The following is a 72,089-nucleotide window of genomic DNA, read 5'->3' as shown; positions in this document are numbered from 1 at the left end:
AACCAACCGACTGCAGCATACAACGTGCAGTGATGTGTTCTGAAAGGTGCATTTGTTATGAATCTCAATGCAGCATGGTACAAGGGATCCAATTTGGTCAAGGTTGAGGAGCAGGCAAACCTATAAATGGTATCACCATAATCCAATTGGGACAGAAAGAGTTTTTTACGAGCTGAACAAGCAAAACAAGCCTTCAATCTGTAGAAGAAACCCAGAGTGAATTTAAGCTTTTTGCACAAGGAATCAATATGAAATTTGAAAATACCAAATTTGAAAATACCAAAACAAAATGTAAAAAGTGTGGCAGAGAGAGACAGAGTGAGAATGGAGGCGAAGGAGATGGTTGGGCTTCCACACGACCTAGCACCGAAGTGATCAGGCAGTAGTAGTTTAGTAGTAGCTTGAGCAAATGTAAAGCATCTTATGAGTTAATATTTAGCAAAATAGTTAAGTGACTATGGCATCGCATTGTAAAGACAATGCTGTGGTCACTAGCGAAACAGTGCAGTCACTACCGAAACACTGGTTTTAGTGAGTTATCAAACAATATATTAAGATCACGATTGGTTAGTTGTATGTCAACTACCAATAATGCAATATTCTTATAGTAAAATGTATAAAGTTGATTATATTGATTTCAATCAATATAATCAACTTTATACATTTTACAAAGAATATTGCGTTAAAATTTTGATTACTCTCAATAATTCAACATACATTTACAGTTTAAATGTATTCAATTGTGGAACCCCATAAATTCTTAAAAATGGTCTACAGGGGGGAATAAAAAATATAATAGACTTTTGACAAATCTGGGGAGAGAAAAGATATTCCAATACATTATTAAAATACGATATGATAATTGACTGTGCCTTTACTAAATATGTGTCCCTTAAATATGGTGCAAAGTTTTTCAACAATTTCCAACTCTGAATTTGAACAAATTCGGTAGAATGGCCCATATATGTATAGTTTCATTATATAGATATATACTGTTACGTTCTTAGCTTACTCATGTTTCATGATAACTACTTTTTATGTGTGTGATGTATTGCCATGCTTTTCGTTCGTTCTTAATGTAAATCGCTCTGGATTAAGAGTGTCTGCTAAATGCCTAAATTGTAATAAATTGCAAGATACTGCACTTGACTGAGGTACTGATGCATTTACATTGCTGACATATGGCAAAGGCCAGGTCTGGGTTGGTATGGGTGTTCCATTGTGCAGAGTGGAAGCTTCTTTTGGGTCAAACAACGGTAGTGTGTTGGCGTTAGAGGCCCATTGGCTCTGTGTCACTCCATTTGATGATGTTTGGCTGTAACCCCAATCCTTGTATTGGGAATTGAAGTCCCCCTTTATAGAAGGCAGGCACATTTATTTGAGACATGCTTGTGAAGAGTCTGCCTATGCTATTAACTCATTTTGGATTTTTTTCAGAAGAAGTTGGTGGAAGCTGATCTAGATCTTCTTCTAGGTGGTATTAGAAGAAGGTGGTGGAAGTTCATCTGCAGAAGACATATGATAATGTGAATTCAATTCACTCCTGCTGGTATTTGCACCTGCCATATATACAGGGGACTTCAATTCCCAACACAAGGATTGGGGTTACAACCCCACTGTCTTTGATAGTGAGTTAACAACCAATATATTAAGATCATGATTGGTTTGGTGTATGTGTAATGTCAACTACCAATAATGCATTATTCTTTGTAAAATGTATAAAGTTGATTATATTGATTTCAAATCAATATAATCAACTTTATACATTTTACAAAGAATATTGCGTTTAGATTTCGATTACTCCCAATAATTCAACATAAAGTTAAAATTTCAATAAATGTATTTAATTGTGGAACCACCTACCTAAACTCTTAAAAAAGGTATTATCTCATTTTGGATACAACATAAATCATTTCAGTTTTTCTCCTCTGGTGAAAAGTTGGAGGCTGCGCGATGGCAGTCCCTCAGTCAAATCTGGTCACATCTATACTCTTCTGTAGATCAGCTTCCACCAACATGGAAAGAGGTGGTGTTAGGACGTGTCAGAAAGAGGTGGTATTAGAAGGTGGTGGTATTAGAAGAAGTTGGTGGAAGTTCATCTGCAGAAGACATGATAATGTGAATTCCTTCACCCCTGCTGGTATTTGCAGCTGCCATATATACAGGAGACTTCAATTCCCAACACAAGGATTGGGGTTACAACCAAACATCATCAATTGGAGAGACACAGAGCCAATGGGCCTCTAGCAGCAACACACTACTGTTGTTTGACCCAAAAGAGCCCCCAAGCTTCTTACAGTATAGTATCCATACAGTATAGCAAGCCAAATAAATATCAAACTTTTTTGATAATGATCGGAACGGCCCAGGGTTTCCCGCCTGCTTTAATTGCCAGCCAGCCAGCCAGCCGTGAAACAGCCTTCGGTTTTAGCGCTCCATTTACCTGGAATCAATTACAATAGACTTCAATAATGGACTCCATGATGTCATTGCATGGGGCAATTTATAAACTTGCAAGCTAATCTTGTTTTCATTTGTTACCGTTTAAAATGAGATGACAGTATTGTTTTCACACCGTTCTATGCTTGTTTTTACTTTATGTAACACATTTCATGCTGCTGTTCTTATTTTTAATATTACACTGCTTATGTATTATGCCTTTTGTAATCTTGTAATACGCAGTTCAATGTATTTCCAAGAAAAGAAGGACGTACTCACAGTTTGTACTTAAGTAAAAGTACAGTATCATTACCAAATCGTATACATAGTCTGGTTTGGTATTCAAGAATTACTCGACTAAAAGTACAAAAGTATTGGCACCAAAATATACTTAATGTACTAATTGGACACCCCCCCCCCCCCCATCTAAAAATATGGGACCGCCCCAGAAGCAAAGATTTGAATTAAAAACGTCAAAGAATATATATGAAATAATGTATATATATTCAAAGATTTGCACCACATTTTCACCATTCAAAACAAATAGCAGGTCTACAAGCTCGTAGCGGGTTCCCGTCCTGAATGGGTCAAGTAAATCATCCTTGTACTTAATTCTTCCACCACTGAATATAAAATATGATGCTGGGTGTTTGCGCACGGTTAGAGAGAGAGCAGGGGGTGCCGAGTGGTACTCACTGTGATGTCCATCCTGTCTGCGCAGTGGGTCCTTGGTGCTCTGTCTGCGCAGTGGGTCCATGGTGCTCTGTCTGCGCAGTGGGTCCATGGTGCTCTGTCTGCGCAGTGGGTCCTTGGTGCTCTGTCTGCGCAGTGGGTGCATGGTGCTCTGTCTGCGCAGTGGGTCCATGGTGCTCTGTCTGCGCAGTGGGTCCTTGGTGCTCTGTCTGCGCAGTGGGTCGTTGCTGTGCAGGAGTAGCGAAGACATTGAGCGAGGTTTCCATAAACTGTGCCCTACACGTAAAAAATTAAAATAAAAGTTAAAAGATATACTGATGATAACAAAGTAAATAAGTAACCACAGCAAAATCCCAAACAAGCAGTAATGTGTGTGTGTGTGTGTGAGTGTGTGTGTGTGTGTGTGTGTGTGTGTGTGACTGTGTGTGTGTGTGTGTGTGTGTGTGCGTGCGCGTGCGTGCACAATATAACAAATCTACTTCAATGTGGCTACACAGTATATAAAAAATGGCAGGCAAGATAAGATAATAAGGTGACAAGTTTATAATTAGCTCTCCTATGAAAGGGCGGGTCGGACCGAGGACACCAACTATTATACCGAAATTATATTGGGGAAAGAAAAGGGGACAACTCAATGTATTATACCTCCTGTAAACCCTCTAGTGCGTGACTTAAACTTTAAATAGCCTATTTAGGGATTGGCCTCAGGTTTATCCAACAATACAATAGTTATTGTATAGTCAAGGCAGTGGAGGTAAACATACACACCAATAAACACCCAAAGGTCCCAACAACAGAGGAAAGTCGTGTGCATGGCGGACCCGGCCGTGAACAAGGTAACAGATTGTTACAGATTAGAGAAAACAATTAAAACGTGCCAGTATAGAAAACAACTCAAATGTCTACAGTAACTGCCTATACAAACTAAATGGATAACTCAATTTAACAACATAAAAAGACTGGTCCCCTCAACCCATTTAGACCATGGGGTCGCATCGGTGTCGCCTTATAGCTTTTAACCACTTTAACCATTATTTTAAACTTTAACTGTTGAAAAATAGATCTACAACCTCCGCTCTACGAGCTTGTAGGTCTGCGATTTTTGAAAAATCTTGAAAATGTGTGCAAATCTTATATATATTCTTTCACAGTGAACATTTTTAACTCAAATATATGGTTCTGGGGGGAGGGGTCCCTGGAACACCATATATTGAGGTGGGGGTCCACAGCCAAATACAGATAATTCTGGGGGTCCTTGACATGAAATAGTTTAAGCACCACTGACATAGAAACAGTTTTTTCAGAAATCTGTCATGATTTAGAAAACATTTGTAAAATCTGTTCTCAGGTCTAAATGGGTTAAGGAAACGGAAAAACACATTCGTTGCCAGCCCTGGTATAAGCAAACACTGCATTCAAATCATTATTAAAAGAACAAAAACTACTTTGATTTGCAGTGATACTACAGCACAATCAATGCGAGGGCAAGGCCGGGGACATCAACAGCACCACAGCTACAAGAAAAGACAGTGATATTACAAAACTAAAAGTGCATTTAAATACACAGATACAGGTAGAATGTACAACACATGTATGCTTTTTACCGGTATCCTATCTCCACGTCTCTATAGACACAGCAGCAGAGCACTTCATTTGTGGTCAACTCATTTGAAGACATTAATGTTGACACAGAATAAAGTGCTAAAACAACCAAAAGCCAGTGGCAGCATCAGCTGCAACAAACATTTTGGCCTACCATGCTTGGTGAACAGTGAACACCATTCTGTCAAAATGGCTTCTTCTTCTTCTTCTTCTTCTTCTTCTTGTTTTACGGCAGTTGGCATCCAGTTGTTGGTGCATTACCGCCACCTTGTGAGTGTGACCCAAATCTTGGATCAGCCAACAACCAGACATCACCTCAGACAACAGCAACATTATGAAAATTACACAAATATAAGGTTAGTGTTCTATAGGGTTAACAAAACTCACTTTTTATTGAAGGATTGGGTTAATAAAGGAATTCTTACATTGGGCCCCTTATGAAAAGAATACTCTCTTAGGTAAATTGGTTCATGATCTACCGGTAGTTACAGAATCCGGCCTTCCCAGATCTACATTCTGGCAATATTTGGAATTGGGGTTTGAACTCACCATCTCCCGATCATGTGGCAGCGTTCTAACACACTGAGCCACTGGGTCCAGACAATTCACACTGCTTTTTTGTTTGTTTTATGTGAGATCAGCTTAAGAGTCATAGGATTTTCTGTACAGCATTTCAACTGCCGAAAGCCTGGATTGAACCAGGGACCTTTAAATATTCAGTCTAATGCTCTTACCAACTGCGCTATTTCGGCTTGTAAGTGTCACATCCAGAATATATTTTTCAATGTTGATAGATAAAAAGCGTCTTATTTGTTTACAAACTAATGTCCAATGGTCAAGGTCTCATATTCTCCTGAACTTTGACCCAGGCCGGATTCATAATTGTCACCTTATGCTCCAGATAATCATTTTACTCTTAACCTACTGCCTGTTGTTCTCCTTATCATCTATAATGTCATGTCATTCATATGTTTATGGTCAAAATATGTTTTCATCTGTCCCATTTAATATCTTGTTGACTCCTTATTCAGTCTCCATGGGGTCTGCCTTCAGCCACAAACTTTCAATACTGTAGGCGCTGTTTTTAATTTGATATGCAGCTGCTGTGTTAACAGTCTAGTTTGACCTTGGCCTAGTAACTTGGTGCAGGGAAAGAAGTTATCTACAGGTTGCCTGGTAACGCCTGCCTAGGTGCTGCCGCTCTCCAGGCTTCAATGGGCATCCCTGTGCGGGACAGAGGACATGAGCGCCATCCTCATCATCTAGGCATTGGACTAATGAGGGAGCGCCAACACTGGTTTTGTCATCTGACATTGCGGACATGAAACATCTCCAGCCAATGAACTTGATATCAACCAATCTGACGTGATCTGCAGTATTTAGCCTGGAACAATACTGTGAAGAGGAGTTCAGTTCTGTTCAGTTCCGGAGTTCAGCTCAGCTTCGGTGATTCATTTGGAATCAACAATTGATTATTCTAAATTATATTGATGTAAATAATATTCTGAACCTGTAGCACATTCTCTATGTAAATTGACTATATACCTACTAAAATAATTGTTAAACCTTAAGCTCTCTCCGAAACTTATTTCATCCTGCCTCCAAATATTTTTTGTCTCCACCAGGCCGAAGGCATGGGGGGAGAGTATGTTTTGCACTCCGTCCGTCCGTGTGTGTGTGTGTGTGTGTGTGTGTGTGTGTGTGTGTGTGTGTGTGTGTGTGTCCGTCCGTCCGTGTGTCCGTGAGCAGCTAATCTCGGCCACCGTTAACCCGGTCGATGCCAAATTTTGCACACACACTCCCTGGATGCCAACGATGAACCTCTGCCCCAAACTTTCCAGAAGGGCCTGTTATCGCGCCACCAGGAGGCCGCTTTGTGCAAAACAAGTTTTTGCACAGTACACCTACAGATTTTGTCCAAACATCACGCAAATTGGTACACAGTCTCTCTAGAGCCATTCAACGAAACCGGTCTTTCAGATTTCTCACACTCCATCCTGATTGGTTAAGATTGGCTTCCAAAGTTCACAGGAGTGCTCAGTTTCAAACAAAATGCTGCAAATCATGAACACATCGCGTGATTTCCGTGAAATTGTGCACCCACATTCCCACTAGGCCGAGGACGAAATGCCACATGAACAATTTCAACTCAGCCTCAAGGTGGCGCTATAACTGGCCGAAAAGTGTTTTTACCTCTAACTGCACGGATCTGTGGATAACTTTGTATGCCAACTCCCTAGAGGCCAAGGAAAAACCTTTGTCTGGAATTTTTCACATCTGCTCTTTATAGCGCCACCAGGAGGCCGACATATGTAAAACACATTTTCTATTATTACTCCTTCAGATTTTATCAAAAAATCACGCAAATCGGTACACATGATCTCCATAGTCATGTGATCAAGACAGGTTTGTTTGATTTCTCATATTCCATCCTGATTGGCCACGATTGGCTCCTACAGTTTTCAGGAGTAGCCCGCTTTGTACAAATCGCCACAACTCCTCAACGCAGCGTCCCATTGCAATGAAACTGTGCACGCATATTCCCACTAGGCTGAGGAAGAATCCTGGTGGAGACCTGTGCCCAGAAGGGCACTTTTTCTAGTTATTATTATTATTGTCTCCACCAGGCCGAAGGCATGTGGGGAGAGTATGTTTTGCACTCCGTCCGTCCGCGTGTCCGTCCGTTTGTGTGTCTGTCCGTCCGTCCGTCCGTCCGTGTGTCCGTGAGCAGCTAATCTCGGCCACCGTTAACCCGCTCGATGCCAAATTTTGCACACACACTCCCTGGATGCCAACGATGAACCTCTGCCCCAAACTTTCCAGAACGGCCTGTTATAGCGCCACCAGGAGGCCGCTTTGTGCAAAACAAGTTTTTGCACAGTACACCTACAGATTTTGTCCAAACATCGCGCAAATTGCTACACAGTCTCTCTAGAGCCATTCAACGAAACGGCTCTTTCACATTTCTCAGACTCCATCCTGATTGGTTAAGATTGGCTTCCAAAGTTCACAGGAGTGCTCAGATTCAAACAAAATGCTGCAAATCATGAACACATCGCGTGATTTCCGTGAAATTGTGCACGCACATTCCCACTAGGCCGAGGACGAAATGACACATGAACAATTTCAACTCAGCCTCAAGGTGGCGCTATAACTGGCCCAAAAGTGTTTTTACCTCTAACTGCACGGATCTGTGGATAACTTTGTATGCCAACTCCCTAGAGGCCAAGGAAAAACCTTTGCCTGGAATTTTTCACATCTGCTCTTTATAGCGCCACCAGGAGGCCGACATATGTAAAACACATTTTCTATTATTACTCCTTCAGATTTTATCCAAATTTCACGCAAATCGGTACACATGATCTCCATAGTCATGTGATCAAGACAGGTTTTTTTGATTTCTCATATTCCATCCTGATTGGCCACGATTGGCTCCTACACTTTTCAGGAGTAGCCCGCTTTGTACAAATCGCCACAACTCCTCAACGCAGCGTCCGATTGCGATGAAACTGTGCACGCATATTCCTACTAGGCTGAGGAACAAATGCCACTTGACAGTTTTCAACAGCCTGAAGGTGGCGCTACAACAAGCCAAGTCGCGTCATGCACTCGCACACACACACACACACACAAACACACACACACACACACACAACCGGTCGATGCCAAATTTTGCACACACACTCCCTGGATGCCAACGATGAACCTCTGCCCAAACTTTCCAGAACGGCCTGTTATAGCGCCACCAGGAGGCCGCTTTGTGCAAAACAAAAACATTGTACCTGCATCCCTCCAACACCAACCTCCGGCCCAAATCTTCCTCAACAGCCTGTTATAGCGCCACCATGAGGCCACAACCTGACCTGCCCTGGTGGAGACCTGTGCCGATTGGCACTTTATCTAGTTATTATTATTATTATTATTATTATTATTTTTTTATTATTATTATTATTACTATTATTATTACTATTATGATTATTTTTGATGTATTGTAATCTTGTATCTGTTTCGCTGTTCAACCTGTGGTAAATCTTTCAGGAAATTAAGAAAACCTTATTTTTTTTTAAACAAAGCAATACTGCCTCATCAAAGTTGGTGTTGTGACTTTATATATTGTCAATTACTTGCATGAGAGGGGGAGAGGTGGTGGAGTTAGATGCTTTAGGGTCCAATGGATTTAAGAGGTTTTGTCCAAAGCGTATGTTTAAGTATATGTTTATAATGCATTATGGATATGGGATGCATAGCAAGTGTTACCAGAATTTCATCTGATTTACTGTACAAATGTTAAGTTCAAGGTTACATTTGATTTTTCTCGTTCTTTTTACTTTAGATGAGAGCTGTTCTTATAAATTCACTCGCCCATATTTCATGTCATATGTTGCACACACACACACACACACACACACACACACACACACACACACACACACACACACCGTGCATATTTATAACACAGAGCAAGAGAAAGGTATGGTACACTACAATCTGCTTTAGACACAACTTGTACCCAATCATTTGTGATTAGAAATTGTCAAGATTATACTAAGCGATCTTCGATAAGAAAGTTTTATCTGCTTATAGTTAGTTACTGTCAGTGTCTGGCAGTGCTCCAACTTCATTATCTCTTAATCTCTCTAGCAACTTCCCCTTTAAACCAGTGTGTATTTTAAGCCTTCAGCATTTTCCAATAAGGAAGAAATTAAGCTGGACGTTCCTGGCAAAACAACAAGATAATAAATCTGCACACACGATACAGGAAACGGCACCTGCACAGCTAGTATACCCGGTATTCCCTTTTGTTTGTTTTTGAAACCACCTCTGCATTTCTGTCTATAAGGCGCAGCCTATCACAGTAGGAGTAGGCTAATAGTATCCTCCCACCTGTTGCTGTGTCCATAGAAACAATATTTCAAAGGAGTGCAGTCAGTGTTTTCAAAGAGGGAGAGATGGTCCAATAGGCTGCACGGCCTCAAATTTACCTTTATGACCAACAACAGCATTTATTTAATTTAACCCTAGAACACTAAACCCGGGTGGGAAATATTTGTTATTATTATTACATGCGGTTTAGTGACAAATGTTGGGTTCAGTGTTCTAGGGTTAACTGCTTTACTTGTCCAGGGGCTGTTATGGATCACACACCATGTTGTTTTTATCATCGCTTAATATGTTGCAGTCTAATTTATCTGCTGCCAGCTCCTTCACTTACTGGTAAGTAAACACCTTTGAGTATATACGGTACGATGCATGTAACATTCTAATCTAATCTGTTGCCTTTCTTCCATCACATACTAAGAAATCACCAGTATGACTAGAAACATTAACTGGTCTTGCAATGATTGTTTGTTTCATTGTGTGTAATTAACACGCTTGTGTTGATAGACATGATGCAGACACATGCACTCTCTTTGGGAGGAAGAACTCTAAATAAATCTGATGTATTGTTATTAGAAATGCATACTGTAGGTCTACATTGTAGAATAAAACTGTATGTTTTGCAATCATTAGTTTTGCACAAAAAACACTCCTAGCCGTCATCACAAATATGATAAGGTCAGCACATTTGGGCAAGTGGCTTTGGCCGAATTTAGCTCAAGGAGTGTTTTTCGTGCAAAACTAATGCTTGCAATGGATTCAGAATCGTGAATCGTGGATTCAGAACCTCTAGTTTGATTCGTCACAAGCTACTTGAAGCATAATACAAATAAATAAATGTTGCCTTATACTGTACACGTTGTTAATAGTACCCCGTCTTATTATGCTAATTATGAACACTGCCAAACTTTTGCAAGTTAGCATACCAGCAGTTTCTAAATGCTGGAGGCCCATACTCAACATTTCTAACATAACTAATGGGATGTCAGAGTTATGGGTAATCCCTGGATTTGAGCCCGGGGCGACTGTGTTCTGCGGCGATAGTTTTCGTCATGACTCATGCACCGTGCACAAGCAGATAGATAGACTGCAACAAAGGTTGAGTGTAAAAAAATAAACAAACAAATCAATATTTGTGCTTCCCACACAGCAGAGCCTCGCGTCGTGTGTCCCTCTAAGATCATCTTTGCAACACCCGGACAAGATGTCCTCTTGCCCTGTCGCCTGGAGCCTCTGTTCAGCGTCGTCCGCATGACAGTGGAGTGGACGAAGGCCGGCCCGTCGTCCAATCAGAATATGAGGAACCACGTTCACCTCCGACGAGACGGCCGAGAGGTTCTGGACATGAAGGACCTGTCGTACAGTGGAAGGACGTCGCTGTTTGCGAACGACTTGAAGAACGGAAACGTCTCCCTGAAACTCTCCAGGGTGAGGTATGTAAAACAAGTCTTAATGCATTTTCTGGTTTCATCCTCTCAAGCAGTTTTTGCATTGATCTGTACTTTCCTTGAACTGTATACCCATTATGAAAACTGTTAATACAATGTTCAATCAATCAATTAAGGTCGTCAGACACTGGGCGATACAGACTCTTCATTCCCAAACTGAGGAGTCACGTGAAGGAAGCTGTCGTGCAGCTTATTGTTGGTGAGTCACTTCTATTTTTGATAAGTAATTTATTGCTGATGAATAACTTCTATTGTTGGTGAGTCACTTCTATTGTTGGTGAGTCACTTCTATTGTTAGTGAGTCAGTAGCCTCGGAAACCCAGACGTTTTCATTTCCAGGGAGAAAAAAAAGTCTGGGGCCGAGTCCACTTCAATTCGGCATAGAGTAGCGCAAACGTTGATCACTCTCTGCTGATTTCTGATCGTCTGCACCTTTGTTAAATTGACGCACACCCGTACACACACACACACTCCTCTCTCTCTCTGTCGCTCTAATTAATTAGTCTCATGTGCAGCAGGCAGCAGCTGCGCACAGTTTCTCCCGGCGTGAGCTGCCTATGCCATAGAAAGCATAGGTGAGTTCCAGGCTAGTGAGTCAGTGCTTCAACTGGAAAATCAAATGAACATTTCGGTGCCATTTTATACAAATAGTCTTTTTTTTACAGGACACTTTCACATTGCATTTGACATAGATATTGAACCGACGTAGGCCTACTAACAGTCGGACCGGTATTAGCCTGACACCCTATAGAATAGAACCCAACCCTAAACCTAACCTCACAGGAAGCCATGGGTGAGTGTTTACCGGCCACGGGTTGTTTTAACCTGCCACGCATGTTGCCGGGAGCGAAGGTGTTTGCAGCATTAGGGCCGATTCATACTCCTATTTTACCGCTGTTTCGGCGCTGTAGTGCCGAAATGATTTGGGCTCGTCAGAAATTTTCAGTAGCACCGAAGAGCCGACTTTAGGACGGTACCCGCCCCCCCGAACCACAAATGACGTCAAATTGTAGGCTCTTCAGCACCGAACCGACTTTTATTCGGCTCTAAAATAGGAGTATGAATCGGCCCTTAGTCCGACGATGTCGAACTGTTGGTATGTTATAACCAACGTACTGTATGCACCCAACTCTGGGCTCTAGATACAAAATGTGTCATCTTAAATACTTCATAATTACAATGCTGTAATTCTATTATGATGACTTGTATAGATACCTCAACACAGAAATTGGCTGGAAGTGGACAAGTTGAGAAGCTGCTACAGATGAATGCAGATCGAACACAACCTGAAAGACAAATTCAAGGTGAGACTTTTCAGCAAGACTTTGTCTCTCTGTATATGTGTTTTAATCATGCGTGATCCACCAAGACACTTTAACTGGATCACAGAGTGCTGTTCTCAAAGTGGGGTCTGGGGACCCCCAGGGGTCATTGAGCTGGTCCCTATAGCAACATTGTTAAAGAAATTTGCAGGTCTGTAGAGTGTCTGTGAAAGTACAAAGGTTGAGAACCACTGCAAACCACCCCGTAAAGATATTCTCTTACTGTATATGGGGAACATATATTTTCAAATGGGGGTCTGCAGACGAATATGTATCGGGGTTCCTTCTTGACATGAAAAGGTTTAAGAACCACCACTGATCTAGTGTAGCTGTACTGATGTCAAAATGATGGTGCCTCTAAGAAGCCCATGCACTGAGAAAGCATTAACCAAAAGCATGTACGTCTATTCTAAACGATAAACCTTCAGGTGCTGGACAGTGGACAGAAGAACATTCTCCCCTGAACAATTGTTTCTGTACCACAGTCACTCAATGGCGTTTCAAACATCTATTCTATATCTCACATTCAGACATGTTTTACCTTTAAAGCCCCATTGAGACCCGCTGTACTGCTGTACAGTGCATGGTGTGTAAGCTAATACTCTTGAGAACAAAGCAGTGTTTCTACAGTATATGGCTGGGACTTTGACTGTCATGCATGATGCTCATAAATGTATGTGTTGTTTGTCTTTCAGGAGACAACTCCCAGGACCAGCCCCTCTTTCACTCTCAACAGACGTCCGATCCTATTTTTGTTTTGTGTGTAGTCATAGGACTTGTAGGTGGAATTGTGCTTTCGGCTCTGATCATCACGTATTTCATAAAGAAGAAAAGTTATTTTAAAAAAGGTATGAAAAACAGATAAGACTCTTAACCCAAGGCCCAGGCGGTGGCGTAACCGTCTGGGCACCCGACTGGTAATCCAGTCGCAGTGTGCCGCGGGTTCGACTCCCGAGCCCGACACGGCCTTTACTGCATGTCACCCCCCATCTCTCTCCCCTTTCATGTCAGCCTACTGTCTGTCCCTTCAAAAACCAATAAAAGGTGTAAGCCGCAAAAAAATATATATCTAAAAAAAAAAAGACTTAACCCATTAATACCGGGAAACGTCTGTCATTTTATACTTTGGCTATTTAAAAATATGAATGTAGATCTGATATTTTTTAGAATATATTTTTAAAGCGAACCTTTTTAAACTAAAATCTTTGCTTCTGGGGGTCCCTGACTCCCTGGAACAACATATTTTGAGATGGGCGTCGCCGGCCAACACCTGTGTTCACCTATGTGTTCACCTACTGTATATGACTATGAGCATCATATAATGAGTACCAGTAGGGCGCTGTTTGCCAGAAACAGAGAGAGAGAGAGAGAGAGAGACAGTGCTGCACTGTTGCCTGCTAATGAGATTGAGAGAGGGGGGGGAGAGAGAGAGAGGGGAGTTGCACCACTCGGTTCACACGGGTGTGATGTTTCAGAAATGTGTCCCACAATGATTTCCTGGTATGATTACATGTCTGTTTCACATAGTTTCCATTCCATGCATGATTACTGACGTGTGCTTTACTGTCATTACTTGCAGTACCTGAATCTCTGGTGACAACATCGGAAGATCTGGAGAAATTACCGTGTTAATTGAAAGCTGCATGGCAAGAGGACTATCTAAAATTCTAAATGCTTCCTGTTTAGGTAGAAAATACAAAATCTGGCCCCCAAAGAGACCACGCAAAACTCACTATTTCTAGAAATTACATTTAGGCCACTTTACATTTAGACCACTGACTATCTCTGTGGGGAACAATGGTGATACAAAAAATAATAATGATAAACCTTTGAACTAGTCAAAGTCATACGATTTGTCACACACGTTACCGCAGTGAAATTTGTTCTCCGCATTTGACCCATCTCTTGGAGCAGTGAGCCGCAGCCAAGGAGCGGTGAGCTGCTCAAACCCTGACCTCCCAGTTTCAGGGCGGACACTCTAACCACAAGGCCACTGTCTTGACATGCATTTGTTTGTTGCTATGATTGCATAAATAAAGTCGCTAGGCTGTGCACACAACGTGCAGAGACTACCATTGAAGTGACTGTATCAACCAGTCAGGCAAGAACATTCCTACAAATCAAATCTTCAGCTTAAATCTGTATGAGGTTTGTTTGATTGCATACTTTATTAGACAGAAATGTAAACGGCACAAGACATTGTGTCAGACATTTGACCTTTTAAAATGAAAACACACATAAGAAGTCCTAGTGACTTAATTTGGGCACGTTCGGAAATAGCGCACTGAGCACACTCTGCAATGCAAACTAATAGGCGAGTAGTATAGTTTCCATTCTGGTCCTATGTTAACGATTCGAAAGGTGTGCCACTAATAAAATCAAATTCGTAGTGCATGTGTATCATTTAAGATCAGAATAACCTTTATGCATGTGTGCATGTATCCCAAAAACGCAGGTTAAATGCGCTTTGCATAAAAGCACATAAAGCCTTTGTTGGATTCAATTGGTTTGCAAAGATTCATACGATTTTAAGAATTGCAATTAAGTTGTGTCTGTGTGCATTGGTTACAGAAAACTATACATTGTAATTATTAACTCAAGTACAATGTACAAATAATGTTCAGTAGCCTATATGAATCTGTGTACTGTATTCAATGTGCATTTAAACACTATGCATACTGTATGAGGTGTTTGTGAAGAATGAATATCCGCATATAGCTCTCATGCAGGATGTTCAGTCTTGTGTAGATCAGATGTTGTGGAATGTGTCGTGTGTGTGTTGTGGTTTTGAGCATGCAACTAGAGTGGCAGACCTCTAAACAAATGTGATACGTTTAAGTCAGATGTTGTCAAACCGTGGCAAGTAAAGGATGTTTTTGGGCACGGAGCCGCAGTGTCGCAGACACCCATCTGAAAAGGTTTTGTGCCAGGAACCCCCAGAAAAGAAGATCCATGTTTTGTTTTGTTTTGTTTTCGCAATTTTTCAAAACAATTGCAGATGTGCAAGCTCACAGCGCGGCACGAAGTGATGAGCTGGGAGCTTGTAGATCTGGTATTTTTTAATAGCCAACGTAAAATGGATAAAGTGGTTAAAATGATTGCGATGTAAACCTTTGCTGGTGTGAACTTAACAAGAACAATAAGTGCAGTAGGCCTACGGGGTCTTTGCATCAGCCAATAGAGGATGGCTACATTTTCAGTCAGGGCTCAGGATGTGTTTTGGACCCAAATGTACAAACGCAACATGAAAATAAGGCAGGAAACCACGACTAACGACGTCTTTACTTAAATGACAATGCAAACAGAGGTGAGGGGTGAGGTAGGCCTACACCACACATGGTGAAATACAGGACAAGGAATAGGCCTATACACGAAAACCCGGAATGTCGACCTACAATGTAGGCTACATGATCCAGCAGGAGTCAGGACCAGCACAGAGTCACAGGCAGTAGGCTACTAGTGTCAGGACCACGCCCATGCCCTCATTCCAGAGATCATCATCTCCAATCTACTAACTATACACACCTGCTCCTCATTAGTCCACACCCATATAATCACCCCCTCTGCCACTCCACTTCAATCAGTATTGTTTGCCTGCACTAGACACGGTCCCGTCCGTTTATAGCTTTTGTCAGTGTTTGTTGCTTATTCTAACTTTGCCTTTGACTACGACTTTTGCCTATTCTCTTGTACCTTTGCCTGGATCCAAGAATGTCATTACAACTAGAGACCAAGGAGGAGAGGGGAGGGGCTGGGGAGATCAGGCCGGAGAGGGCTACACACTCACTGGGAAAGGTTTTTCCTCCGAGGTGGACGCGAGGTTAGGGAAAAGTCACACCCGGGCAAGGGGCACATGCAGCTGGGGCAAATTAAGGCAGTCAGAACATCACTTTGTTCACATCACTTATTTATATTGAAATGATTTTTATTTCGTACAGTAGGCCTACAGATATACAAGAAACATCGCTATTAAAGAAAGAGAAGAAAGAAACCGAGGTGCAAATCCTGAGATTTGCCACACAACATCTCATGAATCTCTCTGTTACTGAGATATAGGCTATGATATATTACATAATACCGACCTTTTATAAATCAGTGAGATCACTCGATGCAGATGCAGGAATACACACAATGATGTCTTTAGGGTGGTTGTGTTCCATTCAATATTCTCCTATTACAGCAGCTCATTCTCATTCTCACACCCACCCACCCACCCACCCACACCAATTAGTTTGTTCCTTTTGCACAAACACACAGCTCAATACTGACATCCAGTGGTCATCTTGTGTCACTGTGCCATATGTCCAGCATCTGTGAACAAAAAGACCAACAGACAGACAGACAGACGTCTCGCCTCTTACAGGTCCATGGAGCGAAAATCTAAAGATATATACACACCCAGCAGACAATGGTAATTTACAATTTAGACATTTAGCGGATGCTCTTAATCCATAGCGATTTACAGTAAGCAAGGACAACACAATGTACTACATCAAATGCATTGAAATAGTCATGTAGGATCATAAGTAAATCAAGAACCTATCATCAGTCTAAATACATATTTAGCCTTTAAGCTTTTTACGGTTGTCGAGTCTATAGGGCAAGTGCTATGGGCTAAGACTAAGGTGGAGTCTGAACTCTGAACACATGAGTCTACAGATTACGGTGGAAGATTGGGAGTGAGTCTGCATATAATTGCAAATATGCAAGAAGGGAGAAGATTCTGGGACGTGTGGAGCATTGTCCAGGATGTTTTAGCGAAGGTCCTGCCAGCTTCCCTAATGTTTGTGGTTGTGTGTGAAGCAGGTGGCATTCAGCAACTGAGCCACAAAACGACAGGTCAGGTAAGGTTACGACCTCCATCGGGACCAGGCTTGGGGCAGAGAGCAGCACCATGGATATCTTAAAACCATTTGAAACTATTTACAGAATAAAATAAAAAAAACATCAAACCCCCTCATGCCTTTCTGATCACATGTACAATGCCTAGGTAACGGTTCAGAAGTTCAATTTGTTTTGGACTTGTAGTTGTATGTGTGCTTGGAGTCTGTCGATATATGAACATCAGCACAGATCCAGACCGAACAAGATACATCATTCCAATTGGAGCCACTAGAGGCGAATTGGTACACAAATCCTACAAATTGGTCTCCTAATATAAGTGGGCGCCGTCTGCAAACGTCGCAAACGTCCTATGTTTACTGGTTCTAGATCCTGCGAGAGTGTGTTGCTGCTGGGACAGAGTGCCTGATTACGCCATAGACGTCTGCGTTGCCTAAAGGTAAACAAATAAGCGTTATTGTGTTAATTCCTCTGCAAATTAGAAAAAAACGAACGCAAAACAGACAGAGTTGAATGCAGTTCCAGAGTTCTATATTCGTGAATGCATTTATTTACTCAAATTAGAACCAGTTGTCATTGTCAGAATAACTTGTCATTAATGTGCAACCCATTTTGGGCGGGAACCCCTTTTGGTGTTAGCATTATGTTATGCTCTAGCTACTATTTTTGAAAAATCGAAGAACCACTGACATAGAAACATAGCTTTTTCAGAAAACTGTCAGGATGTAGAAGACATTTGTAGAATCTGATCTCAGGTCAGAATGGGTTAACGAACATGATTGGTTCAAAAACTGACCATGTTGCAGTGAGCAGTATGTGTCTTCAAGAGCCCCACATTGATTGGTCCTCCGGTCTGCAGATGAGCCCTGAGATTGAACGGGTCTGAAACTAAAATATATATATATATATTCAGCAGAAATTAAGTACAAAATAGGGGTACTGTTACTGCTGGCATGTTGATGAACAATAGACACATAGAGCAATACTTGCCTGGCATATGGATCTGTCAATAGAGGAAAAAAAGTACCATCAATCTTTGAACCTTTAAATTGCTATGCCATATAATTCAGTATGTTTACTGGACAGCTGTTCAGTGATTATAATACAGATGTAATTCAGTATGTTTACTGGACAGCTGTTCAGTGATTATAATACAGATGTAATTCAGTATGTTTACTGGACAGCTGTTCAGTGATTATAATACAGATGTAATTCAGTATGTTTACTGGACAGCTGTTCAGTGATTATAATACAGATGTAATTCAGTATGTTTACTGGACAGCTGTTCAGTGATTATAATACAGATGTAATTCAGTATGTTTACTGGACAGCTGTTCAGTGATTATAATACAGATGTAATTCAGTATGTTTACTGGACAGCTGTTCAGTGATTATAATACAGATGTAATTCAGTATGTTTACTGGACAGCTGTTCAGTGATTATAATACAGATATAATTCAGTATGTTTACTGGACAGCTGTTCAGTGATTATAATACAGATGTAATTCACTATGTTTACTGGACAGCTGTCCAGTGATTATAATACAGATGTAATTCAGTATGTTTACTGGACAGCTGTTCAGTGATTATAATACAGATGTAATTCATGTGATGTTGAGTTTCTCTACCTCTTCTCTTGCTGTGTTTAGCTTCCCGCTTCACACGCACACCTTCTCTGTGTCCGTCTGTCCTACAGCCTGCAGATTCATTGATTGATTAGTATTGACTTACATTAATGGCAGATAACATGACCGCCTTCTGAAGTACTGTAGGTTAGTACGTATGTACTGTATCAAATTGCTAAGTTGGACATACATGTAGTAATAATGCTCTGGACAAAATCACAGGCAGATGAAGGTCTGTCTGTGACCTGTCCTGAATTACTGACTGTGAACTTAGAGTTAAATGGTGCATTTATATAGCGCCTTTATCCAAGGCGCTATACATAGATTGTGCATTACATTCATCCATTCACACACACATTCATACACCGATTGCCGCGGAAGCCATGCAAGGTACCAACCAGCACATCGGGAGCAATTTGGGGTTCAGTGTCTTGCTCAAGGACACTTCGACATGTAGACAGGAGGAGCCGGGATTCGAACCACCGACCCATGGATCATTGGACGACCTGCTCTACCTCTTGAGCCACAGTCGAGTTAACCGGAATTGGAAGAATAAAGCCAGAGTGTTTCTTTCTTTTTGCTGTGTGCTTTTTGTTGGTGCTCGTCCCATATAATTAACAAGAACGGTTACATCACACCCTTGAGAGTTTCTCTAAAAATGGTTGTGTGAGCATCATTGACGTACCTCTGCATTTCTTCCAGATGCACAGGCCCAGAATCAGCAAAATCATGGAGACGCCAGCAGCCCACAGCACAGGGTAGAAATATGGAGGCAGAGAGGAAGCGGGAGGGTCTGAAGCAGATTGAGATAAATATTCCTCTATAGATCACACATTTTGACAGCTGTGAATCTCTTTCGAATGTCAAAAAGATGCGCTATTCCTTCTCAGGCAGATATTTGCAGATTTAACATTTCACACCTCAAAACCACCTGTTCAACCTGTTCATGCTACGTAACACTGCCCGTACTGCTGTTTACTTCTGACCCCTGTTTCAAGTCACTGTACTGTACTAGTCTCAATATGCTTGTCCAGAAAGAGTTGGGGGGGATGGGGGGGTGGGTGGGAGAGGATGAGCAAGCTAACTGTATCTGTACATGTCTGTATTGTCTATTGTGCACTGTCTATTTGTGTAACTGCACTGTACTGTATGTAATGTTTTTCCCTGTGTACGGGACCCCCTCTAAAATGTGATGCTGCATCTCAAGGGGCTATATCCTTTCAATAAAAGTCTGACCAAAATTCTGACCAACAGTACGGCAGAAATACCAATGTAAATGTCTAGCTCCCCTTGTGAAGGTGTGGAAGTTTTGTAACTGATTCCTGTATTCACAATTATCGCATAACTTTCTCACCTCTCACATCCATCCAGCTCTCCGGTGACTCTCCAAGGTCAGAGATGTTACACTTGTAGAATCCTCCGTCAGACTTGTAAACACCGTGGATGGTCACCTGTCCTGCAGTAGACTCAGTCTTGACGAGGGATCCATCTTTATAGAAATCAGCTGGGAGGTCAGAGGATGTTTTACCAGTTGTCTTGTCTTTGGACCAGCAGCGCAGAGTGACATCACTTCCCTCCGTCACAGGAAGTACGGGACTCTCCAGGATCACATCTCCATCTAGAACCGACAGCAGATTATCTACAGTATAGAACCCCAACAATATATTGATTATATTATTGAATGATGCGGTTATATATCGTAGATTGTACCAGAGATCATAATGTCGATGGACCGGGTGAGTTCTCCTGACTCTGACTGACACCAATAAAGTCCACTGTCCCAACGGTACAGAACCATGATACAGGACACTCCTACAAGGAAACACAATGAAATGAAAGATGGATTTCAGTTCAAAGGATATCGGGACGTTCCGCCCATCCTTCCCTCCCTCCCTCCCTCCCTCCCTCCGTCCCTACTTACCTTCAGAGGTTCCCCATTCATTGTTGCAGGTTCCATCTCCTTTCTCACTGGTCTTTCGTTTCACAGACCACGCCAACGTCGAGTTCCCTTCTTCTCCTTCGTCACAGCTCAGTGAGACAGATTCATGTTGAAAGAACTGAGATCTATCAGGACTGATTCTCAGAGACACTGGGAGAAGAAGAAGGAGAAGAAGGAGAAGAAGAAGAAGAAGAAGAAGAAGAAGAAGAAGAAGAAGAAGAGAGACAAGAGAGAGATAGAGACAAGAAGGGGGGATAAATACATACACTAAAACAAGAGATGAGAGACAGAGCTACAACCTAAAACTTTATCTGGTCTGTGTCATGCCTCGCTCCTCTGCCTTTGAATTTGAGCATTGACTTCCAAACCACTGGACTAATATGTGGCTTGACCTTTAATGGTTATGTGATTGTTTTATGTTCAGTCTTCCTGTTCTGTTTGGTTTTCTGTTACCCTGTTGGTTTTGTGTATCTTATTTTGTAGTATGGTCCCTAGTGTTTCCTGTCTGCCTAGTTACTGTTCCCTACCTTGTCTCACCTACCTTGTGACGTGTCAGTGTTTTCACCTGTGTCCTCTTTGTCCTGTTAGCCTATCCTGTGTTTGATTGTATTTTGAGTTCACCTGTGTCTAGTTAGTCTTTGTCTATTTATATACCCCAGTTTGTTCAGTCCCAGCTTGTCAGATCGTCATTTCATGTCAGAGTGTCTAATGTGTACTTATTTTGCCTGCCCCATTTTATGGGATAAACATCCTGAACTGTGAATCCTGCCTTTTGGTCGTACTGCTTTTGGGTCCTCTGAACACACCCTGACAGTCTGAGCAGATCTGTGCTTGCAAATATCATTGCAAAATGACAATATTAACAACAAGTGCCAGTCTGGTATCACGATAGATCAATTTGCTATACGGACAGTGTTCTGAGAGGCTGTGGTTTGGCAACCTGAAAGCTCAGAACAGAAGACTGTCAAGATTCATGGCAGCAAAAACAATTGGTGAAGATTAAGTGCCACAACTTCACAACATGTACACCAATCGCTGTAAAAAGGAGAGACAGCCCTATAGCAAATTGCACACCACCTACTGTACCTCAGGTGCAGTTTCCTTTTACAGGCAGTCACGTTGCTGAACAGCGGATGCACACATTATACATAGATACACTGCATACTGTACATGTGCATTGTTACTGTATAATGTGTAATGTTATGTTAGCGCAGTGAATATGTCTCACCATCTGTTTGAGCGGGTCTAAAGCAGACGAGGAGATGCATAACTGTGGGGAGAGAGACAGCAGGGTAGAGCGAGAGAGAGAGACACACACACACACACAGCAGAGATTATTAAAAAAAAATCTAAATAGTTTATATTGTAAAAAACGGCATTAAAGTGTCATGACTGTTTGGCTGCCCTGTCTGTTTTCAGACAATCTCTGCTTCTCTCCTTAATTTGTCAATTAGGTTGTGGGATACATTAAGGTCCTTGGTCTGTGTGTGCAATGTGCATCTCTGACTGCCATGACATAAAGGACACGACTTTCTTTTTTTAATTTTTTATCTCATGTAAGATTTGTTTTTAGGCTTTTATATGCCTTTATTGATAGGACAGTAGACTCTGTCTCTGTACTTTAGTACAGATGAAAGCCCTATCCTCTTTCACGCTTACTGCTGTTGCTGCTACGACAACTGAATGTCCATCTGTCTGTCTGTCTGTCTGTCTGTCTGTCTGTTGTTATGTAATTAATTTGAATAAGCTTTCACTTTGAAAGTACATTAATAATAGTATATTTAATAACGATATCATTCTCCTGCACCCCACATGTAGAGTTGCCTTTACAGTCCACCAAAGGAGTGTGACAATAAACCAGGGGGCACTTTGTGTCTGTGTGTGTGTGTGTGTGTGTGTGTGTGTGTGTGCGTGCGTGCGTGCGTGCGTGTGTGCGTGCGTGTGTGTGTGAGTGTGTGTGTGTGTGTGTGTGTGCGTGCGTGCGCAGTGTGTGGAGGGCGGTTCTTTTGTAGCCTACTTTCCACTCAGACTTCCTGTTTCTCATATAATCACCTGATTTCTTATTTTCTCTCTTGATGAGTGTGTGAGGTGTGTGTGTGTGTGTGTGTGTGTGTGTGTGTGTGTGTGTGTGTGTGTGTGTGTGTGTGTGTGTGTGTGTGTGTGTGTGAGTGTACAAGAATTAACAGAGTGAATTTGGTTCTACAGATGTATTCATTTTAGCATCATTGCCCATCTGAGTCCATACTAGTGATCTGTCTTATGGGCTGTGCACAAGCACTATATACAGTAACTATAATTGGACTCCTCCATACACTTGAGTTAGAACAATATCTTTAGAATTATAGTTGTCGTGCTTGGTGTTTATACTGCTCAACGTCTTTGTCCATGGTCTGTTTAGTAGTCTGGACATTCTTAGACGAGCTCTGTTATAAACACTGACATCATTACAGACGATATACTAGCTTGTTAACCCTGGTGTGGTGGTGAATGTATTTTGAAGTGCCTTTCATTCGCCCAAGCACACGCTCATGGTAGAAAATAGCTATCAATACATATTAATAGATTATATCGCTGATGCAAATGAGAAAATGACAATAGACTCCTTCAATTATGTCTCCTAACTTCGTTAACCAACCCTTGATTGTGCCAAGCTTTAAAACCCATGGTGGGTCCTCTCTTCCTGGGTTTTGTCTGTTCACAGCAGGGATGAGTGGGGATTTTAGCTGTGAGCATTATATGATATATATGGATATACTGTACCTCCAGGCTTTAACAACAGAACTGGTGTGTAAACTAGAATTCCAGATAAAACACAAAGATTGTCCCTCAAGCACTAACAATAGTTAATGGGATTTATTATCTATTTAAATAAATTATAAAAAAATAGTGCAAAAACAAGAGAAATAAAGTTAAAAGGCTCAAGTCGATCTAAAATGAATACAGTAAAATAAAGTATCCTACTCACCTGATATTATGCAGGTTGGTGCAAAAGCCATGCTGACAAAAACCTGACTGAAACTGCCACAGCTACAGTATGTCGTTTGACACAGTCATGCACGCAGACACATAGGCACACACACACACACACACACACACGCACACATACGCACACACACACACACACACACACACACACACACACACACACACACACACACACACACACACACACACACACACACACACACACACACACACACACACACACAAAACCAAAAGTGAAATGTACATCACTCACAATGTTTTAACATTGGTTCTGTGACAGTATATTGTTTTTTGGGGGAGGGGGTGGATAGTCTATAAGGTTTCATCAATCACTGTAATATTCTGTCAATGTATTATCTATGGCAGGGATTCAGCGTTTCTGGCTGGGGACCCCCAGAAATGCTTTGGCCATGTGTCTCGAGGGGTCGTGACCTCCAGGTTGAGAACCCCGATTTATGGGACAATAACTGCTAATATACAAATATTCAAAATTATATATACCTCAACTGCATGAGTAAATTATGTATTGCTTGAAAATATCTTAGCGATATTGGAATGGTCTGTTTTTCTCACATTTCAGACACATGTTCATCAGGAAATGCATTTTAAGAGTCAAACAAATTTCAAATCCAAAAGGGTTCACATACTTTCAAGTATACGACTGTCTTGTCTTACGTTACAACTGGTCGTTACAGTCTGGCCTACAAGGCTCTATTAGTGGGACCATGAAATGTCATATTTAATGAAACTAACCATTTTGGGCAGGAACCCCTTTTGGTGTTTTAACTAAGCATTATGTTATACTTTAGCTATTGAAAAATAGCAGACGCACTATGAACTTGTAGGTCTGCTAGACTACACTACTAGACTACATGTTTTAGTGGTTCATATTTATGACCCATGCTTCCATTCATGGCTATAGATATAGCTTGAGAAATATATTTTGACTCACTCACTGTTTTGTTTGTATATATCATTAGTATTATAGTCATTGTAGTTAGTTTGTTTAGCATTATTTGGTATTAGTTTGATCGATTATTCAGTTATTAGATTATCTGATTGACACCAAGGGAACGCCTCCCCAGTTCTAATTGATTGATGGAGAGAGCATACGTAGGCCTGGGTGATTGGGAAAGGGCATGCAACTGGCTGGACAAATGTTGTTTTTACCAGAGTGAACATATATACTGTAACAATGCCATACGGCACTGAGAAGCTGTTTGTAATGCATCACTGCACTTTAAATGGAAGTCAAGTAAAATATGCAAACCAAAAATGACATTCAACCCGTGGACATTGAGTTATTTCCTTTGTGTACAGCCACTTTCATTATGAAGTTGATAAGAACACAAACAGCTGGAGTTAATAGTTTGCACCTACTTCTTTATGTGGGTATACAGTGGTAAAGCTGACTCTCATCAACCGCCCTATTTGATAGATCGATGCTATTGCTATTGCCAGTGAGTAGGACTGTCGTAAGCTCTGGTTGGGAAAAAAGAAAGAAAAACACCCCTTTTCCTCAAGCAACCAGTAGTCAATTTATTCTCTTCCCATATGCATGGAAATTGTGTTTTGCAGTACTCTGAACTAATTGGGCTATGACTCACAAAATACACTAGAGGGAGCCAGAGGGCAATAAATAAATAATTCACAACCTCATAAGAGGGCCTTTTGTTTAATGCAGGATATACATTAGTGTTTAAAGCTGCTAAGTTATGTGTAGCCTAGTTCAAACCCCCCCCCCCGCCACCATCTGAGACTCACCAGAGCACTTACTCTCCTAACCTGCCAGCTTCCTTTGCCAAATGGAAATACCAACCTTCAATTCAATTCAGTTCAATCTTTATTGCAGACTCAGGGGAATCCATATCACAGTACAAAACAATACAATAAAATTATATTATATTAATAATATATAAATAAATATACAATAAAAAGAGTTCCACCATGTTCAGTTTCGAACATACAGACAAGTTCGCCAATGGTTCCACAGTCTGGAGGAGAACCTGACAGAACTACGTATCGGGTTAGCAATGACATCAATGATGTCATTTAATGACTCAGATACTCTACACATAAATCTATACATAAGATTGCGTAGCACAGCAGAGCAGGTGGGGACCCCAACACTGACAAACAGATTGCGTAGCACAGCAGAGCAGGTGGGGACTGGGGACCCCAACACTGACAAACATCTGGCTTGCACTGGAGCTTCTTGGAGCTCTCAGTAGCAGCCTCATACAGTCATTATAGGCCACTGTCAATCGTCTAATACTAGCTTGTTTGTAGCGACACCTTAAAAATACAAATGTGCATCAATCAACCGTAAACATATATACAGTGTAACTTAAGTGTACAGTATACAGGGTGCACATTTCTAAAGTGCCAATTTAAGGACCCCTTTAATGCTTCTAAAGAAACAAAAAAGAAAAATGTTGACCAATACTGCATCAAAAGTAATCAACATACTATTAAAAATAGTATAGTAGTCAAATATTACCTAAGAAAGAGACGGACGTTAAATATAGCTGGTCTTTTGCAAGGCATTACTATGAGAAACACTGTTTCTGATAATTAAAGAACACTGCCTCCAATAAGACACGACACAGGTAGGCAAAAACTACCTTCTTTTTCCTCCCATTATGGGAGACACTGCTCCCGATAATTCTTTCAGGAAACTGTACAATATGTGCAGGTGAAACTCACGTATCGTACAGAAGACAATTCATAGTGAACGCTGTAACTGATAAATAAATAATGACCTAATTGTTGTCATCAGTGCATATGTGGATGGCTTCTTCTTCTTTCCTCAATGGTAACATTCGACCGTTTTCCATGTCATCGCTATTCTCTTCACCTCCACTTGCTGTAACAAAGGACAACATTGACCACATGAATACTTTCTGTAAATGGTCTTTATAATATAATAATACTCATAAAGCATGTGCATGTTTTCAAAGTGGGGGCCCCACAATTCTCAAACATGTTCAAAGGTAGAAGCTATAAAAAAAAAAGAGAAAGTGGTTTCATTATTTTCAGTGAACGCTGTCTTTACACACAACAATGAACTGCAGTGATACTGATCACGGTCAAGTCCCTCTGTACTGTAGGACAGTAGGACCATGTCATCGCTGAGGGGTAGGGGTAGACACCAGGCGAGTAATCTGACGTCGCCAGTCTTCTTATTTTCACCTGACAAACAACTTTCCCCAGGCCAGGGGCATGTAACGTGCGTTGGGGAACACGCTATTCTTCTCAGTTCAACTTCTTAGTGAACAGGTGCCCAAAATATATTGACAATTTTGTCAACAACTAAAAACTTGACTAAAATATTAGGGAGGGACTAGTAGAATAGAAGAGATCCAGTAGAACTAAAAGACAAGTCATTTTATGCTTTCTTGCGCTGTGGTGTTGTCAAAAGGCCCATGGAGCCTCCCTGCCAATCCCGCAATCAAGGCTGAGTGGCTGGCAGCTTGGTCACTGCACACAGGTGAGGGAGGCTACAAATAGGACTAGCTGCACTCACTCATTCATGCATGCTTCACCACACCGGCTTGTTGTCTACCAACCTCCAGCACCATCTCTCTCTTCACCCTCCAACTGTGTAAGTCCACGAACCAAACTAATTCCTCTGCCTCTGCCTCTTCTGGGGTCAGCCTGGCTGGTGGCCAGCCTGCTCACCATTTGTCCATTACCTATACCTATACGAACTATTTCCGAGTGCCACCACTCTTTCAGGTGTTATGCCCCGGAAATAGCAGGTCTACAAGCTCACGTGTCGCTCTGTGACACCGCCTGCAAATAGTATACAGCCAAATAAGTGTCTTAATACTGCGTTTTGCCCATATACATATATAAAGGCTAGATGGCTCAAGGTGGAGTCTCCGACGTATTTCACCGGTGGCCATCTTTCTGCAGTCCTACAGTACAGTACAGTATGTTCTATGGCAGCTCAAACGAGAATACTCATAACTCGCTCAAATCTTGACGGATTTACAAACTGTTTGGTTTATTACAAACGTCATCAACGTGGCTATGATTCAGGATGCTTGTCTGATTAATGTTATTTTTTTTTTATGAATGTCATGATGCCTGAAGAAGGTCAGTAGACCGAAAGCTTGCAAAAAAATAAACCGATTGTGCGCAGATTGAGTGTGCGGAGTTTCCCTTTATTTTCCCTCATATTCCTTTTGTGGCTCCAGCACCTCCCTAAAGTTTTTTTCAGCAGATGAGCGGTGGTCTCTCTTCTATGAATGTCATATAAAAGTATATAAGTATGCTGACGTCTCTGACGTATATAACAAAACAAGCCGTTTGAAAATTGGTTGATAATTTAGCAAGTTATGGTAATTTAAAAAAGTACATGGCCCATAGACACAATGTTTTGAGCGAGGGAGCTGGACTGGAGCAAGATGGCCGCCACGTAGCATCGTCACTCTTATATATATATATATATATATATATATATAGATTTAAAAACAAAAATACTTACATATACCAGCCTTTTTACACCGAAGGCGATAGGCAATGTAGACTGCCAAAACATTGCCAATGACAATGCCGATGACAATGACAATTATGATGACAGGATCACTGGTGGGTTGAGTGGAATTAACGTTGCCAGTTGGTTGAGTGAAATTACGATCTGGAATTACAGCAGGAAATGGCAGTTACTGTACATACAACTCTGTTCCAGTTATCATTAGGATTTGGACTCACTTTTACTGACCTTTCTAATTCATGTTCAGCCAAAATATGACACCACCAACAATAGTTTCAACGTATGAAGAACTGATGGAGGCTTTTTTGCCTGGACAGCCCGGCCTGACTTCCTTATACACGGCAAGGACTGTCTAAAGAGGACGGGACGCGAAGACCGTAAGGGCGCCGCCATGTTGCTCACATGGTGCTCCATGGAAGGAAAGAAACATGCGCAATGGGCTTTATGCAGCCAACACTTCCGCGTTCAGCTTCCTTGGTCTGCAACTGCGCATGTTTCTTTCCTTCCATGGAGCACCATGTGAGCAACATGGCGTCGACCGTACGGTCTTCGCTTCTTGTCCTCTTTAGACAGTCCTTGATTCACGGATGGTCTTGGACTGACTACCGTATATTATTATGATCCATGTTATTGAACTAATGTTAAAGAATGTGATGGCAAACTTGACTGTAGTGAGTGTGAACAAGAGCGTGAGGGAGCCTGCATGGAATTCACGTGAATGCCTCGAATAAGCAGTCCTATTGTGATAGGAGTGTTGAAAAGTATTGCCTTCACAGATATGTAATAAACCATTCATTTAATAATAATCTGCAATGTAGCCTATAGGGCTGGGTAGTACTGCCCAAAGGATTTTGATACCAGTACCGATAACAGGACCTTAAAGTCTTTCCCCCCAATAAAAAGTAACATTTAACATCATCTGATAACATTTCATGCAGTACTGTGAGAAGACCAAATTATGATGCAGTGTTGCTCTCCCCACTGTAATGATATGAACTATTGTTTTAGGATGTTGAAGCACAACTTGTGAAAGTTTTAATAAACAAATCATGCTGTTGGGCAGAAGTGATCAATTCTGACATCCTAGGTGAGCGATGGAAGCGTCCATTACCTGCGATGACACTGTGTGAAATCTCGACGGTGTGGTTGATGTGTGCTAGGTGAACTCTGCAGGTCACACGCCCTGCTCCCCGAGTCACCATCACGTTCCTCTGGACAGTGTAACAGTCGCCAGGACCTCCGACTGTCACCGAGCGGTCAGCAGCGGCGAGGAGTTTCCCCCCGCTGTCCAGCCAAGACACCTCGGGCTGTGGATACCAGCACCCGGAATCACAAGTCAAAGCAAAGCCGTCGTCTGTTGGTCTAGTTGAGATCTCTGGCTGAGACACGACCCCTGCAAAAACAGATAAACACAATAAATAAAAAAATCAATCCATCTTCACTCTGTCTCTCGCTCCCTCTACAGTTAAGCCATTCAAAAAAAAGGAAAGCATCCGTGTCGTTTTAGATTTGTGCGCGGGCTATTCAAAAATAGCAGATCTATCTGGTACATCTCCTGAACCTTTTTGAAAAATCTTTGAAAGCGTGAGAACTACTGATTTAGAAGGTAGTCGTGAAATCGGCCTCAGATCTTAAAACTCATCCAGTGCCACAGGTGGATACCAGTTTTGGCCCTCGTTGCCACCGAAGCCCGTTATAAATAAAATAAATAAATTGTAATTCCATTGTGCATGTAATGTGCATATCATCTCCTGAACACCAGATTAGAGGAATTTTCGAAATCTGGATGAAGTAAAAAGAAGGGAAAAAAAATCAAAAAGGTGTCATGAGGCGCCAGTGGCAACGAGGGCGTGACAGGGAAAGGCGTCCAAGGGCGGGGCGTCATGTGGATTGAAGGAGTTGGGTTAAACAGTTCACAAGTAAAATGTGCGAAATATTGCAAAAATAAATACATTCATAAAATAAAAAATTAAAAAACTCAACGCTTTGAAGACTATAAGCCTTACCAACTCGGAGCTGGATCAAACTGCTGCTGTACAGGTTTGGAACGAAGCACTTGAACGACCCCTCGTCCGAGAGGCGCACGCCGGACAGCTTCAGTGAGATGTTCCCACGGAGAAGCTCCTCTGTGAACAGGGACGTCCTCCGTTGGTACAGCGGGTTCAGACTAGAGCTGGAAACCTCACGGCCCTGTTGTCGGATGTGCACGTACACCGGCTCCAGGTCGGGTCTCGACCAATCCACCGTCATCTTGTCGGCGCGGCGAAACGGCTCGATGTGGCACGGAAGGGTCACGTCCTCCCCTGCTCTGGCCAGGACGGCCTGAGAGGAGCCGATCACCTGATGCTCTCCTTAAGACGAGAGGAGAAAGACAACTCTTTAGTGTATAAACAGTGGTGTACTTTAATTTCTACTCCACTACATATCATGGAGCTGTGAGCTTGTATCACAGCCATATCGACACTATTTTCTGATAATGGTGGTAGTACATGGCTATACTTTATTTTAGATGTTTGGTACCGGTCAGTCATTTAGTCAGTGGTGCAAAGTAACTAAGTGCATTTACTCAAGTACTGTACTTTACAATTTTGAGGTATTTGTACTTTACTTGAGAATTTAGATCTACAAGCTCACACTATGTCACGGTGTGGCATTGTGAGCTTGTAGATCTGCTATTTTCAAAAGATTTTTATACATTTGAAAACTTGAAATGGGACATTCTGCATAGTGAGCACTTTCTATGTTTGGTACTTTAAGTAAATTTTGATGGCTTTGATGCCACTCAAGTACATTTTGAATTCTGGACTTTTACTTGTAATAACGGAGTAGTTTTACATTGCAGTATTGATACTTTTACCTTCAAGTACTTTTTCCACACTGCATTTAGTCAGTGGCTTAAAGTTATGACTGTCCAGCCCAGCCCATTGTTTTGTTTAGAAAAAAAGCCTTAAAAGCCAGACAGGTGTAATTTACATTTTTATAATGTGATTTTTTTGGGTGTGTGAAACATAAAGATGACATCCTCATCAAATAGGATCATGCATGACACAGCAGTTTGTGAAATGCAACAGCACGTGCGGCATGGCGCTGGCTGTCAGCCATGGGACTTTCCAGCTAGAGAGAGGCGCATGTGTGAGCACTGAGCAGGGCGAACACAAACAGTGAGCAGCATCCAGTTCAAGGTCACTCAATGCAACGTAAATGCTCTTCAGACTTTATGCTATTATGTGGCTGTCGTCGACTGATTTACATTCAACAGTGTGTGTGTGTGTGTGGTATTGCCACAAAGTGTTGTAAATTTAGACACACGTGACGTGACAGACAAACGGTGATATGTTTTATTTGTAACTAACTATGGAGTGTAACGGTAGGGATGTGGGGTGGGCCGGGGGGCGTGGACCAGGGATAGGGAGCGTGGTGCTTCACTATAGATGGAGGGCGGGGAAGTTGTATGCTCTCTCATATTACATAATATTTCATCACCTTTTTGCCCCTTTATTATCTCTGGTCCACTCCATAGCCAATGATTCTACGATTCCGCCCTGCATTGAATCATAGAAGCATTGGCTATGGACCAGAGCTACCCCTTTATGAAAAATTCCCATGTAATGTTTATAAATAAAGGGATTTAAGATCATTAAAGCTGGGCTGTTGCCGGAGTCATGCATTCTGCCAGCTCAGTTAGGCCAGCTGCTGTCAGTAACGCGGCTGTAAATTACATTGATTCTAACAAACAGCTTGTCACAATGTGTGTCGACCTGTCGACATTATAGTGTAATAACCTTACCTTCCACGTGTGGACTGTAGAAGCTGCTTCCCGGTATCAATATCGGGAAAATGCGGAAATAAATCCTCATCAATGATTTGACTGAATACATGATATTTTGTTGCGTTCCCTCACGTAGAACTGATTCTCTTAGTCTTTAAGTAAAACAATGATCACTTAGCAAGTTAGCCTGATCTGATCACTTCTTCTCTGAGACGCACATCTGCCCGCAGCCCCCCTGCACGTACTACTACTACTACAGAACACTCGTGACTCGAGAGACGTCACGTGACCGCCCCTGTTTACTGTAACCTAGGTTACTAGCTACCTAGCCATATAAGGCTCTGGCTCAGGACCTCAGGTGATCTAACCTACTCGGAGGAGGATCACCCGATAGATCACCCCATCTGGTGATTCTGATCTCATGATCAACGGGGGGGGGGGCACAGACAGCCCACACGTTCGCACTGTACAAATGCAATGCGAGGCGAGTGCGCTCCGGTGCGGTATTTCCGAACCTCCCCTCCCCTGTAGCACGAGTGCAACTGCATTGGTGCTGCTCGCGACATGCTCGTTTTTTCTTTTCATGTCAAGCACCCAACACACATACACATTAATATGTATTTGGCCGCGGATCTCATAGTCCCCCATCTGAAAATATGTTGTGCCGCCCCCCTACATCAGTTGTAATTGCTGTCGTGCAGGCGCAGCTATCTCTCCCTCTGATGAGACCGATCGAGTGAGTGATGAACTGAAGTTTACTGAACAGAATATTTTAGTAGGCCTACAATAATATCCAGCGCAATCTGGCAACAGCATGGTCTTCAATTAGTTATTAGTTAATTAACGATTATAATTATGGCAGCTGCATAACGAAGCATGTTTTCTGCCATTGCCAACATGTTTCTGTGTATTCGCAAGTCGCAACTATATATATAGCTACAACTAGCTATGTAGCAACGAGCTATTGCTAACGTTTGCTGCCGCTGTAGTCGTGCTTGCATCATGCTGTTGTGTTGTACTGTAACTGTAGGCCTACTGACCAGAGCGGTCAGTCCGAGGGGATTCGAAGGCTATAGTCGCTTTGTGCTAGACAGTTAATCTGTTCACTTTAGATGCCAGAGATGAGATGCAATAATAGTGTTGGAAACTCAACAATAGTTTATTTTATTATAAATGACAGTCTCCTGTGGGTAACCCGGAAGTTATATGCAAATTAGCCATGTGCTCGATAGCCCAGCAGTAAACATAACCTCGCGTCACCGCAGGCTTTCGTAAACACAAGTGTGCTTAGCTCAATCTCAGTGAAATAATATTTGACTATATATATATAGTTTTAGATTGCTTTGTTTTATTTATTACGTAACTCGTATAGGCCTAATTGTATTCGTTTTTGTATTCACAGCATTTTATAATGGTAAGGTAATATCCTTTGTGCTTTGTTCTTGCATGCATTGAATGGTTTTTTCTTAAATTAATAACTAACAAACAATGATTTTGAGGAATTTGAGACAACAGAGAACAGCACAGAACCTGAACTACGCCTTTGCTCTGTCTGTTGATTTTCTATTGTTTTGTTTTTTCTTTTGAAAGTCACTGTCCATTCTGACTGATGCTGTTTAACTCAGTGACGTTTTAAAAGTTATGAGTCCACTAGATGGCAATGTTGTCTTTTCAATGTGTTCAGTGTTTGATATGCACTTGGACCTTGTATTTTATTGTTATCAATGGAAAAGGCACACTTGCACTATAGGCTAGAGAAAATAGGCTATTTGCCACAAAATAACTGGAATAGCAGCTAGCAGGTAAACATTAAACCTAAGTAACTGTCTCTAAACAATCGAACCGATTCGGAAAAAGAAAGGGAAAACATGTCCCCCCACCCCTTTTGTTTTTGCTGTTAGCATGGAGTCTGTCTTGAGAGCTGTGGTTTACAAACTTTTTAGCTCAAGACCCAAAAGAAAGATTAGATGTTTGCCCGGAACGCAGACTAGTGGAAATAGCAGATGTACAAGCAAGCATACAACGCATCACTTCGCACTGCATTACATTTTATGGGTGCAATTGAAAACCTAAAAGAATTAAGGAAAAATACAAAAACTTTTTTTTTTAATGTCACAATCCCTTTAAGTCTGTATCATACCAGCTGTATCCCATGCCTACTGTTGTGCTGTTATGACACATGCATTTCCACCACAGGATCAATGTCTAATAGTCATAAGAGAATACTTGCTCTTTTCACTAACACACTGCTTTCTCTGATTAATTGAAAATGGTGGACCCTGTGTAGGCCTAATGCTTAACCATGGTGTCGTCCACAGTAACAGTTTTCGTATTGACTCGTGCTTTCGTTTGCAATGTACCCATTCTGCATACTCTGAATACAAATTTCAATCAATCAATCAATTGAACTCATGTAGGCCTATGTATAATGATATGATGAGACTCAAATCCTTATTTTACTGGAGGGATGTTTTATTGTTCATAGATGTACGTCGTTAGTCAATCTCAGATGTTTATTTAAATATTATTTCTATGTTAATTTGACAGGGGGAAAAAAACTAAAAACTAAACAGATGTACCAAGTTATAAAATTAATTACCCCCAGTGACAGTCCCTGGTTAGGCCTTTATATACAAATATCTACCTAATAAGAAACAATGAATTTACAAAAGCATAACATTCCCAAATTAGAGTCATGATATAGTATTTAACCTTTTCATTAAATATGTTCAGATCCCATTCCACATGGTGTTTTCCTTTTACTGAAATCATATTCAGTGTTATCCATGTTGGTAATACAGATTCATTTAGCATGCCGTTTGGGACACATTTGGGACAGTCAGACAGTGATTGGTTACTGTATAGGCTACATGAATCATGGGGGTGACGGTGTAGAATCATTTTGGTATTGGACAATGAAAGGACAGGGGAAGGAAGGATCAACATATGGAATTTCAGAACAGGTCAGTTCCATATATGAAGATCTAAGGGTTTGAGGTTTGAGGTCAGATGTTTGAAAACTTGAAACGGGACATTCTGCATAATACTAATAACTACTAATAATAGAGTACTTTTACTTTTAAAGTAACTTTATTTAGTACATTCTGATGCCAATACTTTTGTACTTTAAACTCAAGTATATAGCCTACATTTTGAATCCCAGACTTTTACTTGTAACAGCGTATTTCTACAGTTCATATCGGTACTTTTACTTAAATGAGTACTCTTTACACCAGTCGTTCCCAAAGTGGGGTCCGGGGACCCCTAGGGGTCCTTGAAGGAGTTCCAGGGGGTCCCCAGCTAAATGATACTTTGGAACCGTTTGTACACTCTCAGAGTTAAATTAACATTGATTTTACAATATCAATGGGGGTCTCAGAGATAGAAATGCCATCAAATGGGGGTCCGTAGCCTTAATGCAGGTCAAACTGGGGGTCCTTGAAATTAAACTGGTTGAGAATCACTACTACCATAAAAACCTTCTCTTCTGGGGGTCCCTGGCATATATTTTTCAAATGGGGGTCTGCAGGCTAATTCGTGTCAATTTGGGGCTCCTTGACATGAAAACGTTTGGGAACCAGTGTTTTACACCACTGGTAGTGTCCAGATGTGGGACTATACCTTTTATGCAGAGCCTTGGTTTCGATGGGCGCTGATGGGACGCTGGTTTTACAGCGCCGGCTGCTACCTATAACCATAACCGCAAGCACGGAGCAGCGCATCCCTCACCAACCATAATCCGGTGGTTTTAACGGACCCCTCACCAACCTTAATCCGGTGGTTTTAACGGACCCCTCACCAACCTTAATCCGGTGGTTTTAACGGACCCCTCACCAACCTTAATCCGGTGGTTTTAACGGACCCCTCACCAACCTTAATCCGGTGGTTTTAACGGACCCCTCACCAACCTTAATCCGGTGGTTTTAACGGACCCCTCACCAACCTTAATCCGGTGGTTTTAACGGACCCCTCACCAACCTTAATCCGGTGGTTTTAACGGACCCCTCACCAACCTTAATCCGGTCGTTTTAACAGACCCCTCACCAACCTTAATCCGGTGGTTTTAACGGACCCCTCACCAACCTTAATCCGGTCGTTTTAACAGACCCCTCACCAACCTTAATCCTGTCGTTTTAACGGACCCCTCACCAACCTTAATCCGGTGGTTTTAACGGACCCCTCACCAACCTTAATATGGTGGTTTTAACGGACCCCTCACCAACCTTAATCCGGTGGTTTTAACGGACCCCTCACCAACCTTAATCCGGTGGTTTTAACGGACCCCTCACCAACCTTAATCCGGTGGTTTTAACGGACCCCTCACCAACCTTAATCCGGTGGTTTTAACGGACCCCTCACCAACCTTAATCCGGTGGTTTTAACGGACCCCTCACCAACCTTAATCCGGTGGTTTTAACGGACCCCTCACCAACCTTAATCCGGTGGTTTTAACGGACCCCTCACCAACCTTAATCCGGTGGTTTTAACGGACCCCTCACCAACCTTAATCCGGTGGTTTTAACGGACCCCTCACCAACCTTAATCCGGTGGTTTTAACGGACCCCTCACCAACCTTAATCCGGTGGTTTTAACGGACCCCTCACCAACCTTAATCCGGTGGTTTTAACGGACCCCTCACCAACCTTAATCTGGTCATTTTAACGGATCCCTCACCAACCTTAATCCGGTCGTTTTAACAGACCTCTCACCAACCTTAATCCGGTGGTTTTAACGGACCTCTCACCAACCTTAATCCGGTGGTTTTAACGGACCCCTCACCAACCTTAATCCGGTCGTTTTAACGGACCCCTCGCCAACCTTAATCCGGTCGCCTGTAAAACAAGCGTCCCCTCAGTGACCATTGACTACCAGGCTCTGCGTAAAAATAAGAAAAATTACAAAAACCTTTTTAATGTCACAATCCCTTTAATCATTTGATCAGTTTTTGAATGAAAACCACCGGTTTTCTCCACGGTGGAATGCCTGGTGATGCAAGGTAAATGTATCTATGGCACAGACCTCCTGAAAGACGCACAGACCCACACACACACACGCACACATGCATGCACGCACGCACATACACAGAGTTGTTGTTTAATCAACCCAGGCTTTAGAGACCATTTAAAGACTACAAGGTTGAAACTGTGCAATAACACCAATTAAATATCACATGGGTCAGTGCCTTTTGCTAAGTCAGCTGTATTCTGATTCAATTGTTTATTTGAAGAGATTGTCATTAGTGTGGTCAACCAGACTATTGTTATTGTAAATGAGGATACTTTGCCGCACTCCTCCCACAGTTTTTGCCGCACACACTCGAGCCATATGTCAATTTGACCGGCTTCATCGGGAATCGTGTGCTTGTATTTTTCTAAGAGATCCGTTGTAATTGATATTAATTAATTAGTTCTCCATAGACTTATAATGGGGAAATCGAAGACTAAATGTAAGTATTTCTTTCCATTGGAGACCGTAAGCGCCATATTTACAAGACTTTCATAATAATTATGAAAATTAATTGAAAAGGAATTACATCAGTCGGCCTCATGGTGGCGCTATAACAGCCCACTTTACGTTTTTCCCTATAACTCTTGAACCGTAAGTCGTGAAATCTAATTTTCTTTTTCCATGGATTCCTTGGGCCATGAAGCATTTCAACGCCCTGCAGAATTTTGGTAGTGCGTATCGTTCGGCCGTAATCGTCGTCCGAAGATAGTAGGAGGGGCCTATTTTACAAAAAAATGCCATAAATCACGAACGGAATGTCCGATCCATTCCAAATTTTAATCGCATGTCCCGGTGGTTCGCATGTCCCGGTGGTTCAATCAACCAAGTTCCATTTTCATCCATAGGCGGCGCCGCAAAACCTCAACTTTGCATTTCTTCAAAATTGCGACCTTTCTAGTTTATATTCATATTTGAATAGAAAAGAGAGGTCACACACAATGCATCGCGACGCATTGTGAGCTTGTAGATCAGCCTATTTTCAAATGGTCGAAATGTATATAGGGTTGAAGTGGTTACAGTAATGTATGTTTTTCTAATCAAAATGTAAATCTCCAAAGTAACTATAGTAACTAAAGTTTTCAAATAATTGTAGTGGAGTAAAAGTACAAATGTTGGCTCTGAGATGTAGTGGAGTAGATGTAAATGTATTGGAAATTGGAATACAGTCAAGTACAAATACCTCAACATTTTACTTAAGTACAGTATTTGAGTAAATGTACTTAGTTACTTTCCACCACTGGGTTAACGGCAGGAGGATGAGTTAACAAAACGTCAAACAAAGAGAGAAGTATATGACCAAGCTGTCCGTCTGATGACAAAAAAGATTACGAAATAAAGGAGAGAGAAGTATGACTAAGACACAGAAGTGGTCAATGTTATCCTCAACTTCATATTGACATCTGTTGTCCAGATCATATCTCACACCAGGGCTGCAGGGCTGAATCATTCAGGCCGCGGTAGTCACACCCAGCCAGGCCACCCTATCCATATACCCACACGTGTGTACGTACAGTATATATGATATTACTGTTAAAATTTCATATTCTGCAACCATAGACTGTAAAAAATATGGACAAAGCGTTCCCCGGGTCTAACATGGACGTAAAATGAAGCCTGTTATTCCTTGCACTGTAAGTCGCCATCTTTCTAGATCCGTTTGGGCCCAGCTGGCCATTGGCTGGCCCAGACAACGAGGCGGGACTTCCCCCCCTTCTTCTCCGTTGGTTTTTATTTTGAGTGGGAGGGGAATCCCGATCATAGACTGTAACGGTAGCCACGCCCCTCAGAACATACGCGACTTTATGGTCATTTATTTGATAAATGGGACCATAATTTTCCAAAAAGAATTAGAAATGAGACTTTAAACTAGTGACTGGAAGCAGAAAGTATTCATGACCATGTTTATTAAGGTAATACAGTCTAGGTGAAGTTGGGCCCAAATACATGGACTTCTATGGGTTTTTTTGGGCCCAATGACAGCGCCACAACAGGCCATTATATGAACTACGATTTCCTTAGTGGCTTCACAAAATATCTGTCTGACTGCCCCCCTGGTTGCAACACTTATACATACACACGCACACACACGTGTGGGGATTGAAAAACCATAAAACCTGGGTGATCTACTGTATGCTATCAAATTGTATGTTTATTCACGCAGCATAGTAGGCTATGTATACAGTATACAGTATGAATGATACATTCTCTGGCTGATTTTAGTTTCTACCAGCTGAGACCAGCTGAGAATCCAACTTTGAGAACCAATGGTGTAGTGACGGGCGGGAACCCCTTTTGGTGTTTTATGTTATACTTTAGCTATTGAAAAATAGCAGATCTACAAGCTCATAGCACGGCACCGAGTGCCACGCTACGAGCTTGTAGGTCTGCTATTTTTGAAAAATCGTTTGTTACAGATTACAGATAAAGTTTTTGGGGGCATAAATACCCTCCGAATTACTTACACATGATCACAGGGGTGACGGGACATTGTAATTGGCTGGCAATATTAGTGGGAGGGGCCTAAGCGACTGTGGCAACCACACTTTGCAATTTTGGAAAATTGCGACCTTTCTAGTTTTGATTCCTTTAATACAGATGCCCAGTGATGTGACTTGTACCTTTCATTGTTAATTCCCAGTAGGCCTAAATATTCCCATAACATACAAACATAATTTGTTAATAGTAATATCATAGTAATTTATTAGTATAGACCTATAGATGCATAGATTTATTTCACAATGAAAAGGAGTGTCCATGAAAGTGTTGATGACATTGTTACAGTACCTACACTGCAGTATGCATTATAGGGTAAAATAGTCTTTGCCCGAGTGCTTTTCTTGCACTGTTTAACCTACCATATAGTTGGGAGAAATTGGGAGGGTTGAGCAACATGAGAGCTTAGAGTTTAGCCAGCAGTTGAAACCATGCTTTTAAGAGATCTAGATGTCCATTGGCGGGCACGTTCACATTGGTTGGAAGAGTTATGAAACCTTCATGCAATAGAAATAATATTGTTTTCAAGCCTTTTGACAATGGAAATAACACACAAAGCAGCGTTTAACCCTTTGAAACCATGAGGCCTTCAAAAATAATAGCTAAAGGTTACATTTGCCAATTTTAAACCTATAGCTAATTTGCCTCCTAGTCTCTTACATAGCCTACTAGTACTTCGACCCAAAGAGAATGAAAAGGTACAATTTGTTTGGTCTATTATTGGTCTAAAATCACCAAAGTCTTGAGGGAGCAGGGAGGATAATCTTTTCACCAACTAGATTAATGATAGATAATAGATAATATGTTTGCATCTCTGACTGGATTCGTGATCATCATAGAAGTTCTGCTTCTATTTCTTGGTGGCACCGCGACCCATGATGGACTTCTTAGTGTTTCTCTCAGGTTTCAAAAGCATTATATAACACTTTGGTCCAAACAGCGCCACCAAAAGACCAAAACTAGATGCTAAAATAGCAAACACCTCCACTACATCCGCATATTTTCCTGGAGAGCTGATATATGCTGGGATGAAGGCTATCCACACGGCACAGAAGATCAGCATGCTGAAAGTGATGAACTTGGCTTCATTGAAGTTGTCTGGAAGATTCCTTGCCATGAATGCTAGGATGAAGCTGAGGAGTGCCAGTAAACCAATATAGCCTAGTAACACCGCAAAACCAACTGTTGATCCCACTTTACACTCATAGACGATCTTATCATTGTGGTATTGTGTGTTTTTATAAGGGGTTGGTGAGGCAGACACAAGCCAGGCTGTGCAGATTATTGCCTGGATGGAAGTAAGTGCCAGAACTATTCCTCTCTGTTGCATGGCACCGAAAAACTTCATAATGGCTGCACCCCCAGGCTTGGTGGCCTTGAACACGGCCAACACCACCATAGTTTTTACCAGGATACATGAGACACACAGCACAAAGCTGATCCCAAATACGGCATGCCTCAGCTGACAAGTCCATAGTCTGGGACGGCCAATGAACAGAAGTGAGCACAAGAAACACAGTTTGAGGGAGAACAAAAGTTGGAAGCTGAGTTCTGAGTTGTTGGCACGTACCATCGGTGTGTCTCGATGATAGACGAAGATTCCCATGACAATGGCACAGATAAGTGTGCCTAGCAATGAGATGGTTGTCAAGGACATACCCAAGTCCTCGTAGTAGGACAGGAACTCCCTGCTCTTAGGGACACACTGGTCATGCTGGGGATTGGACCAGAAATCCTCTGGACAACTGATGCATTCTGTGGAGTCTAACAACAACAGCAAGACCGATTAACAAGTATGTGTTGTCCTAGCTCTGGTCCATAGCGATAGGAGATCTCCTGAACGCTATGGTACTTTCAACTTCCTGCGCACGCATGAGAGGCTGCACTGCCTGTCGACTGCTGCGAAAATAAAAAGAACACTTTCACTACGCAAAAAGCCTGCTTTCCCTAGTGGACGCACTCTGAGCCCCCCACCACACGTATAAAATGCACTTTTTGGCCAGAAAAGAAAATATTTCACCAGCAAGACAAGATCTGTAGAGGGTGCAGTGAAGAAATTAAACATATTTTTTCTTCCTGTGAAATATATACACAGACAGACAGTGCAGCCTTTCATGCATGCGTAGGAAGTTGAAAGTACCATAGCGTTAATGTGACGCACTCCTAACGCTATGGACTAGAGCTATAGTATCATCCTAACCTACATTGCTTCATCCTACTATCCTCCTTCTACAATCCCACTATATCCTACTATAAATGTAACCTGTTCCTCTGCTGTGGGTGGAAATGCCCGCCTCCATTCTTTTCTCCTCAATGGATTGACCAATCGATCTGCAATTGCACACAGGCTTTGACCATCATATGCGCCGAGTGAAGAAGACAATTATACACCTTTCCCAAATGTAAACTGTCTATTAGCATTTCTCTCACTCCACTAAAATCACTATCAGCTAAGATAGGGGTGAGAATCATCAATTAATCTATACCGTATGCCATACGGTATAGATTAATTGGACGTTTGTATTTTTTGTTGTTGCTGTTGTTGTTGAGAAACAGGAAGACAACCACAACCAACTATTCACCATTGGAATCTGTTTGAGTACTACATGTGTTGCATACAGGTATATAATAACTATGCAGCCCATTGGGGTTTGTTGGTCTGAAACAAACAAACAAACAAACAAACTCACTGTTCACTCACAGGCATGGAGCTCACCGAAACAGCGTTCATTCAAATTCTAGCAAAGCCACACCCAGTCAGACAAAGTATTCCAACAGAGTGTCATAGTGCGATAAAGTCTGCACGTAGTTTGGGTGCGAACAACCCCGGGTATGGACTTGCACACCAACCTGTCTCATTGCTGATCTCTCCATCAGAACAAGCAATGCAGTCAAAGCAGCAAACAGGTTCTCCTTTCCTTCTGGCCACACGGGCTCCAGGGGAACAGCTCTCACTGCACACCGACTGAGGAGGCTGCGGAGGAAAGGATCGAACAATGATCGATTTCAGTCTGAACTAAATTACATTCCCATGGGTAATTTTAGAAAGCTGGCATGCACCTTTCGGGAGTCAAAGTTCCAGAAAATTCTGTCTTCATCCAGGATGAGTTCTTCTCTGGAGGCTGACTTCTTGACCACACCCACGTTGTGAAACTTTGTGCTTCCGTCAGGGAGCCACACCCAGTTCATGACATCGTAGATTGGTGAAGCGTCACCAGTCTCATCAAATGATACACTGTCACCAAATGATGTGGTGAAGTTGACCTTTTCCAGGTAATACACAAGCTAAAATGATGATGAGCAAAATCATAGAGGAGAGAGACTAACTTAAAAAAAGATATACTGTATGCAGTATACACTATAGTTACATTGACAGGAACTGCTGTATTAACTACACCTGGCAGTATTCATAGTACACATTTATAGTGTGCGTGCGTGCATGTGGTGAGGGCACAACTTTCTAGCCAAGGAAATAGAGCATGCACCTCCACTCTAGCCCAGGTGCTAGAGCTAGACAAAAGGCAGTACAAGAGGAAAAATAGAGTCTGCAACACATATGAAAAACTCAGCTCCACTGGTTTAGTTGACTCACAACTTTCTAGGCATTTAAAGCCCTTTAGGACAAATGTGGACATTTTATTTAGGTATTTATTATTATTAATTATTATTTATTTATAGATGTATTATCTTAATTAATTTGCTTTTATTCATCACATTTTATGATGTCATAGCATTTTGAACAAACATTTTTAGTTCTACTCTCATTTGCTTTATGCTGTACCTTTATTAATTGCCGGAATGTGTATTTTCCCTCTATGTAATGATTTCCTCTATTCAGAGACGTTACGTACCGATTTAAGAAATCAAACAACAAACAATTAAAAGGCAAACTGTGAATGAATGTCCCACCTGCCATGGCTCTATTGTCTGCAAACTGGCACATCTGTGCCCAGTGAAAGGCCCTCTTCCTGGCACACACTGCAACATGTCATGGAGGGCGTGGGCCAGAGCGTACACAGCCTTGTGCACATTATAATCTGCCCTGAGGTCAGACACATGCACGAGTGTAGTTTCTGCTGTCCCCAGGTCCTCTTGTCCAGTGCACAGCCTTCCACCAGCGTCCACCCACTCTGATGGAAGGGGTGCAAATTTGCACTGAAATGTGTGCTCCCAAAACTGCCTCACCTGAAGAAACAACAACGAAATTACATATTAATCGCAGATCTGACGTCGTTAATAAATTGCAACTCATTTACAACATTAAACACAAGACTCACTATGTTATCTTCGTGGCTGTTGTCCGGGTCATTGTCAGGGTGTACTTTTAACAAGAAGTCCTTGAGACCTGGTATCTCTCCACGCCGAATGGCAAAACCCAGGGTGCCTCTCAGGTATGGCATGTAGTGAGGAGACTGGAGATTGAGGTCGTTCCACCAACCCGCGGTGGCAGGTAACAACCACTGGAGACCTGTCACATTCTGCTTTACCACCTATTGATTGTGTTAAAAAAGTAAATATATATCTAATTTACACACAACGCTCCGGCAGGCCCCGTCCGTGGCCCCCCGGCCTCGAGTAGAAAAAAGACCCCTGAAGCCGGGGCACCCTGCTCCGGCCCCCGGGGGCCCCGTCGGTTTGGCGGTTTAGCTTTGCCCTGGCCTATACTGCATGTATATATTTTTTTTTCATGAGCTGTATGCCGTAATCATCAGGATTCAAAAAATATATTTTTATGTTCAATGAATCTAGAGAAGATATTTCACTTTTTGAATTATGTTAAGGGGAAAGTGAACCATTCCACGGTATTCACGTTTTGGGAGATGTAGTTGAATTGCAACTTCAAGTATGAAGGGACTTTACTTTACTACGTTAAAGGACAACTTTGTTTTAGTTTTGCAACCAGGTTCATGTTTTAGGCTGTTATTAGATAGTAGTAAAATATGAGTCTTATGTTCTTAATTTGCTGCTTTCTTTCGTTTGAACAACTTTAGCTATTTTTGACAGGGTGGCTAAATATGTCTTTTCTGTCATTTTTCTTTTTTTTTCTGTCCCCCCCCCCCCCCCGGAAATTACATCTGGCCACAAAAGATCACTGGATCTACTGATCAATAATTGACATAATTAACCCCTATATCCCCCTTTACATTCAGTAGATCCTGTGATCTTGTAATTTCCTGGGGTCTAGTACAGTAGGACAAATCGCCACATACAGTAAAGAAACTGCCGTAATATTTTGTAAAACAATAAGAAGTATAATAATAAATAAATAAATAACACTCTAAATAACACTAATAACAACCTAAAAAAAATTAACTAAAAAACTAGTTGTCCTTTAAATAAACTAAAATGAATGCCATAAAGGCTCATACATAGTCTGGATTTTCGGTGGTTAGGTGACCACCGAACTACAACATGACGTCACGAGCCGCGGTGAAGAGAAAACCACCGCCACCGCTCCAGCCCTTCTCTCTGTTTTTACTCACCACCGCTCAACGTTATTTCAGCTCCGGTGGTCAGCTCACCTCACCACCGCAGCGGTGGTCACCTCACCACCGAAAATCCAGACTATGAATAGGCCTTAACACAAACCTCCTCCATGACATTGACCATATAGATCAAATATGCAAACGCTATGACCACGCGAGCCGTGGACGTCTTCATCGCCGTGACTATCCTCTGAAGTTTGGCCAAGTCATTGTCCCAGGGCAGAGCTTCCGAATACGCCACGCAACCCAGACCGGACTTGTCCAGGTCAGACTGGAATAACAGGGCGGCGTCGCGGCCAGATTCGTCGTCGCTGAACAGCACGCCTACCCAGGTCCACTGAAACCGCCTCATGATCAGGAGCATAGCTCGCACCTGAAAACAATGGAGGGAATTAGCACAAGGGTTATGTTAGTAAAATAGTGAGAAGCTGTGAGTACAAGACATTGGCCTTCCCTGCATGGAGCCTTTCAGTTAAAGGTATATTCAGTGATTTCACTCAAAAAATCTTAGGTTTCGTTTTTGGCTGTGGGACCCAGCCTTTCGTCCAATCAGGATAGAGAGTCAAAAACGAAACCTAAGGTTTTTTGACCCCCAGGGGTTAACTGGGGACAGGGAGGAACTCCTTATATGGCCAGCACACTCTATAGTAGGGAGGATTATCACAACAAAACAAAAAAATAAGTGATATTTGAATTAAGTGAAATCACTGAATATACCTTTAAGTGACCTCTTTCTGTATGCCAGGAAATCATACTGTATAGGCTACCGTGGCCACATTTTCTAGAGATATCTCTAGACAGTGCCGCAAACCTAATGCCCATTCAGGCTAATATGCGCAGGTTCAGTATGTGTTCAGGTGTTGTCAAGTGTGCACTTTTAAAGCATTCTTGCAGCTGCCATCTATACAGCTTCTGTCAGGTGCACATACAAGAAAGGTATAGCATGCAGAGGCTTGATGCCCTGAGGTTTCTACTCAAGGTCCCAGATGGCATAGTGCCATGCAGCCACTTGTTTGTAACGTGTGGATGCAGTCACTTGTTTGTAACGTGTGGAATCCATGCATGTGAGGCTTAACTAAGGCTCTCTAATATGCATGGATTCATGTCTCGCCTGGATGAGTCCCGGAACAGTATTATTGAGGAATATAGTAAATCCTGGTAAGAGCTGTCTCCAGTAGCCTACTCGTCCAGGCTGCGCTGCGTAAACACTGGAGAGTCAGACTCTATTTATGATTTCACGTTTTTATTTTATTTTATAGCCTATAGTGCGTGTGTGCGTTCCCGTGTATGTATGTATGTATATATATATATAACTGTGTGTGTGTGTGTGTGTGTGTGTGTGTGTGTGTGTGTGTGTGTGTGTGTGTGTGTGTGTGATATTGATGATTTGTATATACTTTACAATACAATTAATTTCAACATGGAGGAAATTATTTGGCAGATATTTATCTAAAATTCATAATGCGAATAGTGTTGCACTAAAACAAAACGTGAAACTCATCCCCAACACGGTTGTCGTTACATAAATTGCATAACCTCTAACTTCTTTCCAGTCTTTTATCAGGGAGTGAAGAAGACAATTATACATCGCCTTTCCCAAAGGTAAACTGTCTATTAGCATTTCTCTCACTCCATTAAAATCACTTTCAACTAAGATAGTGGTGAGAATCATCAATGAATCTACCAGTAACCTTTTGGAATTTGCTTATTTTAATGATCGATCAATCGTCAAATGTGTGGAAGATGAACTGAGTGTGCGATACCAACACATGTATTGTGTGTCGAAGTTAGTTACCTGGAAGGCATTGCTTGGTATTGTTCTAAAGAAGGATGGAAACTGAGTAAGGTCACTCAGACAGGAGCAAGCAGCATAGTAACTTACCTGGAAAAGGCACACAACATCTGTTCTGTAATATACTATATCTACATTATTATTATTATTATAATCATCATTATTATTATTATTATTATTATTATCATTCAGTAGGATCCTTTTTATTTCCCCTGCAAACAAAGCATGTGAGCTCAGTGGGAAGTGTAACCCTATTATTTGGAATTAGTTGTGTGTGTATTATGTGTGTGTGTGTGTGTGTCCGTGCGTGCGTGTTCCTGTGTACAGTATGTGTATATATATATATATATATATATATATATATATATACTGTATATGCTCTATAGATTTCCTACTGAGGTCTGTATAATTAATCAAATTTCTAACACAGATGACCTTTTGAAAACCTGCTGCACACTCCACTCACGCCCTCTGCTCACGGGCTGTGCTGCAAGTAAATATGTTTTAGTTTCAAACTGTAAAATACCACATTATTTATCAGATTGGGGAAATAGCCAAATCACCAAAATTAAGCATATATACCGGTTATACGAAATAGGTGGCAGCAAAATGAGAGTCAAGTGAGAGACTTACCATGGGCACTCTGTACAAACCTAACATTCTAGAGATGGCAATAGAACTTTTTGAGTCAGAAGGACCCACAATTCCCAGCACCGGAGGGGACCCGGCACAGCTCTCATGCAGCGTAAACTGCTCCGCTCTCCACTGATCAATGACAGTGCTGCACGGAGCGTAACTCCCAGCGTGATGCAGCTGTCATAGATACTGTATCCCAGAGTCACATTGGGTAGGAGGCTGGGTTTTCTGTTGATCTCGTCAATAGCGAAAGCCATTAACTGTGCCAGTCTGAATCCTTCGGCAACAAAACTAACACAGACACAATTTCACTGTGAACCTTGAATATCGTGTCGGGCAGAATCAAATTGTGCCTATACAAATTGTTAGTGGTGGGAAAAAATACAAACATTTACTTAGGTAAAAGTAACAATAACTGCAGTGTAGAAATACAAATAAAAGTCTAAATGTGTTGGTCACCTGTCTTGCTTTATGAAATAAAATATTTTCTACTTCAACTTCAACTTCAAAGAACTTTATTTTTCCTTTCGGAAACTTATTTTGTGCAGTGGTAAAGACAACAGAGATCACAGTACACACAAACACAGTTACTATATACTTTTTAAGAGGAACTACTTTTTACTTGAACTGAACAGAGCTGCTTGGACATTTTCACTCACCCCCCCCCCCCCCCCCCCCCACTGTGATGCCTATACAAAGGAACTGAACTTAGAACTCTTGTCCTGAAGGTCTGTGTTCTCTTGCTTGCTATGTTGTACGTATTTGTGATACTCACCCATAGCATGTAGGCTCCTGCTCCTTGGAGGTAAAAGACAGCTCGGGGAAGACGGAGGAGTAGTGGAAGGGAAACAAGCCGCCCAGAACGATGTCGCCGGCCTTGTAGAACCTGTCGAGGTCAAACTGTGTCTGTAACTCACATGAAGAGGAGGGCGAGGAAGACAAAGGAGAGAAGGACAAGAACAATATCATGGTCAAGTACGTGTACGAAAGCAGGTGTATGTTGTCTAGAGACGCCCTCATGACTGTCCTCCTCTGTCACAACACCACCCACCCACCGACTCTAAATCCATTATCCAGTTGCTAAGTTTTATACACAGAGCTGTGCCATCCCCTCTGCCACCTTGTGCCACTACGTAATCTTTCACAACACCCATCTGGGCAGGGCAGTGTGTGTATGTGTGTGTGTGTGTGTGCGTGCGTGCGTGCGTGTCCTAATGTGTCAATGGCACTATCTTACCAGATCTATATATGTTTGGCAGGCCAGGTGTTGACCCACCACTGTACGGAATGCAACTCCAACTCCATAGATACAATCCAATTTCAATTCAAATTAAAATGAGCTAGGGGCACGGTGGCACAGTTGGTAGTGCTGTCGCCTCACAGCTAGAAGGTCCTGGGTTCGATTCCCGCTCGGGACGCTGTGGGTGCTGGCGGCGTGTTTCCTCCTCCGCGTCATCAGTGCTCATACCCGAAGGCGGGGTTGGCGAAAGGGCCTTTCTGTGTGGAGTTTGCATGTTCTCCCCGTGTCCCCTAGGGTAGGTACCCTCACAAAAAACATGCAGTAATCCTGGTCACTAAACTGCCTTCCCCTGGCCAGCCGGGGCACCTGATGTAGGGGAAAGGAACTGGTTGGAATAACGTGTTCCTTCCACGCGCTACGTCCAACCAGGGAAACTCCCCCCTGTCAGGTGTAAAGGAGCAACTTGGACACTCAGGCATGAAGGAAGCATGAGTTCAAGTCCGTTGCTCTCACTAGGTTGGTGGAGGGTGTGTAGAGCCCAGGATCACATTAGATGATTGACACAGGGGTTAAAAATGGTTACAAAATCGTGGGATAAGTATGTATTATATTAAAAAGAAAAAGAAAAAAAAGAGCTTTATTGGCATGAGAAAACATACGTTTACATTGCCAAAATTTGCCAATTGTCAAAATACAATAGTATATACAGTTGGAGAGGGTACAGCATTTTGTATACAGAGCTATGTCACATTGCATCGTTATACATGTTATACAGGGTATAAAGCATTTTTGAAACAAATAGCAGCATTCTTTTTAAATAGTATACAAAAATCAGATTTAAGATGCGTTTAAAGGTCGCAGCTCGGTTTACATTTGCGGTCTACTTGGTACAGACAGTAGTCCTTAGGGTGGTTGTATTCCATTAGCTATAACCTTTTGTCGCAATTAACAGTTCACAAATCTTGCTGCTGTGTTTGCACATTGTTGTATATGGTATACATGAAAGTACATATGGTATAGGTATGGCATTTCTTGTTTCAAACTGGCTTTGGGTGTTTGTAATCTGTGGGAGGTATGTGTCTCAGTATTGTATCCCAGATTCCCATGCAGAGTCACATTGGATAGTAAACTGGGGTTGCTGTTGATCTCATTAGTGGCAAAAGCCATTATCTGAGCCAGTCTGGCCAAGGAAATTCCTGTTGTTGTTTTTTGGTGGGGTTTTTTGTATCGAAAAGTTATTGAACCGTGACACAAAAATATCAAACCGAACCGTTGCAACGTTTCATTAATTGGTTGAGAGAGGTTAAGAGAGTTTTAGAGGATCTTTCATGCTGGGCATATTTGGGGTCATAGCAAAAGGTAAGGTTCTGGAAACACCAGACACGTGCCATTATTCATCTTAAACCGCTCTTTAAGAATATAACTATGTTTAGCTCTATAGTGACTTTGCCAGGTCAAAAGGGGATGATTAAAGTATAATTACGTGCAACTTCCATTGGGCCTCTTCTCATTTTCTTTTTTTAATACTGTTTTTATTAGGCATTTTTTGTATATGACAACTTATATGACAATCTTTGACAATAATAATGAGTTATTAAGTTATATAAAATGAAAGATAAAGACAGGTAATGAAAATTCCACATACAATACATAATAAAAAATATATATAAATGTGATAAAAACAAAAAAACAGTTAAACAATGACAAATGTGAACAGACAAACAAAACAAAGACCACAGGACAGACACTCTTGCTCTCAAAACTTTCCCAACACGTTGTTGTAAATTAACTGAATTACAGACATTTGGGCCTCTTCTCATTTTCAATAGGCTGTGCCCCGCTACACTCCTCCAGGAGCTACACCTTGCACGATATTGAAATTATGACCGATATCCGATCTCTTATTATTATTATTATTTGCAGGGTCATATCGGCCGATCCCGATACCAGTATATCAGATTATTTTTTTTCTATTTATATTGAACTCATTGCTGAATTTTCTTAATTTTAAATTTTTGTATTGCTGGTGAAAGTAGATGGTGAGCCCCCACTAGTACAAAACCAATGACGGTCACATTATTATTTGTTGTATGGTTTGTTGCCCATCCCTGTACTGTATGTATTATGACACTGTACAAATACAAACCTAGCTACAGTATAGTTGTAAACATGGCACACCATGTGTGCTTGCTTGTTAATTAACGTTAGCATGTTTTGAAGGGTCTGGGTTAGAATTAATTAATTATCCTCCAACAGTGCACCTGTTGGGCCACTATCTATTTCATCACCCCTGGGCCAGATGTCATCGCACGCGCGCACGTGCGCGCGTGCTATAGACGTGTGACAAATATGAGTCCGTTAAATACACCCTGCTTCAGACTCCACTGAACTAATGGCTGATTCACTGTGGTTTACCACATGTGCAAAGAATTTAGCTCTGCAAATGCACTTCCTTTTGCCCAGTCTATACTGTCAAACAGTCGTTATAGGCTAGGTCAATTAGACATCATTAATGTCATGGTCACCTTATATACGCACATTTTACTGATCATTGTTTCTATTCCCTGGTATGACCTTAACCCATTCTGGGCAGGAACCCCTCTTGGTGTTTCAAGCATTATGTTATACTTTATAGCTATTGAAAAATAGCAGATCTACAAGCTCATAGCTTGTACTGTAGATAGCTTGTAGGTCTGCTAAGAAAATTTTATCGTGAAAATGTGACACAAATCTTCAGCGGGCATCCCTGGAACAACATATTTTCAGATGGGGGGGTCGGGCGGCCAAATACATATAATTCTGGGGGTCCTTGACTTGAAACAATTTGAGAACCACTGACATAGAAACACAGGGTTCTCGGTCAAAATGGGTTAATGGTGATTTCCCCTTTATTCTCCTTTTAAAGTTCTTGTATTAGTCTCTGGGTTATTGTGGGGTACAGATCCAGGCCTTCTCATGCCATACCGTATCAGTATATCAGCTTGTACGATTTATTTAAACACACAAGTATTGAAAAACAGAGAACTAAAAGTCAGCAGTATGAATATACACGTCCTAACTTCTGTATTCTTAAGTGTGAGCAGGAAGGAAGGGAGTAAACAACACTTATTGGTTTTAACCTCCACTTCTCTGTTTAGTTGGTGTGTGTTGTTGATCTGTTGTCAGTAGTGTCTAGATGACTGTTGTTAATGTAGACACACTGGACTGGACAGACCATCTCTAGACAAGTGAGTATGTCTGAATTATATCACCGTAACTTAGCAGCAATGATACTTTAGTTGATATAATCACTGACAGGATTGTATCTTATATATACTGATACATGTTTGACAAACTAAATTAAAAAGACTAAAGGCTCATACATAGTCTGGATTTTCGGTGGTGGGGTGACCACCGAACTACAACATGACGTCACGAGCCGTGGTGAAGAGCAAACCACCGCCACCGCTCCAGCCCTTCTCTCTGTTTTTACTCACCACCGCTCAACGTTATTTCAGCTCCGGTGGTCAGCTCACCACCAGCATGCAACTAATTGTAAAATGACTTAGGCCTATACTGGATCTCTTGTCCACTAGTCTCTTCCTAACATTTTAGTCAATTTTTTTATTTGTTGACGAAATTGTCAGTATATTTAGTCTTAGTTTTAGTCATCATAGCTTAGTTTTAATTTTGTTTCCATTTAGTTTTCGTCAGTGGAAAAAGGTAGTCGACGAACATTTTCCGTCTTAGTTTTAGTCGACGAAATCAACACTGTATGATATTTATTCTCCATACACAATCCATTGATAATCTGCTGCTAAGTGATGTCTCTTACTTGCACAAGAGACTGAGCTACATTATTTATTTAACACGTAAATGCTATATTGCTTGGCTATTTGACATTTACTGTACCTTTTCACTAGCATTGGTGAGACTTGGTAAAATATGTATTATTTACTATCTTATATCGTATTACAGAACAGAGTACAGTAATTTAACAGTAACATTACTAGTTGGTTGTTTTCATTGCAGTTTGATGCTGTGGGTCAGTTTTCACCTCAAGATACCATGAGGTTTCTAAAGACAATCAGTGTGATCCTGGACATTCTGCTCTTGGTACCTGGTGAGGACAGTTTGAAATGGTTTCAACACATATACGTACAGATAAAAGTATGACATATTGAGGTAAATATTACCTGATATGATGAAAAAATCACACCCGTGTGAACTGAGTGGTGCAACTCCCCCCCCCCCCCCCCCCCCCTCTCTCTGTAATTAGCAGGCAACAGTGCAACACTAACTCTCTCTCTCTGTTTCTGGCACAACAGCGCCACCTTTGCCCCTACTGGTACTCTAAACATTGGGACATACTGTAGTCAGTCACATAGCCACATAGGTTAGGAAGGCTGTTCCTTGGGAGTGGTTGCACCACTCAAAAAAGAACAATCTGAATATTTACCAGGGTTTATTTGTTTTGTCTTGTACAGGTGTCTGTAGTGGTCAGTGGAGAGTGACCTTCACCAGTTCACATCTATGTGTCGTCAGAGGATCGTCAGTAAATATTGGATGTTCATATGACTACCCAAGGCATCAGGCTGTCACTGAAACAATCTGGTTCAAGAACGGAGTAGATCTTCTCCGTGACTCTGTACCTCATCAAGGTCGTTTTCAATACATGCAAGCATACAGCCATGATTGCACCCTGAGGATCAATAACATAGAAGACAGTGATATGGGACTTTATGAATTCAAGTTTTGGACAAGACATGATGCATACGCCAGTCACACTACCCTGTCCGCCGTGTCCGGTAAATAACAGTACCGTTTTAATCTTTCATGAAATCAAAATTTAATCTTTCCTGACAATCTCACCAACTGATGTCCATCTTGTTTTTATTCTTCTGATCAGGACTGACTGCACAGCTGAGGAATGGGAACACTGTGTCAGAGGGGGGAGAGGTGATACTCTTCTGTGAAATATCTTGTGAACCACGTCCACCAGTTGTCTGGTTTAAAGATGGACAACAAATACCCAACTCAACATTCCCTGCCAAAATCCAGGATGCTGGGGGTTACCAGTGTGCTGTTAAAGGACAAGAGACATGGAAGTCTGCCGCTGTGAGGTTGGATGTGCAGTGTGAGTTTATATGAGTTCATGTGAAGTGAAGTCTTTCTCTGTCTGAATCTGTTCTGTTCCATTCTGTCTTTAATGCATTCAATTAATACAACAGCACATTCAAATAAGAATCATATTCAATGAACGCTGCGAGCAGTGTCCCCTCATTCGTACCTTTATCCACGACAGGATGCATAGTATCCACTATGCTCTTTCTTCACAGCAACATGATTCCAAACATAGTTCAGTCAGACAACTCACGAATAGATTAAACAATATTTATTGCAGAATGAGTAATGAGTGTGCATATGATATTTGACTTGGCGTTCGGCTCTGCTGGATTTCTCCCTGCTCGGCATGATTAAGCAACATCATAAACATAAGAGCAGGGAGATAGATATACAATAACCCCCCATGGGGAACGATGAAGCAGAGCCCACTGGTGGTGCTGGGGAGGCGGTGGGAGCAAACAGGCGCATACCAACGGTCCGGGGACACTGACAGCAGGAGAATGACAGCAGGAAGAACAGAGACTGAGGTGAGCTTAAGTAACCTGTCAAATGGTCAGCTGACTGCCACGTCAACATGGGCAGGTAGGAAGGAGCATGAGTGTAGTACCTTAGTAATACACGAGTATATGCGCCAGAGGGCACGGACGTGGCAAGAACCCCCCCTTGAGGTTGACTGACTGAACTGACTCCGCGAGCTGCGTTTGATTTCAGTCAGACAACTCACGAATAGATTAAACAATATTTATTGCAGAATGAGTAATGAGTGTGCATATGATATTTGACTTGGCGTTCGGCTCTGCTGGATTTCTCCCTGCTCGGCATGATTAAGCAACATCATAAACATAAGAGCAGGGAGATAGATATACAATAACCCCCCAACACACATACCTTCGGTGAACTCTCACCGTTGATCCGGGCAGGTGACCCACTATGAATGCACAGTGACGAAATGCAAATATGCATTTCTGGAGCCTGCACGGATTGCTAACCCCCCCAACAAAGCAGAACCGAGAACGCCCTACGGGCACATCCGGCAGATGTCCCACACTTTACGTGAGCTATGTGTAGCCATGACTGCAAGCCGTTAGGCTTATCTCTGAGAAAGTAATGTGTGGGGTGAAAGCCGGACTCAAAACCCGTTTGGTTTGGAGTACAAGCCTATACTAACCTTAAGCTTAAGCTGAAAAAGGCCTGCATGGCTGCGCTCGCCGATAGGCCATTCCTCTATGCCACTATAGAGGAATATTCTACGCTGCTTTCGCAGGGCTTACGTGTAGTGCAACCATTCACCGCAACGCCGACGTCCTCTACACCAGTATGAGGAAACGCCATCGGCCCGCTGTTTCTCTAGATCCACTAACATGAGTTGGAGGAGAAACTGAACTAAAGCATTAGTTTATGACGACCTGTAGGAACTCCACCCAGCGACCACCATATATGCATAATGACATTTATTATACTCAGAAAGAATATTTACACAACACTTGAACTCATTAAGTTTTGGGCCAGCACGATCTCTGCCTGGTTTGGGCGCACGTAGCGCTCATAGGCTCCTGAAGACCACCGCCCCAAGGACTTTAGGGTGGCGACCGGCAGTTTCATGGATGCTGTAGTGGCCGCTCCGATGCGAAGGGAATGAGGAGGGTAGAGCTCGGGAGACAAACCGCAGAACTGGCACAGCAACTTCAGCTTTTCTGCAAACCAGGCCCTCGTCATGGGTTTTGCGCCGGGGGTGAGGAACAGGGGATCGTGGGGGCGAGCCGTGGCTCGGTAAAGCAGGTAGGCGGACATGGAAGAGAAGGGGCAGAAATCAGAATTAGTTTTAGATAAAACGACCGATACCCCTTTTTTACCTATATCACCTTTAGAGTGCTTGAGAAACAAAGAGAACAAATTAACATCAAATTTAACATCGGAGATAGTGACGTCATGCTGAGGATCGAAAGAAAGAGAGAGGGTGGTGTATTCCCCGCACCTTAAGAAACCATAAAAAGCAGTGAGAATAACAGCTTCTAACATTTTATCCTCGTAAGTAGAAAAGCACCCCAGTCTAAGTTTACACACCAGCTGGTGTACCAGAGTGAGAGTAAGAGGCAATCTTTTGTCTTTCCCTTGCGGTTGGTCTTTTTGAGGCCGTTGAGCAGCAGGCGGATGGAGGGATGGCTGAGAATGCTACATGAAGCGGGGTCCAGGCACCGGAGATGAAATTGGACGCCGGCTAACATGACTTTAATGGAGGAGGGTTGAAGTTTACGTGTTTTTGAGGAGTGCACTATGAAAGCGCATATCATGGGAATATTAACTGGAGTTGTATTAATAGAGAAACTTGAACAGAAAGAGGAAAAAAAGAACCATGCTGAATCGTAGTTTTTTAATGTAGATTTTGACAACCCTTTTCTCATGATCTTGGCAGCGGAGTCCAAAAGATCTGTAGATAAAATAAATTAGTCGAGGATCGCTCGGCAGAAAGGAGGGCACGGCAGGCTGGTTGGATTGGCATTGGGGCACAGCGCTTTGAACTCCTGGAATTTAAACCGGGACAGCGCATCGGCTATGGAGTTTTGATGGCCCGGAATATGAGCAGCGCGCAGAATGAAATTATCATTAATGCAAGTCCAGGTCATTCTCCTAATTAGACTATTAATAATAGGAACGGAGGAACGACCTTTATTAATTATGTTGACTGCTGCCTCGTTATCGCAGAGAACCGTGATCTGCTTGAGCTTCCATTCTTTTCCCCAGATTAAGCACGCCAGGACGATGGGGTACAATTCGTACAGGGCGATGGATTTTTCGTTAGGTGACAAAGCTGTGATTTCGGGAGGCCAAGACTTTGCGAACCATTGATTATTGAAAAACCCTCCGAACCCGACAGACGGGGCGGCGTCAGTGAAAAAACGTAACGATGAAGAGGACTCGACAAAATCGTTATAAAAAAAAGAAATGCCGTTCCACTGGTCCAGTAGCATGGACCAGAATCGAATGTCAGATTGGCAACCTTCATCTAGAATAATTAAATCGTTAAGATTGCGAACTGATTTAGCCATGTCTAGGAGACGAGAAATAAAGGAGCGGCCCTGGGGAATGATTCGCATGGCGAAATTAAGGTGGCCTAGTAGGGAGAGAAGCTGGCGTTTTGGCATGGAGGTTAGCTCTAAACACTTTTTAAGAAATTCCCTGATGCGAACTAATTTCTCGGCGGGCAGAGAGGCTTGCATGAGGATGCTGTCTAGTGAGATGCCGAGAAATTCTAGCCTAGTGAGAGGGCCTACTGTTTTTTCCTCTGAGAGAGGGACTCCTACTGTTTTAAATAGGTCCCTCAAAATTGAGATGCAGCGGGCTGGAGGTGAACTAGCGAAATCTACGACCAGAAAGTCGTCTAGCAGGTGGAGAACGAACGGCAGTTTGAATGAATTTGACAGGATCCAACATAGCGCCTCTGACAGTGAATCAAAAATGCGTGGGCTACTTCGGCACCCGAAAGTTAGTTTGACAGCGAAATAAAATTTCCCACGCCATTTCACTCCGAAAATATGCCACTGGGAAGGATGAAGAGGCATGACTTTAAAAGCATCTGTTATGTCTGCTTTACCCAGCCAAGCCCCTGGGCCTGCGGATTTGATCATATGGATGGCATGATCGACGGTGGCATAATAGAGGGAAAAAGGGTGCAGAGGAATTAATTCGTTAATGCTAGGAACTGAGCTATTGTGGGGGGCGGATAAGTCGATGATCATGCGCTTTTTTCCAGAATATTTGCGAGTTGCTACTCCTATAGGGCTAACTCTAAAAAGGGAAAAAGGGGATTTACTGAAAGGCCCGATCATATGACCCTTTTTTATTTCCTTCGCGAGCAGCTCGTCGACTACGGTGGGTTCTAGGAACGCGGACTGGAGATTTTTGCAAACGTATGTTATTTTGGGGAGCCAGCACAGACCGGCCAGAAACCCTTGGACTAAACCAGACAACAAATAGTTCACAAAAGAGCGGTTGGGGTGATCCTTGAGGGCCTTGGACAAAGCGGGCACGTTCACAGGCGTGGATGGATGCTTCTTTATTATTTCGCCGATTTTACCGGCTGGCGGGCTCTCCGCGGGCAGACTGATCTCGGGTGGGCATCCCCGCACCAGCTGCAAATATGCATATATTTACAATTTGGATAAGAGCATACATTTTCGTTGAAATTATTGCAAATAGGCGTGCGCGCCCCTGGCGTATAACGCACCTGTTTCTTCGAGGTCCCGGGTTTAGCGGGGAAGTTCTCCGAAGAAGAATTACTAACAGCCTGGGGCTGTTGCTCCGCCTTTGGCTCTTTGGCGGGCATGGCTCTGGGGCAAAGGTTGGCCGAATGGTTAAAAGAACCGCAAATGTGGCAGACTAGCATCGTATGCCCGGTGAAGTGTCTACTAATTAGACCCAGATCAACGACTGCCCAGTCGGCGCGTTGATTAAATTTTTGGATAAGCATGGCTGCTTTGGCAGAGAATGCTTTATGGTATTCGTAAAACAGGGATCCACCATAAGTTAATGCTAAATCTGCAATAATGGCCAGATAAGTGTCCAGCTCCTCTCTGCGCTGGGGGAATACTTCACAAATGCAGTCTCTATATACACCAAAAGCTGAAACGAATTCAGTTAGGGTGAGGGATTTGGTCAATCTAGGATCAGCGTCCTTTAACATGATGGAGAAATCTCCGCATTCCACCAGTCTTTTATCGGAAGCGTCGGCATTAATCAGGATCTTGACCAGGTTAACGTCATGGCCTGTCGAAAACAGAACAATTAGAGGCGCGCTTTAATACACAAGCTTATGCAGCTAAAAACACCGCTCAGCTCCGTAAATTACCTGCGAGAATATTGCTCCTGAGGCTCTCGGAGATAGCGGCGGCCGGAGGGATGAACGGAGAGCCTGTGGAGGGGGCCGGAACGGCTGTCCCCCAGGTCTTGCGTGGACACACGCCGGTGAACAAGCTAGGAGACGCATGGCTGGCGGGTTGGAACTGGAGATGCGTAGTGATGCTAGAGGCTGCTGGGGAAGCTGTAGATGCCGCTGGGAGAGAGCCTGTGGTCGGCGTAGGTAACCCGGGCGGCCCTGGGCTGCTGCTATTTTCCAGTGCGCTGATCCTGGTATTCACTAGGTCTAGTGAAGATTTTAGGCTTAGCAAGGTGGCCAAGATGATGTCATCTTTATCCCCGCTGGACGCTGGCGCCGGCGCGGCTGGATTTTTGCTCTTTTTCGCCGCGGCAGAGGGACCGGCGGGGCGGCCTGCTGAGCGTTTTTTTGCGGGGCCTTTACCTTTACCGGCATGGGCGGCGGTGGGTGCCGAGGCTTGCGAGGGATCTTGCTCGCTGGCATGGGTCGCCTGGACCTGAGCCTCTTCTGCAGAAACCAGGACCTGCAGGAGCTCTTCGTGGCTCAAGCCTACGGGGGCGGGGACGCTACGAGCGTAGAGGCTTTCCAAAATACGCTCGACAGGCCAGTCGGCTAGTTTCTTTTGCACCAGGCGGGAGCTGCGTCTTGGAGCCGGTCCTTCGGATCCGATCGCCGTAGCCGCGGCTAGCGACGGCGATGTGGGTAACCCGTTACCGGCATCTTGGTTTTGGCCGTCGAAAGTAGCGACGGGATCTGGATCTGGATTGACTATCATGAAATCGTCGTCATCCGACTCGGAGAGAGCGGAGAACATGACGAAAAAAAGGCTAATTAGAGCTATAGCAAACAGGCGCATACCAACGGTCCGGGGACACTGACAGCAGGAGAATGACAGCAGGAAGAACAGAGACTGAGGTGAGCTTAAGTAACCTGTCAAATGGTCAGCTGACTGCCACGTCAACATGGGCAGGTAGGAAGGAGCATGAGTGTAGTACCTTAGTAATACACGAGTATATGCGCCAGAGGGCACGGACGTGGCAAGAACCCCCCCTTGAGGTTGACTGACTGAACTGACTCCGCGAGCTGCGTTTGATTTTGTTTGTAAAAGTACAACTTACAGGCCATTCTAGCTATGACTATGTTTCATGTTGCCAGTAGTTGGTATTATAACTTGTGTTCAAGGCTTAGATATCAAGTGAGAAATTTGGGGCTGACCTAAACATTATAGTTACAAAGTATCCCCTGTTTCTTGACAAAACGTGGAAAATGATCGCTGGTGCGTGCGATACAAACTCACTCACACTGGGGTTAGTTTGAAATGGATCTGATTATCCTCTCTATTATATTATTCTTTCTCCAACAGATGGTCCCCAGAATGTGGTTTTGTCAGTAAGTCCACAAGGAGATGTTGTCAAAGGAAGCTCAGTCACTTTGAGCTGCAGCAGCAGTGGATCAAATCCACGCACCCAGGGCTACATCTTTCTCAAAGACAACACTGTAGTGGCACGGAATAAGATGTTAATTACCATCTCTATATGGTCAAAAGTTATTTGTCTTTAGTCTTTTTGACGTTTATATCAGTGTTGATTTCGTCGACTAAAACTAAGACGAAAAATTGTTCGTCGACTACCCTTTTTCACTGACGAAAACTAAATGAAAACTATAAGCTATGATGACTAAAACTAAGTGGCAATTTCGTCAACAAATAAAAACTAGACTAAAATGTTAGGAAGGGACTAGTGGACAAGAGATCCAGTACAAGTCATTTTACACTTGGTTGCATGCTGAAAATAGCCGATCTACAAGCTTGTAGATCTGCTAATTTCAGCAAGTGTAAAAACGGTCATTACATCAAGGCCCACCAGAACACATTTTAGTCGACTAAATCAACTGTGGATTTAGTTGACTAAAATCCTATGATATTTAGTCGACGGAAACTAGACTAACACTAAGGCATTCCAGGTGACTAAAATGTGACTAAGTGAAAACTATTCAAGCGACTATGTCTATGACTAAAACTAAAACAGAAATGTGCTGCCAAAAAACAACACTGTCTGGTTTATATACCCAGATGCGCCATTCAATGTATTGGTGGAGGTCAGTGCACAGGACGGTGCAGCAGGGGGCAGCAGAGTGACGTTGACCTGCAGCAGTGACGCTAACCCACCAGTAGACAACCACAACTACACCTGGTACAAGAGCACTCCTGGTTCCAGCTCCCCGTTGGTCCAGGTAGGGTCAGGACAGGTGTTGCTTCTGGCCTCTCTGCAGTCCTCCCACGCTGGACTGTACGTCTGTCACACCAGGAACTCACTGGGAGGAGGAAACGGCTCTACCGAGGTGCTGCTGCGCGGGGTCACAAGTGAGTAGACAGAGGACGTTGCGTGTGTGCGTGTGTGCGTGAGTGCGCGTGTGTACGGTTGTAATGCACGTAACGAGAACCGTTTGCCCCACCGACTTCACATTCGACACACGTGTTCCACACCCGCACAGCTAGTGCAGTGCCCGGTATCGAGTCGGTCGGACCCACGGTTCCAGAACCACCGCAAAAGGCTCTGGTCAGGCTCTGCCAGTGGGCCTAATCAGCCTAAGTCCTGTAAAACCTGTGCAATTCCCAGCCTCTGCCTCAGCCAATTGATTGCCATGGCAACTTTTCACAGTCAGCTTGTTTACAACGGTTATTATTATTTCCCAAGTTGCATCGTTCTCAAGTAGGCCAGTCCGCCGGTGGCCGACGGGCACGTACATGTCTAGTAGTAAGAATGATTGTAATAACATGTACTTTACAGTCTGTGTAACCTGACAACTAAGGTCACATTCCCACCTAATACTTCGGTAGACTCGATGCAAATGGGCAGAGAAGTTGGGATTCCTGCACGTGTGTGTGTGTGTGTGCGTGCGTGCACGTGTGCACACGTGCGTGTATACCAGTATATGTAGTGTGTGATTTTCAATGATGCATCCTCCATACTTTTAGCATAAATTAAAATTATTTAAATTAATTGAATTGAAATGACTGACATTACAGCTCTTAATGTGCGTTTAAGAGGAATATGTGTCTCATTATTCTGCTGCAGACAACAACCATCCGGACACTCCATATTTCTACGCTCTGTTAGGCCAATCAGTTGGAATCTCCATCTTTCTGCTGATCCTGGGCCTGTGTCTCTGGAAGAAGTGCAAAGGTATGTCATTAATGTCCAGGCAGCCATTTAGAGAAGCAGTATAAAGGCTTCCCATACACAAGGAATAATCAATTGGGAGCAGGTCATTATTGAGAAATAAACCCTGACATGGTGATTATTAGACCCCAACGCGAAACAACCTTGATGTAAATGTATGCCCAAGTTAGCAGAAATGTCCACATGCTTTCAGCTTGTAGGAATTATGAAATAAGTAAGCAAGCCTTGCCGAGCCATGAGGCCCATAGGGGGCAGGACTCAGGAGCCATCTCCTGTTACTGTAGCTTGAGGCAGCTTGATGTACAAGTACACCCCCTGGACATGACGCTAGTATGTCGCAGGGACTTACCTCCCAATCCAACCCTTGATGCTGAGTGTCAAGCAGGGAGGCATTGGTATGTCTTTGGTATGACCCGGCCGGGGATCGAACCCCGACTTCCCAGTCTCAGGGAGGACACTCTAACCACAAGGCCACTGAGTTCATAGAAGAATTATGAAATGCATCACATTATTTGGGTATCAGTAAGCAAAATATTCAAGGACTACAAGTTACAACTGATACAGAACGCATGCAGCTGCCAGGCTCCTGACACACAAAAACAGAAGTGAGCTCATTACAGCAGTCCTATAGCAGCCCTTCACTATACCCGTGGGTTTCAGAATAGATGTTAAGATATTGCTGCTTGTTTTTAAAACACTAAATGGTCAGGCTCCTGCTTAAATATATGTGATCTTTAAGCCGTTCGGCTGTGAGAAATGTGAAGCATTAAAGATGTAAACTACTTACTAAATGTGGCCTTTTTTCCCTCTTTTTTTTTCTTAACAGATCCATGTTGTGTCAAGTAAGTAAAGCATTGGCCCAGGCCGTAGCGTAACGGTCTGGGCACCGGACTGGTAATCCAGTCGCAGTGTGCCGCGGGTTCGACTCCCGGACCCGACACGGCCTTTACTGCATGTCATCCCCCCATCTCTCTCCCGTTTCCTGTCAGCCTACTGTCTGTCCCTTCAAAAATCAATAAAAGGCGTAAGCCGCAAAAAAATATCTTAAAAAAAAAAAAAAAGTAAGTAAAGCATTAATTGATCTTTGTATGTCGGACATGGCTTTAGATTCCATACTCATACATACTGTGTTTGTGTGTGTGTGTGTGTGTGTATATTTATTTTGTATATATTTTTTCCCCTTCTTTACAGACCCATTCAGCCTCAGGGAACCAATCAGGGCTCAGCTGGACACCAGCAGACCAATCAAAGTGGGTCTTCTGATGACACATACTGCCCACTGCGACACGGTCAGTCTTTGAACCAATCATGTTGCTTATTAAGAACACGTCTCAATAGGTTTAAATTAAAATAGTTTAATGTAAAACATTAGCTGGCAATAAGTCCATCACCGTAATGTTTAAAATAAAATAATAAAATAAAACAATTGGTCCACTCAGGCAACACAAGCGTCTATGACGTACTGGATCGATCTCATCACGTTCCAAAGGGTACAGTATACTGTTTAAATATATTATCATGTCATACTGTTATTCATTCTTGAGCAAATTGCCAGTAAACAGATAATCACTATATGATTTATTAAGCTGGAATGAGAATTTAACTCAATGAACTCTGGCAACCAATTGAGAGATAAATAAAAAACACATTCATCAAACTGTTGGCCCACATTCTGCAAAGCTTCTAATCAGATGATTTCAACTCATGTTTCAGTCACACACTCATCAAGACCTCAACGTGCAGCTGATGCACTTTATGCAAATGCCAGACCTCAACGTGCAGCTGATGCACTTTAGGCCTATGCAAATGTCAGAAACATCAAAGAATCAACATAAGATGAAACTCTTTGATAATGGAAGTGGAGGTAATGCTGAGGCAGCGGTGGCTGAACGGTTTCCGGAGCGGTCTTGATATCGGAAGGTCGCTAGTTCGTATCCCCGGACTGGCACGTTAAAATTACCACCGCTGAAGTGCCCTTGGACAAGGCATTGAACCTCTACCATGAAATGTTCTATGAGCAGGGCCTGGCTGTAAACAAGTTCTTGAGCTTAGTCCAGTCACCCTGGGTAAACATAGTACCTTTCCTTTCCCCTTTCCCCCCCAAAAAATGCCAGGCTGTAAAAATAGCTGTTATCAATATTATATCTTTTAATGTTTACATTGTCTTTTTTTGGGCCTCTGCCCTCTCAGTGCTCTCTGGGACAGAGTCACATAGACCAGAGAATCACAAGTAGATAGAAGACACCTCTTAACTCACACTTGATGATGGCATTAGCCTAATGGTGGTGTGATACTAGCGAGTTGTTTTTATATCACCTGCTGTTCATGGCCACTATAGTTTCTCATTGTCTAGATCTAGTTGACATTGACTGGTTAATTTTGGTGTGATGTTTGCCAACTTGATGTTCTCATAGTACTTGATGTATTACACTTCAAATGTATGCATGCGACTTGTTTGGACATTGTTGTTTATTACGTGGCAACAGGTGCAATGCATTCTCTGTGCATTTTTGTGACTGTTTGTAATTGTATTAATATAGCGTCTGTTATCCACATATGTCACTGCACACGCACGCATGCACGTACAAGTCTAATTGATATCGCATTGTAGTTAAATAAAATGGTTATAATAATGTGACGCATTTGTATGTGGCTTTGTTATATTAATCAGTATGACAGGAGGTGCAGCTGGCCCTTGGTTTGGACACCCCTGGTCTAGACTAGAGGAACACAACTGCCTGACGTCACGTCACAGGCTCGATTCCCGTTCCTGAATGTCTCACCCCATCTCTCTCCCCCTTTTCCTGTTCATCTCTAGTGTTCGCTATCAATTAAATAAATTAATAAGAAGGTTTAAGAAGGTATTAAAAAAGAAGTATTAAATAGCTATACAGAGTAAAGGCTCAATTCAAGTGGCATCTGTTTCTTTTGGTTTTGTGTGAACATGTTACTACTGTGACTATTATTAGCATATTGTTTTGCTGTTTTTCAGAAAAAAGAAAAAAAACTTGAATGTTGCACTGTTCTGTAGAAATGTTGTTTGAGGACCTGTAAAAGGGATGTACATATATATTTTCATTTTTATAATTTTTATTTAATGGACAAAAGGGTAGACGTAATAAGCCTAGGCTTCAGTCTATACCCTTTTCTTTTCCAGAATAAGAAAAAGAAAAAAAACTATGAACTAAGAATGTTTTGTATGGAAAGAAAAAACAAACTAATAAACTAAACTAAACTAAACTAATTAAAAGGCAGAAAAGCCCCCCAAAATATCTTAAGAAAATTAAATAAACTACTGCGTCTAATTTTGAAGGTTTTGTTCAGAGATTAGACGGCCAATACTGTCAATATAGCATTGTCTTTTGTTACTCAACTCCTATACCTCAACATCCCCATCTTCAAATGAGTCCAGTACAGTGACTCTGCTTGGTCCATGGCTGAGTGTGTATGAACTTTTAATTTCATTTAAATTTTACTTATTTTATAAAAACCGCAAAGGAGTTGCAGGCAGGAACTGTTCTGCTTATGAGCAGATTAAGTATGTATGATGTGCATTATAGACATGGGATGCATACTGTAGTAGTTACCGCAATTTATGTTTTGTTTCTATGTACAATGAAAAGTACTGATTGATTGAATACTGTATCAACACGATTACTGACAGTAGTAGGTTTAAACCCTATAATTAACACCAGATGCTTTTGATACTTACAAGTTTAAAGGGAGCTTATCTGTCTTCCTGCCCTGAACTTATCTTAACCACAGTACAGTACAGTACAGTACAGTACAGTACAGTACAGTACAGTACAGTACAGTACAGTACAGTACAGTACAGTACAGTACAGTACAGTACAGTACAGTACAGTACAGTACAGTACAGTACTGTACAGTACAGTAATCCCTGAGGTGACATTACTTCTTTGCATTGACCCAGCAGTGTGCTGCTCCAAGTGACCACACGGGGGAGCAGTTGGGCGTAAAGTGTGTTGAGAGCAATGAAATGACTTGTGTGACATATTTGTCATAGTGCTTTTAATAGTTGACTGTTTACAATGCCAGCATTGTTTTCATCCAAAAGTATAGTGCAAAGTTTTCATCGAAATAAAATAAAAATGGTTCCCATCCGTCTGCTCTACCAGCCTCTATACCCCTGAGCACAGGCTGCCACCCTTTCAAATAAATAAATAAAGAAACAATTAATATTTTAACATGGTGGAATTATGGTTTTGAACAGCAACGTCTTGGAGGCAACAGATAGCTCTCTTTGGATAGAAGTGAGAGGGAGCAGTCATTTAGAAGCGTTGTCGGAGCAGAGAGAGACAGAAGGAAGGGCAGCATAGATGTTCCATCAACGTTACACCTTCAGACCTGGTTTATTGTTGACACTCCGTGCATAGGACTGACCTCAGAGACATCTTCCATAGGCCTGGAAAGAAGGTGTGTGGGTGTGTGTGTGTGTGTGTGTGTGTGGGGGGGGGGGCTTATATTATGTTTCAATCGTTTCAATTGAAACGGGCCTCGAGCCAACCAGGGGCCTCCCCATTTTGTTGGCAAGATTTAAAAAATAATAAAGCCCCGACTGTCTGCGGAGTTTATTTCTCCTGCCTTCTAAGTTCTATGTGATTTATTTATCCTTCCAAGCCCACTATCCTGCGTCTACTACATCCTGTAGTTCACTTAAGAAATAAAAGTATTGTTATAAGCAGCTTTTATTTTGAAGAGGAAGAGGAAGTTGTTTCGGTTGTAGCCAGCTGCCATGACAGTCTACTCGACTAGAAGTGCCGGGTGGTAGTGGAATAATAACAACAACATGCTTTTAGCCAAAGTTCATAAAAACCGCATGCGTCTATGACTTAAACAATGTAGGCTAAACACTTTGGAATTACGTTAAACATGGTATATCCTCCGTGGCGGCGTATAGGTGAGTACTAGTTAATGAATTGTTAAGTTTCATAGTATCATTCATCATCAACAACAGGCTGCCCCCCAAAATGAACAGGTTACAATACAGGCAGCCTACAGGATTATCATTCTGTTACTGTCACTGCCTGCAAGGATGGCCGCCGTGCCATTTCTTATAAACTATCTAATTCATACGTGGGTCGTCGTGGGTCCACGTGGAGTTGTTGTTGTTGTTCATGCGCCACGGTGCGCGGCGTGGAGAGTTTATCAGAGCGCAGAGCAACAGCCTAGTAATAGTATGGCATATCATGTCTGTACTCTCTGCAGTCTGCACTCTCTTTCTGTCCAGTCCTACGTGTATAGGCTGGTGATTGTGGCGAATTATATTCGTTAATAAAGAGAGAGCTGTAAAGGGGATATTGTCTATGGTCAGTTCATGGTATCATTCTCGTTTTTAACCGGGCGTGTGGCGCAATGACTACTTTCTACTTGGCTGTGTATGCTGTTCATGCTTTGAAGTCCGATAATACACACTGACAAATTATTATTTTTAAATAATTATGAATTATCAATAATTATGAATTATGATGACGTCATGAACGGGGCCTCCCGATCCTTAAGGCCGCCCCCGAGAGAGAGGAGAAATAAGAGAGATTGTATTGAACTGGAGCGCTATAGGAGATGGTTTTGTCTTGTAACTCCTCAAGGCTGGCTTGATCAGGCTGAGCAGGTTGATTAAGATGATCAGGATGGGGGATGTGAGATGCAGTTAAGCCATCATATTTGGTCTTCCATGGGAAATTGCATTTCCCTCCTCTTGTGGTCTCAGCCTGGTTTTTCAGGCTGGTTTCGAAAGAATCCAGTAGCCTCCCTCCGCAATGTTTGGCTTTAGAATAGAATGTTTTAGCCATCACCGATTTGATGTCTGTATACCGTAGTGAGCTGGAACAAGTTACGCTGTAGTTAGTTTGTTTATTTGGTTATTTTTCTTCCTTTTTTTGCTAGCAGCAGTTCAATCAATATAAAAAAAGCCATTTTGGGGGTGAACTATGCTTTTAAATTGTCACCTTTGTCATCTGGGGACCCACAAAAACCCACATGTTGAGAACCACTGCAGTAGCCTACCTTAGTGCCAAGACACATGTGGGAGAGATTTATCTCCCACATTATCTCCCGACAATGACCACCTATAGGCAGACTGTGACATTCTTTATCCCTTCCATATTAGGTATGTTAGTTAGACCAGTGGTTCCCAAACTTGTTAATGTCAAGTACCCCCAAATTGACACTATAATAATTAGCCAGTGGACCCCCTTTTGAAAAGATATGCCAGGGACCTCTCACAAGAGAATATATTTTTACGGCTCTAGCAGTGATTCTCAACCCGTTTAATTTCAAGGACCCCCAGTTTGACATGCATTAGACTACGGACCCCCATTTAATGGCATTTCTATCTTTATGACCTCAATTTATATTGTAACATCAATGTTAATTTAACTCTGAGTGTACAAATGGACCCTAAAACGGGTTCATTTAGTTCCATTTGTACACTCACTTTGTTACAGACCCATAAGGGTCCATTTGGTTCCAAACTATCATTTAGCTGCAGGGGGACCCCATGCTGGGACTCCCTCAAGGACCCCTGGGGGTCCCCGGACCCCACTTTGGGAACCACTGATTTAGACACATGTCAGGGCTGTATTCCAGAAGGCTGGCTCAAGATCTGTTGGATTTAAACTTGATCACCGTGTAATATTTATAGTTTTCTCAGTTCAACAACAGATGCTTTAATTTGGGGGATGAGGATTGATTAAACTGGGATTTCTTGGTTAAGCCCAAACCATGCATGTTCACTATGAACTTTTGAAGACATTACATGATCAAAATGATTAATTATTATAGCTTCTCAGACACCCAAACATACTGTTTGGCTGCATTTTTCACTTGCTGAGCAATAAACACATAACAACACAAACCCATACAATGACTCATAAGAACATACAATGACTTATTACACACATTCAATACAAAATACCTCACCTTTGTCAATGCACTTGTACAAGCTGGAGTGTTGCCTATCAGCTGGGAATGTCAAATGGGAGGAGTGGAGGCGCTATGATACGTCCTCCCGGTGGGGGTTCCTCACTGGCAGGTCAGCCAGTATAGAGGGTATGCGCGTGACATCATCATCAAACCCGGAAGTTATGCAGGAATGCCTACTTTCTGGCCATGACAAAGCAAAGAATCTACTTCCGTCGCCGTCTAAGATCCTTCGGTGCTAGTAGACGGATTCTTCTTTTGTTTTTCACTTCTGTTATTATGAGTATTTGTCTGCAGCCCTAAAGTCACAACTGCTGCAACAACTGAACATTTGTTCAAAGATTGATGGACAACAACTTCAGAAACTTTATACATCCATGTATGATAACAGCATCCTAAGGTTAGCAAGGAATATCACCTTTAATACTAAGCATGTGTTGTATGGAGAATATAGGTTGCTACCTTCAGGAAGGAGATATGGTGTACCAGCATACAATAAAGTCAGACTAAAGAGGTCCTTTGTCCACCATTCGACCTTGAGGCTTAATCAGGAGTTGTAGTAGCCACAGGGTAATCTAAGCGGTGGATATTGCTCTTGTCTTCATGTCTTTATGTATGTACTGTAAATTGTCTTGTTCTTTGTGTTATGTCAAATGTGTGTATATGTGTTCTGCATACTTGGCTGCTGTGTCGCACTCGCAAGACAAATTTCAGTACTGTGAACTGACAATAAAGTACTATATCATATCATATCAATGAAAGGTGCAAGTCACATCATTATAGGGCAACTATAGGCATCTGTAATAAAGGAATCAAAATGACAATCTCTTCAAATAAACAATTGAATCAGAATACAGCTGACTTAGCAAAAGGCACTGACCCATGTGATATTTAATTGGTGTTATTGCACAGTTTCAACCTTCATTAAATGGTCTCTAAGGCCTGGGTTGATTAAACAACAACTCTGTGTATGTGCGTGCATGCATGCATGTGTGCGTGTGTGTGTGTGGGTGGGTCTGTGGCTCTGCATCTTTCAGGAGGTCTGTGCCATAGATACATTTACCTTGCATCACCAGGCATTTGATTCCACCGTGGAGAAAACCGGTGGTTTTCATTCCAAAACTGATCCAATGATTAAAGGGATTGTGACATTAAAAAAACGTTTTTGTAATTTGTCTTATTTTATTTAGGTTTTCTGAAAACGAGCCCAATTACATCGAGCCCTATATATTACATCCGCAATGTTCAAAAATAATCATGAAAGCAAGCCCAAATAAGCAACTACACTATAAATAAGATAAATAAAATGGTAAATGGTGCATTTATATAGCGCCTTTATCCAAGGCGCTTTATATAGTGCATTTACATTCACCCATTCACACACACACATTCACACACCGATTGCGGCGGAAACCATGCAAGGCACCAACCTGCACATCAGGAGCAATTTGGGGTTCAGTGTCTTGCCCAAGGACACTTCGACATGTAGACAGGAGGAGCCGGGATTAGAACCGCCGACCCATGGATCATTGGACGACCTGCTCTACCTCCTGAGCCACAGTCGCCCTTATAAGCCCAAACTAAAGCAACGGGCAACTATGAACATTAAGCTATGTTACAGGAAAACTAGCTTAAAGTCGCTTATAATAAGCAGAACTGGCAACACTGCAAACCAGCGCTGCAGGCTACTCTGCATGGGGAAAAATCATCGGCCGACTGGTTTGTGCTGATGAAAAAAACTATCTGGCAGTTTTAACTAGTTACTAGTCTGTTGCAATCTGACAGTTTTAACCAGTCTGTTGCAATCTGACAGTTTTAACCAGTCTGTTGCAATCTGACAGTTTTAACCAGTCTGTTGCAATCTGACAGTTTTAACCAGTCTGTTGCAAATTGCAATCTGACAGTTTTATAAAAACTAGCTTAATTTCCCTGTAAAACACAAAGAACACAACATGAAACTAGTTTAATATCCCTGTAATGGGATTATAATCCCTTTTATCTAAAGCAGGGGTCTTCAACAGCGCGCCGGGGACCCCTAGGGGGTCCTCAGAGTTACTACACCTTCATAAATCTGCTCTGTGCTGTTGTGTATTCACCCAAAAAATAAGACTTGGAGTCAGATATTGTCCTCTAGTTTCACATCCATGTGAAAGTTATGTATGAAAACATGTGTTTAGTAGCAATTTGCAACTCTAGATTTTGTTTATAATGGGATGAATCTAAAGTTGCAATACCCTCCATTGACTCCCCACTCATCCAATTTGCGTTTGGATGAGTGGGGAGTCCAGGAAGGAAGTGAGCCCAGTGTCCATGAAATCATGGAGCCCATGGACACTTTGAAAAAAAAAAAAAAAAAACACATATTACCCACATTAAAAACCTCCAGGGTTAAAGTTAACTGGTGGCTACCATGTAATACAATACAATGGGATTTGCCAGCAGATGTCAATGTTGAGGCCTGTTTGCCAGTTTAAATTGCAGCTCAAAAAGCTTCAGAACTCACAGTGAAAACCCCAGACCACAGAAAAGTTCAAATAATAAAAAATAAATGTCACGAAAACTTTAAATCACATGCATTCTACCTCCCCATAGAAGATGAAATCACTGGCATAATATGCCAATGGGCTTGTAGATGTGCTGTTTTCATTGAATGTTGGTTTATTTTGACCAAATGTTCCAAATGTCCAGCGCACACACACACACACACACACACACACACACACACACACACACACACACACACACACACACACACACACACACACACACACACACACACACACACACACACACACACACACACACACCTGTCCCCCTCTCTAATTATAGAACCCTCCACACAGTGACCTAATGCTACATGGTCCTGAATTTAGCAAGCTTCCCGTCAGGACACATGCACGTGCACACGCATGCGCACACACACGTGCACAGACAGACACGCACACACACACACACACACACACACACACACACACACACACACACACACACACACACACACACACACACACACACACACACACACACACACACACACACACACACATACATGCACACTGTATGTGCTGTAGTAATGGGGGCTGTTTCAATTCCCAGTGGGTCAGACTAATAATAGAGAACCAGAAGGAATACCTCTCATGTTGGCCTGCAGCATGCTCATCGTGTGTGTGTGTGTGTGTGTGTGTGTGCTGGCATGCGTGTGTGTGTGTGTGTGTGTGTGTGTGTGTGTGTGTGTGTGTGTGTGTGTGTGTGTGTGTGTGTGTGTGTGTGTGTGTGTGTGTGTGTGTG

General features: G+C 42.4%; 5 protein-coding genes and 1 long non-coding RNA gene across 8 annotated transcripts; 3 read left to right on the top strand and 3 right to left on the bottom strand.

Annotated features, from left to right (window-relative positions):
* The first annotated feature begins 9,759 nt into the window (after window positions 1-9,759).
* LOC310875479 (myelin-oligodendrocyte glycoprotein-like) lies at window positions 9,760-14,567 on the top strand. 3 transcript variants are annotated; one of them, XM_083788723.1, is made up of 6 exons: window positions 9,760-9,948; window positions 10,763-11,045; window positions 11,177-11,259; window positions 12,272-12,364; window positions 13,078-13,215; window positions 13,962-14,567. In XM_083788723.1, the coding sequence occupies exons 1-6, from the start codon at window positions 9,798-9,800 to the stop codon at window positions 14,012-14,014; spliced, it is 801 nt and encodes a 266-aa protein (XP_083644849.1). In that variant the 5' UTR covers window positions 9,760-9,797; the 3' UTR covers window positions 14,015-14,567. The 3 variants fall into 3 exon arrangements, with proteins under 3 accessions (XP_083644849.1, XP_083644847.1, XP_083644848.1); XM_083788721.1 differs by having other exon boundaries at window positions 13,078-13,230; window positions 13,962-14,566; XM_083788722.1 differs by having other exon boundaries at window positions 10,766-11,045; window positions 13,078-13,230; window positions 13,962-14,565.
* Window positions 14,568-18,829: 4,262 nt separating this feature from the next.
* LOC310876025 (Fc receptor-like protein 5) lies at window positions 18,830-23,785 on the bottom strand (the record flags this gene model as incomplete). Its single annotated transcript, XM_083789472.1, has 6 exons — window positions 18,830-18,864; window positions 19,536-19,643; window positions 20,205-20,468; window positions 20,561-20,662; window positions 20,772-20,939; window positions 23,755-23,785. 6 exons carry the CDS (start codon window positions 23,783-23,785, stop codon window positions 18,830-18,832), a joined length of 708 nt encoding a protein of 235 aa, XP_083645598.1.
* A 2,543-nt stretch (window positions 23,786-26,328) lies between these two features.
* Window positions 26,329-32,170, bottom strand: LOC310875283 (butyrophilin subfamily 3 member A2-like). Its single transcript, XM_083788468.1, has 5 exons — window positions 32,063-32,170; window positions 30,282-30,626; window positions 29,387-29,668; window positions 28,267-28,419; window positions 26,329-26,640 (listed from the first exon to the last, which is right to left on the bottom strand). Exons 1-5 carry the CDS (start codon window positions 32,151-32,153, stop codon window positions 26,537-26,539), a joined length of 975 nt encoding a protein of 324 aa, XP_083644594.1. The 5' UTR covers window positions 32,154-32,170; the 3' UTR covers window positions 26,329-26,536.
* Window positions 32,171-40,394: 8,224 nt separating this feature from the next.
* LOC310876024 (extracellular calcium-sensing receptor-like) lies at window positions 40,395-48,478 on the bottom strand (the record flags this gene model as incomplete). Its single annotated transcript, XM_083789471.1, has 9 exons — window positions 40,395-41,308; window positions 42,395-42,518; window positions 42,605-42,829; window positions 43,454-43,729; window positions 43,822-44,034; window positions 45,134-45,403; window positions 46,826-46,912; window positions 47,620-47,728; window positions 48,234-48,478. 9 exons carry the CDS (start codon window positions 48,476-48,478, stop codon window positions 40,395-40,397), a joined length of 2,463 nt encoding a protein of 820 aa, XP_083645597.1.
* Window positions 48,479-51,865: 3,387 nt separating this feature from the next.
* Window positions 51,866-60,181, top strand: LOC310875850. Its single transcript, XR_014570693.1, has 5 exons — window positions 51,866-51,925; window positions 52,710-52,800; window positions 53,165-53,485; window positions 53,587-53,814; window positions 60,041-60,181. It is a non-coding gene; the product is annotated as an uncharacterized lncRNA (long non-coding RNA).
* Window positions 60,182-60,212: 31 nt separating this feature from the next.
* LOC310876023 (B-cell receptor CD22-like) lies at window positions 60,213-64,449 on the top strand (the record flags this gene model as incomplete). The annotated part of the gene is made up of 8 exons (XM_083789470.1): window positions 60,213-60,222; window positions 60,749-61,039; window positions 61,755-61,862; window positions 62,686-62,701; window positions 63,051-63,148; window positions 63,299-63,349; window positions 63,573-63,661; window positions 63,735-64,449. The coding sequence occupies 7 exons, from the start codon at window positions 60,213-60,215 to the stop codon at window positions 63,653-63,655; spliced, it is 657 nt and encodes a 218-aa protein (XP_083645596.1). The 3' UTR covers window positions 63,656-63,661; window positions 63,735-64,449.
* Window positions 64,450-72,089: the final 7,640 nt, after the last annotated feature.

This window comes from Protomyctophum parallelum, assembly GCF_964188405.1.
Source record: "Protomyctophum parallelum genome assembly, chromosome: 18".
In the NCBI taxonomy this organism is placed as follows: Eukaryota; Metazoa; Chordata; class Actinopteri; order Myctophiformes; family Myctophidae; genus Protomyctophum; species Protomyctophum parallelum.
This window is presented reverse-complemented; position numbering and strand designations above follow the sequence as displayed.

Excerpts from the sequence above, each read along its gene's own strand:
- LOC310875479 (XM_083788721.1), top strand. The coding sequence starts at position 9,798 with ATGCGGTTTAGTGACAAATGTTGGGTTCAGTGTTCTAGGGTTAACTGC. Across the intron at positions 11,046-11,176 it reads CTGAAACTCTCCAGGGTGAG|GTCGTCAGACACTGGGCGAT; the intron begins GTATGTAAAACA and ends CAATCAATTAAG. Across the intron at positions 13,231-13,961 it reads GAAAAGTTATTTTAAAAAAG|TACCTGAATCTCTGGTGACA; the intron begins GTATGAAAAACA and ends CATTACTTGCAG.
- LOC310875283 (XM_083788468.1), bottom strand. The coding sequence starts at position 32,153 with ATGTATTCAGTCAAATCATTGATGAGGATTTATTTCCGCATTTTCCCG. Across the intron at positions 28,420-29,386 it reads TTCACACAGTGTCATCGCAG|ATCGTAATTTCACTCAACCA; the intron begins GTAATGGACGCT and ends CTGTAATTCCAG. Across the intron at positions 26,641-28,266 it reads GTGTAAAAAGGCTGGTATAT|CAAGTGGAGGTGAAGAGAAT; the intron begins GTAAGTATTTTT and ends CCTTTGTTACAG.